Source organism: Helianthus annuus, chromosome 14 (genome assembly GCF_002127325.2).
Source record: "Helianthus annuus cultivar XRQ/B chromosome 14, HanXRQr2.0-SUNRISE, whole genome shotgun sequence".
Lineage (NCBI taxonomy): Eukaryota > Viridiplantae > Streptophyta > Magnoliopsida > Asterales > Asteraceae > Helianthus > Helianthus annuus.
The window spans coordinates 94,869,213-94,931,354 of NC_035446.2; the positions used below are offsets into that span (position 1 = coordinate 94,869,213).

The window sequence follows — 62,142 nt, forward strand, 5'->3', positions numbered from 1 at the left end:
GAGTAATTTCAATAACAATCATTTTAATTAACAAAATCTTTTCATAACTGTTTTGAGAGATTTTAGGAAACAATATAGAGAAAAATGCAATTTGCGTCCCTGTGGTATGTCCCAAACATCAACCTGAGCCCCTAAATTAAATTTTTGGTTTTTTAAGCCCCTGACCTTATGAATTCATAACACTTTGAGTCCCTGCCGTCAGTGTTCTGTCAGTTTTACCGTTTGACAGTTGTGAAAAGTCCATAATACCCCCCGCCCTTAATATCTACACTTAATAGCAGACCACCAGTTTCATTATCATCATCAACAGCTCTCCCAACTCCCAATATCTCTCCCAACTCCCAAGATCATCATCATCATCTTCATCGAACAGATCAACAGATCATCTTCATCATCTTCATCGAACATCTTCATCATCGAACATATTAGGTTCATCTTCATCCTCATATTGATTTTTGGTTTGATTCGATGATTTGAATGTGTTTATATTGTGAAAAAACAGAGGGTTGATTCTGGGTTTGATTTTTGATTCCATTCGATGATTTTGGGTTGATTTTGGGTTCCATTCGATGATTTTGGGTTGATTTTGAAAAAAAAAAACAGAGGGTTGATTTTGGGTTCCATTCGATGATTTTGGGTTTGATTTTGGGTTGATTTTGAAAAAACAGAGGGTTGATTTTGGGTTCCATTCGATGATTTTGGGTTGATTTTGAAAAAACAGAGGGTTGATTTTGGGTTTGATGTATCAACTGAGTATATTGTTCAAAATGCATCAAAACAGAGGTTTTGAATGTGTTTTGGTTTTGATTCTTGTGGGTTTAGGGTTTAGGGTATCAAAACAGAGGTTTTGAATGTGTTTTGGTTTTGGTTCTTGTGGGTTTAGGGTTTAGGGTATCAAAACAGAGGTTTTGAATGTGTCTTGGTTTTGATTCTTGTGGGTTAGGGTTTAGGGTATCAAAACAGAGGTTTTGAATGTGTTTTGGCTTTGATTCTTGTGGGTTTAGGGTTTAGGGTATCAAAACAGAGGTTTTCAATGTGTTTTGGTTTTGATTCTTGTGGGTTTAGGGTATCAAAACATAGGTTTTCAATGTGTTTTGGTTTTGATTCTTGTGGGTTTAGGGTTTAGGGTATCAAAACAGAGGTTTTCAATGTGTTTTGGTTTTGATTCTTGTGTGTCCATCATATTGATTTTTGGTTTGATTCCATGATTTGGGTTCCTCATATTAAGAACTGATCGGATCAGTGGTTTTGAACGTGTTTTGGTTTTGATTCTTGTGTGTTCATCATATTGATTTTTGGTTTGATTCGATGATTTGGGTTCCTCATATTAAGAACTGATCGGATCAGTTTCGGATTGATGTGTTCCTCATATTGATTTTTGGTTTGATTCGAATGTGTTCCTCATTTGAATGTGTTTTGTTGTACAGAATGGCTGCGGATGTAAAGATACGCAAAACACCAACTACGAAGGCGAGAACACTTGACAACCTCCTAGAAGATGGTGCGGTGCACATAAGGAAGTGATTGATATGAATGAATATAACCCCAGTGTAGCTCTTCGATTTTCCTTGAAATTCCAGAGCTCGTTAATTACATATCTACCACTTGGGTTATATTCATTCATATGAATGAATATAACCCCAGTGGCAGATATGTAATTACCTACACTGAGGTTATATTCATTCATATCTGCTACATTCCGAAGTGCACCCGTCAGTAAAGATCCACAATTGCTTGTGGATCTTTGACGTTTTGTCTCTGTATTGTCTGTTACGGTCTTTTGTTATCGAGTCTGTAAGTTCCGTCAAGTCTACGAAGTTGGTATGACGTTTTGTCTCTGTATTGTATGTATTAAAAGTTTACATTTAATATACAGTTTAGGCTTTAATAATTTGTTATATATAGTATACATTTAATTATTAGATTGCATTTATTTAAAAAGAGTTAATTATTAGATTGCATTTATTTAAAAATAAAAGAGAATTTAGGCTTTAATAATTTGTTATATATAGTATACATTTAATTATTAGATTGCATTTATTTAAAAAGGGTTAATTATTAGATTGCATTTATTTAAAAATAAAAGAGTTAATTTGAATTATTAGATTTCTTAAGAAAAAAGCAAAAAATGAATTTAGGGGCCCAGGTTGATATTTCACTCATACCATAGGGACGCAAAGCGTTATTAATAATATGCCAAAAGACGGTCTTACCCCTGCCTCAAACAGTCAAACTGACGGCAGGGACTCAAAGTGTTATGAATTCATAAGGTCAGGGGCTCAAAAAACCAAAAATTTAATTTAGGGGCTCAGGTTGATGTTTGGGATATACCACAGGGACGCAAATTGCATTTTTCTCAACAATATATTTGGTATCTTTCTATTATTCTAATTCTGGTCTCAACCAATGTTTAATCCATAAAATTCATATCAACGTTTTTTTAACTCGTAGGTATAAAACACCATACGAAATCCAGAAAACACCACAACTTGAATCTAATACAGTCATAATGTTTTAACATCTAGAATGATTTAATTATTTTGTAAGTATAAAACACTATTCAAATTCCAAAAACACCATAACATGAATCGTAATACATTCATGGTGTTTTAACATCTGGAATGATTGCACTACACATTATGTGTGGTGTTTTTAACCTGCGTTCATGGTGTTTTAAACCTGCAGTCTAGTATGTGTTCTTCGTATGGTTTTTTAAACCTGCATTGAGGGTGTTTTAAACCTGCAGTACAATATGTGTTCTTCGTATGTTTTTTGCATGGTGTTTTAAACCTGCATTTACACCTGCATTCATGGTGTTTTACACCTGCATTCTAGTATATATTCTTCGTATGGTGTTTTAAACCTGCATTCCAGTAGGCTTCATGTCATGCTATACGCAATTTTTTTATCTATATAAATATAACAATATGGTACTCATATTAAAGATAACAAAAAACTCGTTATTATGGTGTAAATTAAAAAAAAAACGTTACGTATAAAAAGTTATTGACATTAAAAAAAATGGTTGGAACTTGCATGTGCATTAAAGTTGATGACAATTTCTTTATTTAAACAATACAATATAAAAAGACACTATTACCCCTAATCTAGCCAAATTAGTCAAAAAAATAAAACATAATTTACATTTTAAGCCCTTCTTGATCTCAACCATTAACTACAAGATCTAAGACCTTAAAACGCTTCTTACACTTCTCACAAAACCACCACTTTTTACATTAACCACACCCATTATATATATACACCATATTTTTAGAGTGGATAAATAATTAATTATATTTTAAATTGTTTTAAGTAAGCTTTATCACTTTCCTGTAATTATAATTGTATCTAGGGATGGACAAAAAAACCCGAGCCCAACGCCTATACCCGAAACCCGAAACATTTGGGTTTTAATATACCTAAACCTGATGGGTAGGTGACCAGGTATGTGAATGAAAAAAAATATATTTTGCGGGTATGAAACGGATGTGAGATTAGTTGATACTCGACCCGATTACCCGGAACTATATACCCATTTACACGAAACATATCCTTCAAATTTTTTAATTTTTATTTGTTTTATTTCTAACCCTTGTTTAGTAATGCTTCATTTTAATAACTTCATTACTTGGAAAATAAACTTTACTTTTAAGACACTTATCTTGATGATATTATTTGTATTTGTATGTTATGAATACAAAATTATCTTTTAAAATTTATATTATCATGATATTTATATATTTTAGAAAATTTAAACATTTATAGTGATAATGATATGCATGTAATTAATTAAAGTGATAATTCATGTGGATAGGTTTGGGGATTGCCATTGTAGGTGTGATGGAGCTGCGATGAAAGAGGTAATAGGTGGGTTCATAGATGCAAAAGAATTGTATTGGACAATTTTTTTTTAACTGCAACCACACTTTATATATATATATATTATATATAAAGAGCCAGTAAGGAGGACAATTTTTTAAATGAGAAAATAATATTTGAGAGTGGATGTTTACGATCTGTTACAACTAATTTTGATGAAAAGATATAAATTTTGAATTGAACTGCTAACTACAAATTTGGAGAATGACATAGTGACAAACCAAAGAGTCGGCTTGACTGGTCGGTCTAATGTTTTAACGATTGATCTACATGATAAATTCTGGGTTCCAATTCGGACCGGATGAGTATACCATCAAACAAGATTGTTAACCGAAATGTTTGGACTCAAACTGTGCAAATTGATTCCTTTTGCTTCGGTATGAATGGTTCGATAAGTTTGAATGGTTTTGAACACCACTATTTGATTCTTAAAATGTTTATATATACATCTATATATAATAAAAATTCAACTGAATGAACAGTGATCTAAAAAATATACCAGTGATCTAGGGTATATTAGAATATGGGTATGGGTGGGGGTTGTGGTGTGGGTTGGGTACAACCGCTCAAGTCACCACCCCGGGTGGGCTTAGGTTTCGGCGTGGCTCCTTGGGCGGGGGTTTCAGCCCGGGTGTTGGGCTGGTCTATCAAGATGACATGACGGAATCTCATTGGCCAAGACAAGTAGCCGTTGGCCAACGACTATGTGTTTAAAAAAAATTATTTTTTCACTGTAAATACTCACACTTCTATTCATTTTTTTACCACAACTACTCCTCTTCTATAATCATCTCTATCTTATTTAAAAAAAAAAAAAAATTCTCATCCAACCACAATAAGAAAAATGAATCCTCATAATTGTGGTTTTGACCCGAACAATCTGTGGGCATTTCAAGAAACACCTAGCCCAGCACCCAATCATCCAATTGCTCTCTTTTTAATACACTCCACTATGTCGGATATGACTGGTTACGCATCGTTTATCTCGAATCGTTTGAAGAATGATGTCGGTCGAAAACACCAATGCCTTTCGCGCTGATCTAAAAAGTAAACTGAATTACCAGTGATCTAGGGTATATTAGAATATGGGTATGGGGTGGGGGTTGTGGTGTGTGTTCGGTACAACCGCCCAAGTCACCACCCCGGGTGGGCTTGGGTTTCGGCGTGGCTCCTTGGGCGGGGGTTTCAGCCCGGGTGTTGGGCTGGTCTATCAAGATGACATGGCGGAATCTCATTGGCCAAGACAAGTAGCCGTTGGCCAACGGCTATGTGTTTAAAAAAAATTATTTTTTCACTGTAAATACTCACACTTCTATTCATTTTTTTACCACAACTACTCCTCTTCTATAATCATCTCTATCTTATTTAAAAAAAAATTCTCATCCAACCACAATAAGAAAAATGAATCCTCATAATTGTGGTTTTGACCCGAACAATCTGTGGGCATTTCAAGAAACACCTAGCCCAGCACCCAATCATTCAATTGCTCTCTTTTTAATACACTCCACTATGTCGGATATGACTGGTTACGCATCGTTTATCTCGAATCGTTTGAAGAATGATGTCGGTCGAAAACACCAATGCCTTTCGCGCAACGCGCGTCATTGAAAAACACTAGTTATATTTCATATTTGTAGAGTGGATAAATAATAATTAATTATATTTTAAAATGTTTAAGTAATTTTATTTTTGAAATTACTAGTGAGGTGCCCATGCGATGCGGCGGGGAACACAACACTTAGTTGATGATTTTAGGGGTGTAATAGGGCGATTTGGTTCGGTTTTGCAAGCTTCTAATTGTCTTTGTATGTTGCTTTGCAAGCTTCTTGTTATCGGTTTGACTTGATGTCGTCCACAATTTTATCCCGAGATTTCAATAATCCATTGAAGAGTTTATTGTTTCTCCCTTTTCCAAATGAATCAGATAGTCGTCATGTATCTCGCTCTATATCTTCTTGATTGATATCTGAGCGATCTTTGCACCAGCAATTTATCTTTGCTCACACCCCACATGTCAACCAACCTACAGGAGATCAAAGGATGGTCCAAGGATTCTTGAGCTTCTTCACAAAAACTGCATCCAACATCCAAAGACACACTCCTATTTCTCGGTTCAACCCTTGAAGGGATGCGATTATCCACCCTAACGCCAAACGAAAACCAATTGACCCATTCCATTGAACAAATGTCTTCAGCAACTATCTTAATTTCAATTTCGTTCCTTAACTCTCTGACCACATAAACCCAAACCGCTGCCATCCCAACACCCCCTGTCTTTTATATCTGATAACCTGCAACCTCCCACAAAATAAGTAAATCCCTGTTTTGCCCTTATCTAGTTAACACAAAATCTAAATATTAATAAAAGACTACAAATAAATGTCACATGGCATTCTCTCCTTCAACCACATAAATTTTATTTATATTTATTTAACTAAAATATTTCTTTTAATACGAGTAACTAATATATATATAAATATCACTTATCTTTATCTTTATCCTTATCTTTATTTTAATATTAATAAATCCAATTAATAATATTATAAATATCTAAATCTAATATCTAATAAATTATTAATATCCTTTGTTTTAGACCCTTTGTTTTTTACTTATTAATAATATTACCCAAAACTTTTATACTTTTGCAATTTAGACCCTTTGTTTTTTACTTATTAATCTAAAGCTTTTCATCTTTTTCAATTTAACCCCAACTCTTTTTAATTTTCAATTTTTTTCCACCATACTTTTCATCATTCCCAAGCTTTTCGTTTCGTTCTAAATTTTGTGAGTTAACGCACCGCAACGTGCGTGTGGGGTTCAACATTTTTCGTATATTTTTCCCATTTGGCCCGTCAAAACACATCTATTTTTCTCCGTTTGACACGTTCGTCGTAACGCACGGGTCCTGGATTAACTTAGTTATTTTTTCTATGTTTTATGTTTTGATTTAATTTCTCTACAATGAGCGTGCGTAATTCAAATATTTTACGTCTGCTTTTCGCTCGGCTTTATTTTTTTTCCGTTTTTATTTATTTTGTTTTTACGACTTTTCCGGTGTTGGTGATCGCTGATAATGGTATAGCATTGATACTACTTGACACATTTTTACGACAACCGCTGCAACGCAGGGGCTTAATACTAGTAAATAAATAAATGACTCAAAGACAATGTATTTATTTAGTTAGCCCAACATATAAATTCTGAGTATATTACAATTACTATATAAAAACTCACTGATTAATTAAATCAATTTCATGCAATCCATTTGTTAAATTTTATATTTATGGTAGTTACTAAAATAACTATAAATTCTAAAAATAACCTTAACCTCGCACTTTGATAATATACAATACTAGGTTAGAACCCCGTATATTACACGTGTTGAATAAATGTAATTTTATATATTAAATAATAAAAAAAGTTATATCTTTGAGAACCCCGTTGATGTGGAAAAAGTAATTCAACTAAATAAACTAAAATTACCCTAAATTAAGACTCTAGTAATAAAAATCTAGACTCTCTAACCTGACTAAACTACTCACCGGCAAGTGAACCGGTCGACTCTAGCACAGAAAAGTAAGTCCGGATGTCGAACCCACAAGGACTCTAATGAATTACGTTAACGACTCTATTTAGACTAGACACTGACATGACTAAACAATTGTTGTGTTTAAATGGGGGGTTTTTACTAAAATCCTAAAATTGCAATTAAAATGAAATTAAACTAAATTACGAACGAAGACTAGGGTTTTAATTCAGATAAGATTAAGGACTACCTAGACTTGAATCCAGTTTAACTATGAATGGACTTCTAACGGTATTATTGTTGTATGGAGTCGGGATCGTAAAATACTAAACCTTAAGGTATTTCAATGCTAAGACTTCCCGACCCTTCTCAGGAAGAAACCTAGGAAACCCTACAAGGCTGTTGTGAATACCGACTGTTAGACTTCCTCTCATCCTCTAACGACTCTAAAAGTGCCCAAATACGACTATCTACCTCTCAGCGCGACAATCTAAGGCAATTCTAGGTTCTGACTTGGTTTACTAGACACAAATGCAATTAGGGAACTAACGTCGACTTCGCTCAAAATCTAATTTAGCTATATATTGCACCGAGACCTAATAACTAACTCGAGCCTCTCAGCGACAAGTTAAGCAGAATATTTATTTCTAATTGTATTTTAATTACTGTTTCTAAGGCTATCGGCCGATTTACCCAAAGATCACCCGAACCCGCAAGGATGCAAATAATCAACACAGATCTATTATGTGAAAGACATCCACCAAAATCTATGTGAAACAGTAAACAATCCACAATCACAAGTAAATACGCACACGCACCAAATTAGAAAATCTAGAACACTTTACTTTCAAAGATCAATCCATAATCAATTCAATAAAAACCGTTAAAAGATCCAAACATAAATTAAACCATCATCAAATCTAGGTAGTATCTAAGGTTTAGCCAAGAAACATGATGTTCAAAATAGACAAAACAAGTTCAAAACAAGAATTCATCGGAAAGTATCGAAAACATGAAGTTAAAGAACACCGAGAGATAAAACCCGAACAATCTTCACTTTCACGATCCAAGCTTCAACCGATTGATTCCCGCAAGCTAAAGCACTCCAGAATACTCAAATTCACCTCTGAAATTCGTCCTAGGGTTTCTTGATTCGTAATTAGAATTGTGTTAAGTTTCTTGGAAATCAATCTTCAAAACCCTAGCTTGAACAACACTTTTCCCGGATACCAGGCCCTCGCGTGACGCCAAGGGGGTGTCGCGTCACGCGGCGCCTCCTTGTTTGATTTTTATTATTTTTTATTCCAATTCGAGTTCCAGCTTCTCCGACGCGCGTACGAATCCCGGTTTTCTTCCAAACTGCTCGGTTTTACTCGTTTTTCATCACTTTAAGCTACGGGACCTGAAATCAAAGCTTAACGTCAGCAGTATCGAAGTTTTAACCTAAACTAGACTCTAAACGACTGAAAACTGACCAAAATATACACTATAAACATATGTACTTTTCAGTACATCAAACATCCCCACACTTACTCTTTTTTCGTCCTCGAAAAAGAATTATGCAACGGAATCAGAGATAAATATTCACTTGGGTCGAAAATGATAGGTATAATTAATTAAAACCAAAGCTTGCGTTAGCTGTGATTGCGAATATACTTTGTCCACTTTAAACCCGAACCCAATCCTAAGCCCTTATCATGTGATTTTAATTTAAGTGCGGTCAATCCACCTAGGGTCTCACACTAGAATCAACAGTCCACCTACTCCCGCCTCAAGCTTATAGGAATAAAAGAACGATCATTTGACCAATTTCCAACCGTCTTATATCAAAACCAATAGAGTTTACAATCACAATTTTTTTCTTTTTCCATTTTTTTTCGCTTTTCTCTTTTTCTTTCTTTCGCGAGTCTAGACGGTGCTTTCCCTAGCCAAGAGGCAATCCAGCTGTAGAGTCGCTATCCCCAACCACAGATTACTTAGGTTTCGGTACTTATTTATTTATATTTTTTTAGCACGGTCGATTTCACATACCCTAGAGGTAATTCGGCTGTAGAGTCGCTATCCCCAACCCAAATTACATAGGAATGCATTACTTTCATTTAGTTTCTAGCTCACTTTTTATTCTATTTTTTTTCATGATCACATACTCTAACGGTTTTAACTTATAACGGTGCCCCTTATACTATTATTGGCGGTTTTAGTTTCCCATATCTCCCAGGCGAAAACCCACTAGCGGACTGACAATTAAGGTATATTAGCTCAAAGGGACTTAAAACCAAACCCGGGCCTATCCACATATCCCTAACTAGACGCAAGCTCGATTTATTTAACTCTCATATTATTATTATTCGAACCCAAGCAAAATTTTTTCTTTTTTATCATTTTCCGTTTTAATTTGCAAACTTCTTTTTTATTCGAAAGACATTTTCTAATTTTTTCAATTTTTTTGGATTTTTTCAATTTTTTAATTTTTTGTATTTTTTAATAATAAAGACTCGATTATTTACATGTATTCCCATCCCCACACTTAGAGATTGCATTGTCCCTAATGCAAGAACGAAAACACGACTCGACACTACCTAAAACTACTAGACTACTAACGAACTACTAAATAACTAGACGACGAAATAAAATAAAAATACAACAACAACAAAAAGAAAACGACTTAACTGATATGTGAGACTGTCAAAGTGCCAGTCGTTTCCACATAAGCCCTCCAATACCGCACGTGCTCAGCAAACAATACCAAACTCTCTCACACACGAACGGAAAGCGGCTCCAAATCATCAACCTAAACACAAGTACCATACCATACATACCACTACCAAACGTTTAGCGTAGCATCATCCGAAATTCAAACAGAAAAGAAAAATATGTCCTACGGATACAACCATATCGAACTACTGAAACAACATAAATAAAATAAAACATGAAAGGATATATATGCTGCTGCAGTCTGCTACATCACTCCTCCTCAGAATCTTCCTCCATCTGCTGTGTTCCCGAACCTCCAGCCTGTTGCCACCCGAACTGACCACTATACGCATGACCACTTTGACCCCCTCCACTGGTCATACCCCGGATACTGACCATAAACATATGGGGTCTGTTGCTCGCCTCCATAAACTGGTGGAGGTAATAATCCCGCAAAGGGGGGAGGTATCTGTGGACCTAGTGACATACCCGACATCATGTACCTGAGCATATCGTCCTGTCAGTGGTGGATCTGCATGGTCCACTGATGGTCAACCCACATCCTATCTTCAATCTGAGCAAACCTCTGCTATGTGTAGTCAAAAGCAGCCTCAGGAGTGAACGGGTCAGGCCTCGGCTGTCTAACTGGCTGCTGTGGCGCTGGGATCTCATACCTCTGTCGAGGTGCCGGCTGTCGTTGCGGAGGAGCACCAACCTCGAAGTTCCACTCTGGCAGGTCCGAATGTGTAAGAATACCTGCCAACCGTAAATCCGTAACATCCCAACGAACCGTGGGCATACCCTCATGCATCTGCTCAAGCTTGTATTTTGTAAGGGCCCGAATATTCCTTGCCAACCGAGCTATATAAGGCCCAAGATCCATAGCAGCCCGTTTTCCTCCCCGACGAGGCCTATTGCACGACCATGCAAAGAAGCTTGCCAAATTCCAATTTCGCTTTTCAACCATACACATCAACGCGAAAATATCTAACCAATTCACTTTATTCTCGCCCGACTTCCTCGCTACAACCGTCGTCGCCAATGCCTTCAAAATATACCTATATATCGGATCACGAACCGATGTGATGAGGTTCGTTTGAGCGAACGGCTGAGACGCAATTGTATCCCAAAATCTTTCCAAATCCACCGAATTCAAACACTTCGGCTGAGGGTGATTGTACACACCCCTTAACCCATTCACAAATTCATCCGTCTCCACTTCTTCCGGTGTGTAAAACCCAGAGCTACTCCAAACTGAGCCATATTCATTTCATAAAGATTTCTACCCAATGAGAACGATACCGCATCCTTTTCAGCAAAAGTACCCTCTTTGTGACGGAAGGTACAATGAAACTCAATTGTAAGTTCGGTATACTGCGGCCCATCACAATAATCCATTGCCGCTCTCAACCTCGGCCCCAATAATTCTGCCACACGCTCACTCGCTCCCATGCCTTGTAACCACTCCCAATCAATTACACGATGCTCCAATGTCTGAGTTACCACATATTTTTTGAGCTTTACCCTCTCTTCAGTAGCCTCTTCAAAATCCAATACCGGGTGATCGACCAACCTCTCAATTCGGGAATACACCCTCCTATCGTTCCCGCGATACTTGATCTTCCTTTTTCTTGGGTTTGACGACGAACCTTCACCCGACATGTTCTGCAAAACAAGAAAGATTTGACAAGAAAAACAATGCAGACTGTTAGTAATCACAAGCTATTTTTGGTATTTTTAAATTTTTAAATTTTTTTTTCAGAAAATGAAAATAGCCGTATAGCATTTCATTCGCGGCTATTTCGAAAATATGGGTTTCCGTTTACAAAAGCATAAGTTACACATCATTCTACCCGAATGGAGATTGAGTACGGGCAAAATGTTGTGAACTTGTACGTGCATATAAGTAAACCTGACACTAGACTCAAACTACTCTAAAGAAACTACTAGACTCAATGACTCGAACGACCTACGACTCAATGTACACTATCTCCTCCCGGCACTTTAATTGTCCTCAATTAAGCATAAGTGCCAAAATATCCCCACACTTGAGGCGAAACACGTGAGAGTTTGACTTTTTAAACCTTAACGCAACGTTTGTGGCAACAAAATCTGTTTAGAAAACTAATCACATTTGCAAAAATCAGTTCAAAAACCTATTTTTTTAGCAAAAATTCATTAGTGATAGCCAAACAAACCCGTAAAGCTCAAACATGTTGTCTAGTTGGCCAAACATATCCCACACTTCTCAAACAACCTCAAGCGAACCAACCCGAACCATTCGCAGACCCCATTGTATGTAAACATCCCAAACATAACCACCCGCATACCACTAACATGACAAAAAGCTCAAAAATCCCAACTTTAAGAACCTACACAAACCCTAAATCTAAGACATGACTGACCCGACACTACAACAAAGCAATAAAGCTACCTACTAGCAAGAAATCACAGAAAACATACCTTGGATTCGGATTTAGCAAGAAAAATGAAGTCTTGAACTTTTGGTGCACGAATTTGTCCAAAAACGCGAGAATGGAGCACGAATTCGGGTGAAATTGATGGTTAAGATTGTAGGGAATGTGATTGTGGTGATTTAGGAAGAAGAACAGAGTGATTTGGTGAAAAAACGAATGATTTATGGTGATTTTAGTGAATTTTGCGATTAGGGTTTTGGAAAAGGGGAAAGGAAAGTGTTTCAGCTAACAGGTTCAAGTTAAACGCTTTAATTCGGTCCGAGGGGGCCTCGCGTGACGCTAAGGCTCAGGAGGGGGGCCTCGCGTTACGCGGCGGGTCCGATTTTATTTGTTTTTGAACCTATAGGCCTCGCGTGACGTTAAGGCCCTTGGCGTCACGCCAAGGGCCGATTTTCACAGAATGTTTCGTTGAAAAACTTGTTTCATGCCTTAGAAAAATTTTTAAACTTTTCCTAAACCATCCAAAACCCTCAAATTTTTTTTTCTAAGTGTCCAAGACACATACCTGGAACCTCTTTTCTCATGCTCTTTCCGTTCCGTAGCGATGATGAAACCTGCAAAATTCTCAACGACACAAAACAAACACAGAAAAACTACGAAAAATACGAAAAAAATAAGAAATTTACAAACGGTACATACTCTACACACGAAGCTTTTTGCACTCACTGGTCGGTGAAGGTGGGTGGGTCCTCTAGAGGAATTTCTTCCTCTTCGGTGGTATCAATAGGACCTCCCAAGTAATGTTTCAATCTATGACCGTTTACCTTCCATACTCCTTTGTCAACTTCGTCGTATACTTCAACCGTGCCGTATGGAAACACTTCTTTCACCACATACGGTCCACTCCATCTTGATTTCAATTTCACTGCTATCAATTTCAACCTCGAATTGAACAAAAGCACTTTATCACCTACCTTAAACTTTTTCACGCCTCACAACCTCCTATCATGCAACGCCTTAGTTTTTTCCTTGATACTCCAAGATCGTTCATAGGCGACATCCCTCAATGCTTCCAACTCGTGAATTTGGAAGAACCTCCGTCTAGCGGCCTCGGTAAGGTCGAGATTAACGGTTTTCAAAGCCCATAAAGCTCTATGCTCTAACTCTACCGGAAGATGGCACGCTTTGCCATACACAATCATAAAGGGTGTTGTTCCTAACGATGTCTTATAGGCGGTGCGGAAAGCCCACAAAGCGTCGTCAAGCTTTTCCGACCAATCCTTTCTACTTTTTCCTACCGTTTTCTCTAAGATTCTCTTCACCCCTCGGTTAGCATTCTCTACTTGGCCACTAGTTTGCGGGTGGTACGCGGTGGAAAGACGATGAGTGACACCGTAGCGTGCAAGTGCCTTTTCCATGGCGGAATTGCAAAAGTGCGTGCCACGGTCACTTATGATAGCTTTAGGGACTCCGAAACGCGTGAATAACTTTTTGAGGAATCTCACCACCACTCGGGCATCATTGGTGGGCAAGGCTTGAGCTTCGGCCCATTTTGAAACGTAATCAATGGCCACGAGGATGTACCTATTCCCACTTGAAGATGGAAAAGGTCCCATGAAGTCAATGCCCCACACGTCAAAGATTTCCAAGACTTGGATGGGATTTTGGGGCATTTCATCCTTGGATGAGATGTTGCCGGTACGTTGGCAACGATCACATGTCCTAACAAACTCTACGGCATCCTTAACTACCGTTGGCCAATAAAACCCACTATCAAATACCTTTTGTGCCGTCACATTCGCTCTGTGATGGCCTCCCGTTAAACCCTCGTGCACATGTCTAAGGATGTCTAAACCATCCTCCTTTGAAACACATCTCCTACGTACTCGATCTCCCCCATCCTAAATAGGTACGGGTCGTCCCAAATATACTTCCTAGCCTCCCTAAGAAGCTTTTTATTTTGTTGAAAAGACATACCCCTCACAAGATCACCGGTCGCTAAATAATTCGCCAAGTCCGAGAACCATGGCAAACCATCTGCCTCGGCACTAACAAAATCTATGGTTTCGTGGGGAAAAGTGTCTCCTATGGAATCCTCACGCACCTCTTCTCTCTTTGGATCCTCTAAACGTGATAAATGATCGGCGGCCACGTTTTCCGCTCCCTTTTTATCCTTAATTTCTATATCGAACTCGGAGAGCAAAAGAATCCATCTAATGAGACGCGGCTTCGCGTCTTTCTTTTGGAACAGAAATCACTAGGCGACGTGGTCGGTGAACACGGTGGTTTTGGAAAGCACGAGATATGAGCGAAACTTATCAAACGCAAACACTACGGCTAAGAGTTCCTTTTCTGTTGTGGTATAGTTCTCTTGAGCATCGTTTAGAGTTTTGCTCGCGTAGTAGATTGGATGAAAGTGTTTATCGACTCTTTGACCTAGGACCGCACCTACGGCATAATCGCTTGCGTCACACATGAGCTCAAAAGGTAAGCTCCAATTGGGCGAAACAAGTATCGGGGCACTCACGAGTTTTTCTTTCAAGAAGTCGAAAGCCTTGATGCACTCCTCATCGAAGACGAAAGGTACATCCTTCTCTAAAAGTCGGGTCATGGGGCGTGTGATTTTGGAAAAATCCTTTATGAAACGCCTATAAAAGCCCGCATGACCTAGGAAGCTCCTAACGGACTTGACACTAGTAGGTGGAGGCAATCTACTTATGGTATCTATCTTGGCCCTATCCACCTCTATACCCTCTCTCGACACCTTGTGTCCTAAAACTATCCCCTCCGTCACCATAAAGTGACACTTCTCCCAATTTAACATAAGATTTGTCTCTATGCACCTCTTAAGCATCCTATCAAGATTTAAAAGACATTGTTCGAAGGTGGTGCCATAAACCGAGAAGTCATCCATGAAAACCTCCATGGAAGTCTCAAGCATGTCTTGGAATATAGCGACCATGCATCTTTGGAAAGTTGCCGGAGAGTTGCATAACCCGAAAGGCATGCGGCGATACGCATAAGTGCCGTAAGGGCATGTGAACGTTGTTTTATCTTGATCCTCCGGGGCGATGGGGATCTGAAAATAACCCGAAAATCCATCGAGAAAACAATAGAATTGTTGACCCGCTAGACGCTCCAACATTTGGTCAATGAATGGTAAGGGGAAGTGGTCTTTCCGGGTGGCGTCGTTTAACTTTCGATAGTCTATGCACACACGCCAACCGGTAACGGTACGGGAAGGGATTAACTCGTTCTTTTCGTTCATGATCACCGTCATCCCACCCTTCTTTGGGACGACTTGGGTCGGGCTAACCCATGGTGAATCGGAAATAGGGTAGATCACCCCGGCATCTAACAACTTAAGCACTTCTTTCTTAACGACCTCTTGCATGTTCGGATTGAGCCGCCGTTGAGGTTGCACCACCGGCTTATAGTCATCTTCCATGAGTATTCGGTGGGTACAATAGGCGGGGCTTATGCCCTTGATATCCGAAAGACGCCATGCAATGGCCTCCCTATTCACTCTCAACACCTCTAATAACCTACCCTTCTCTCCCTCCTCTAACTTAGACGAAATAATGACGGGAAACTCGGAACCCTCACCTAAGAAAGCGTACTCTAAGTGGGACGGGAGGACTTTGAGTTCTAATGGGGCGGGTTTCTCTATAGGTGTACTCTCACTCTCACTTTTGATCTCACTCAATTCTAGTACTTCGGGGACCCACTCGTTCTCTTCTACCTCTTCACTCTCACTAGCAACCTCCACTACCTTCTCAACTACCTCGTCTATCCTCTTCTCAACTAGGTCGGCTCCACTAATATAGTCAAAGCAATGGTCGACACAAGATAAGAAAGACTCTATGAAATAGACCGAATGACAAGGACTACTAAGATCACCGGAACCACTAGGGTGTTCCATGGAGCGTGCTATCTCGAAAGTGACCCTCTCCTCACCGACTTGAAGTGTGATTTACCTGTCAAAGACATCAATGATGGCCTTGGCGGTACACAAGAATGGCCGTCCTAGAATGATAGGAACCTTTTCGTCGGCTTCCATATCAAGTACGACAAAGTCTACGGGGAAGACGAACTTATCCACTTTGACTAAAAGGTTTTCGATAATGCCACGTGGATACTTAACGGATCTATCGGCTAGAGACAAAGACATGCGTGTAGGGGACAACTCTCCTAGACCCAACCTCTCATACATGGAATATGGCATTAAGTTTATACTCGCTCCTAGATCGGCTAGGGCCCTACACTCGGTATCACTCCCAAACAAGCACGGGATGGTAAAAAGGCCCAGATCCGTCAATTTTTCCGGGACCTTGTTCAACACTACAGCGGAACATCCTCCACTAAGGGGGATGTTAGAAACCTCTCCTAACCTATCCTTGCGTTTTAGAAGGTCTTTTAGGAATTTTGCATATTTCGGCATTGATTGAAGGGCTTCTATAAAAGGAAGGTTGATCCTAAGCTGCTTAAAGATCTCTAAAAATTTCCCATACTCTTTGGAATAAGTTTGATTTTTAAGGCGGGAAGGAAACGGAGCACGGGAAATATCAACATTGGGTGATGGGATAACTTGAACGGGTCTCTTACCTACACTCTTCTCACTTGAACTACCCCCGGTGTGTGCGGTACTTTCTGGGATTAACCTAGGTTGCACTTTACCGGGCGCCTCCATTTCAATCTCCTTATCTACGGGGTCCTCATCTTCTATCTCAACACTCTCGGGTCTCACTACCTCTCCTAAGGTCCTACCACTACGGGTCGAAATTGCCTTCAAAGAGCCAGATGGGTTGGGCTTTGTGTTGCCCGAGAATTGACCGGGAGGTCGTTCTTGCAACTGGCGTGCAATATCCCCTACTTGCCTTTGAAGGTCTAAGAAACTTGAATGATTATTCTTTAGGAGCATAGCATGGTCCTCTAAGGTACGTTGGGTAGCCTGATCCTTAACCAATAATTGGGAAAGAAGGTCCTCTATCCTAGACAAACTACCACCTGACCCCTCACTCTTAGGTTGAACCTCTTGGTTTGACCCCTCACCTCTGAACTGCCCACCTGAACCTAAACTAGCAAATGGACCTGTTTGACCCGACCCCCCACTAGAATAAAAACCTGCCCCCCTGCTTTGATATTGACCTGACGGAAAACCAGGGGGGTTACCTGAGGAGCGATAATTGTTAGCACGCCAATTAGAGTTACTATTGTTGAACGGGTTAGTTGGACCCCTATTTTGACCTGCTATATACTCGACCTGCTCTAGGGTAAGGGTTGGGCAATCTATGGTGTCATGTCCACCTCTACAAACCTCGCATCTATCTACCTTCTTCTTAATTTCTAGCAACTCTTTGGTGATATAGTCAAGCTGAGATATTACCTTTGAGTCTGAAATGACTTGGTTCACTCCTCGAGAAGATGAGGAAGTAATCACAGGATTGGAATTCCTTCCGGTAGCACTATGATCTATATCAGCATGAGCGAAGCTCTCAAAGAGGTCGTTGCAGGCAGCCACAGTTTTCTTTCCCATTAGGTGGCCTCCTGCGGATGTGTCGAATCGGGCCTTGCACTCAGGGGTAAGACCATTATAAAATTTTTCTACTAAGGCCCAATCCGACAGTCCATGTTGGGAACAACGTGAGAGTAAAGTTTGAAACCTCTCCCAAGCTAAGTGATAAGGTTCGTCAGGCTCCATTCTGAAGGAATGGATCTGATCTCGAAGGCGAGAGGCCTTCGCAGGTGGAAAATACTTAGTAAGGAATGCATCTCTAAGTCCAGCCCAAGTAGTGTAAGTACCTGCTGGCTGCGAGTTGAGCCATGTGGCTGCGCGACCAGCAAGCGAAAAGGGGAAGACTTGGAGATAGCGGGCATCAAGATTAACACCTTCGATGCCGAAGGTGCTACACAGACGGGTGAGACGGTTGATATGTGCTGGCGCGTCCTCATCATCACGACCATGAAACTGGCAAGAGTTGTTAATGGCAGTCATGATGTATGAAGGAATTTGCCAAGACTTATCATTGGTGATTTCAGGAAGGGTGATGGGTGAGTTTGCGGTAAAACCCGTGGTGGAACGCTGGTGGACAGTTTGGTTTTCGGCCATTTGGTGAACTGGTGGTGGACTAGGGTGACGGGAGGGTGGTGGGGAATTATGGGGTGATGACTTCGGGGTGAAGTCGTAGTTCGGTGGTTTAGATGGAAGTGTAGAGTCAGAAAGGGCTGAAGATGAAGTTGGGGGTTTTCGAACCTGAGGGATTGGTGTGGAGAAGGAAGACTTGTCAATTGGTGGCTTCACTGGTCCCTGCGAACGCGTGTGGGGCATGAACTGCAAAACCAAGAATAAAACAAGTAAGTCAACTCCAACAAAAGACTCAAAGAAATACGAAAAAGACACTAAAACTACTTGGACTCCTACGACTCACAAACACACAAAAAGCACGTAACGATATCGGTTGAAAACCAACAAAGCAGTTAACGCAATTGCCAAGAATCCCCGGCAACGGCGCCAAAAACTTGATGTGGAAAAAGTAGTTCAACTAAATAAACTAAAGTTACCCTAAATTAAGACTCAAGTAATAAAAATCTAGACTCTCTAACCCGACTAAACTACTCACCGGCAAGTGAACCGGTCGACTCTAGCACAGAAAAGTAAGTCCGGATGTCGAACCCACAAGGACTCTAATGAATTACGTTAACGACTCTATTTAGACTAGACACTGACACGACTAAACAATTGTTGTGTTTAAAGGGGGGTTTTTACTAAAATCCTAAAATTGCAATTAAAATGAAATTAAACTAAATTACGAACGAAGACTAGGGTTTTAATTCAGATAAGATTATGGACTACCTAGACTTGAATCCAGTTTAACTATGAATGGACTTCTAACGGTATTATTGTTGTATGGAGCCGGGATCGTAAAATACTAAACCTTAAGGTATTTCAATGCTAAGACTTCCCGACCCTTCTCAGGAAGAAACCTAGGAAACCCTACAAGGCTGTTGTGAATACCGACTTTTAGACTTCCTCTCAGTCCTCTAACGACTCTAAAAGTGCCCTAACACGACTATCTACCTCTCAGCGCGACAATCTAAGGCAATTCTAGGTTCTGACTTGGTTTACTAGACACAAATGCAATTAGGGAACTAACGTCGACTTCTCTCAAAATCTAATTTAGCTATATATTGCGCCGAGACCTAATAACTAACTCGAGCCTCTCAGTGACAAGTTAAGCAGAATATTTATTTCTAATTGTATTTTAATTACTGTTTCTAAGGCTATCGGCCGATTTACCCAAAGATCACCCGAACCCGCAAGGATGCAAATAATCAACACAGATCTATTATGTGAAAGACATCCACCAAAATCTATGTGAAACAGTAAACAATCCACAATCACAAGTAAATACGCACACGCACCAAATTAGAAAATCTAGAACACTTTACTTTCAAAGATCAATCCATAACCAATTCAATAAAAACCGTTAAAAGATCCAAACATAAATTAAACCATCATCAAATCTAGGTAGTATCTAAGGTTTAGCCAAGAAACATGATGTTCAAAATAGACAAAACAAGTTCAAAACAAGAATTCATCGGAAAGTATCGAAAACACGAAGTTAAAGAACACTGGGAGATAAAACCCGAACAACCTTCACTTTCACGATCCAAGCTTCAACCGATTGATTCCCGCAAGCTAAAGCACTCCAGAATACTCAAAATCACCTCTGAAATTCGTCCTAGGGTTTCTTGATTCGTAATTAGAATTGTGTTAAGTTTCTTGGAAATCAATCTTCAAAACCCTAGCTTGAACAACACTTTTCCCGGAGACCAGGCCCTCGCGTGACGCCAAGGGGGTGTCGCGTCACGCGGCGCCTCCTTGTTTGATTTTTATTATTTTTTATTCCAATTCGAGTTCCAGCTTCTCCGACGTGCGTACGAATCCCGGTTTTCTTCCAAACTGCTCGGTTTTACTCGTTTTTCATCACTTTAAGCTACGGGACCTGAAATCAAAGCTTAACGTCAGCAGTATCGAAGTTCTAACCTAAACTAGACTCTAAACGACTGAAAACTGACCAAAATATACACTATAAACATATGTACTTTTCAGTACATCACCCGTGTATTGTACGGGTTGAATAAATTCAATTTTATATATTAAATAATGAAAAAAGTTACATTTTTTAAGAACCTCATGTGTTATGCGGGTTGAGCACATGTAATTTTATATACCAAACAATAAAAAGTTAAATCTTTATAAACCCTATGTATTATATGGATTGAATAAATCTAATTTTATATACTACATAATAAAAAAAGTTATATTTTTTTTAAAAACCCCGTGTATTTGCATAAATGTAATTTTGTGTAGTAATATCTTAAAAAAAACTAACGGATATACTCGATATACGATGGATGGGGTGATTGCGGTGATGGTTCTTATAAATGTCACGTAAACATAGTGGTTACCGAATTTGAGTTGAGAATTGAACATGGAAATAAAAATATAGAAACAATAAACATTGATTAATATTTTGTTTACCCCTTATAAACATTTTTGAAACAGGTTCTATCCTTAACTAATTTAGTTTAATAAAATAAATAAATCATTTACATTATATTAATTTATATAGAATGGATTAGTTCAAGCGTTATGTGATGTGTTAACCATATGAAAACGCACGTTTTGACATATCCGATTGAACTCTATATATCCTATAGTTGCATTGCGATTGGATCAAAACGTAACGTAAATCGAATTTATATTGTACAATCATAACGTATTATACGCGACCCGACTAACTCGAATTTATATCGTCAAGGCAAAAACTCTTGAGGGGGTCAAAGTGGCATTTACAAAGTTCATAAAAAGTTAAGCGGTTAAAAATTGCATTTCCTGAACTTAAGGGCGAAGAAAGGGTAAAGATAAAATTTGATAAAGTTTTGGGGTAAGAAGGAAACTATAACAAAGTTATAAATATTATAAAATATTATATTATCTCCTATACAAATTGTTTAAATTTATATTAAATTTAATTTTATAATTATTTTTTAATTGATATTAATTATCTATAAAAATAAACGGCTTCAATGAATGACATGTGTCCTTTTATTGGTTTCTTTTATTATGTAGGATAAAATACAAAACAATCTTAACCTACAAAGTGTAGGAAACTGGGTCAAACGAACTCCGATTAACCTCATTCCAGCGGCGTTAGAACCGGCTCGTCGAATCCTATTCAAATATATATAGGGTTTAGCTTTTAGGGTTTAGAGTTTAACTTTTAGGGTTTAGCTTTAGATTTTAGCTTAAGGGCTTAGGTTTAGGGTTTAATTTTAGGGTTTAGCATTAGTATTTAGGGTTTAGCTTTAGAGTTTAGCATTTAGCGTTTAGCCTTAGGGTTTAGCATTTAGGGTTTATAATTTAGATTTTAGGGTTTAGCGTAGAGTTTAGCATAGGGTTTAGCCTTAGGGTTTAGCTTTAGGGTTTTTTAGGATTGAGGGTTTATGTTTAAGGGGTTAGGGTTTCTGGTTAGGTTTCGACGAGCCGGTTCCAACGCCGCTGAAATGAGCTCCATCGGAGTTCGTTTGACCCGATTTCTACACTTCCTAGGTTAAGAACTTTTTATACCGGATCTTTACCCTATATAGTATAGATTTAGTACCATTTGATTGAGAATCATTTAATTTATAGAAAACACTAGGTTATCACCCGTGAATACTCGCGGATCGGAAAATTTCATTTGCATTAATCGAATTGTCATTAAATAAAATAAAAACACATGTTTTCAATGGTTTTTGATGAACACATTTGAGAGAGAGAGAGAGAGAGAGAGAGAGAGAGAGAGTGTGTGAACGAATTCGTGAGTTCTTGATGTTATTGTGAATCTGTGATTGTATGACCTTTATCTCCCTAGTTATCTCTCCTTACATACATCCAAATGGAAACCCTTGATTAGATAATAAGGGTAATTACGTCCATCAAATAACTTATCACGGGTTGTGAACATGTATTAAAAGTTATAAGGTAACAATCAATAGAAACATCAGTTTGCTAAAAACAATTTTAAAATGATATTAAAGGTTTTGATCTATTGCAACCAAAAGCTTTCTTGGCCCCTTGACTATTTTGAAAACAAAAATCTGATCAAATGGAACTCTCCATCTTTCATCAAATCAATCCAACCTAAAAGATTATATCTAAAATAAACAATAAATTATAAATATAAATATGAAATAAATAATAAATAAAACAGATTGTCCTACACTATAAATCAATTGCAAACCTTGTAAAATCAAAAGCTTCTTTTAAGAGCCCAGCCGCCACCGATTTTGATTTTAAGAGTCCGGCCCCCGTCGGGTTTTCATTCAAGCTCCGCCACCGAGTAAAAAGACATCAAAAAATATATGTGTGTGTGTTTGGTGGCAGGGGGAGTACAACTGAGAACCACTAAATATTTATGAACCATTTTGTTCCCCAGTTCATACACTCTTTGTTGAAAAAATAAATTTTATATTGTACACTATGTTTTCACCGATGACTAAAATGATTACTCAATATTTAGGACTTTTGGGCTTATTAGGAGAACCAAATTTAAATTATTAAAGTTCTACAACAAATGACTAACTGAATAAACATAACAGTTTTTTTTTTTTTTTTTTTTTTTTTTTTTTTTTTTGCAGCTCTGTTGCCGTCGCCGACAAATGAAAAAGAACCACATCCAAAAAGCTAACTAAAAAAACATACGGGTCAGCACTCGAATTTAATATCAGATTTTTAGAGACCCGATTAACCCGACCCGATCTACCACCAACCAAACCTGAATGACTGAATAAACATACCAGTTGTCTTTGTAGCTCTGTTGATGTCGCTAGCAAATGAAAAAGTGCTGCATAAGAACATCCAAAAAGCTCTGTTGTCGTCGCTGGCAAATGAAAAAGCACTGCGTAAATCGAATATTCAAATCAATAGAGCATACAGGTTGCTCTGTGTCACAAACTGAACAAATCACCTGCATTAAACATAAATCTCTAGTTCATTGTAACATTTAACATCTTCATAACTTCTGATGAATTGATATTTGATTGTACGAATGTGTATTCAATTTTTCTTCGAATCTGCACAGAACAGAGAAAAAGGAGAGATTGAAGGGTGCTACCTGCACTAAAAACTACCCATCACCCATCCTCGTTTTGACCCGTACTAAAAACTACGCATTTAACCCATCGCCAAGCCCACCCTCATGATGCAAGTAATATTTACCAGCTTGCCTTCTTCATCACAGAATCCAAGCAAAAAGATGCCTTTGTATACTTTTCCATACCCACTCTGCCTAATTTCTCACCTGAAAAGAGGTTGGTTGTACGCGACTTTCAGTAGAAACTATAGTGGTTGATGTAGTGTTCGTTGTCTCGATGGTGTTACATATTCAGACAAATATAGATACAAACGATTAACTAATTCTATAGGTTCATTATCTGAAATGCAAGAAAAAAATTGAAGAAAATATCACATCACATAAAAGTAACGAAGATGATTGATTATAAAAGTAACAAACATATGGTAAACAATCACCTTTTTCAATATGTCATTGACATTTGAAATAGTGAATGATTCCAGAGACTTGTTTGTGAAGTCGGAAATTCAATAACCATATGACTTCCCATGTAAATAATTGGTAGAAGAGCACAAAGGCCAACTTCCCGGCAAAAGCATATATCTTCAAACTGCCAAAAAAAAAACTACTAAATTGGAAACCACATGTTAGATGTTACATATTCCACCATCTCTACCTGCAAGTAAACCGCACTCAGTTAACATAACCTAAAAACCAATACTACATATTCAACACCAAAATCGGAGCACATTTGATTCACCGGACATTTATAATCAGAAAATAAAACCCTATCTATAGCACAAAGTTGAACATTTTGAGAAAATTGACTACGTTAAGGATTGCTAGATTGAAGATGCATATGATAAAAAGCATAAACCATCAAATATCAAGTTGGCCAGATTTAAAAAATGGCAAAATCGAGTTTTCTATATTTAGAATTTCAAGTTTGGCTAAGATCTGTAAAGAATCTGTAAAATTTTTACATCAACCCATTTGCAAAATTTTGATCAGTAAATACACAAACACACACAAAAATAAATCTATATCCATCAATACATTAGGGCTATCTTATCTGCTTGAGAAGCCGATAACCAACCTAACTCATCATCATTAGCGTTCACTTCTGCAATTAAGAATCATAACAATGATGTATCATATAAATCCAAAGTATCGATTAAAAAGATGAATACAATATTAACTTTTTACCTGAAATTGATAGTACATGTGAGTTAGTGAAAGCTGGAATTCAGAGACAATAAAAATTTGGGTTTCACGAAGGTTGAATCAGTCTACAATCTACATACAAGACATCAATATGGATAATTATTGCTACAATATATCCAAATAGCTTATGAATCCCTAAAACATCCATGGTTAAATAACAAAAACAAATACACTAAAGATAGGCTATAACAAACCTTAATAATCAAAACATACCGGTAGCCGCTGACCAATCGTCGACCAAATGTAAACACCAGCTTTCCATCACGAAGAAAAAGTATTACCTGAAATCAATAACCACAATCGAAGCATCAATGACGAAAATCTTCACCATTGTTAGAAACTTTTTTAAACGAATTATTGGATCCCCATTAACAATGGTTGCCAGCACCACAACATATAAGTATATACTTATATGTATATACTTAAAAAATGAATTTACACTTTATGATCTGGTATCAATTCAAACCCTAGTTTTCTTACTCTGTTTCTTGTTTTATCATAATCGATTGCATACAATGATGAATCGGTGAGAACAGATGAAGCAGGTTTGCGATTTTGGGATTTAGGGTTTGAGAGAAGTGAGTTTGTGATTTATGATACGAACCTTGGATGATCAAACCTCAGATTGAACCAGAAATCAAGTTTTGCGATTTATGGAAGATGATTTCCTCATAATCGCCCAGAGGTAATCAGAATCAAGGGGACAACGAAGAAGAAATTAAAAAAACAACGAAAAGATACGCGTACCTTGATCTTTAGACACGAATAGGCTAAGCTTGAAGAATTAATGTTTCCGATGTATCATGGAGAAGGAGCATGTTCTACAATCGGGTTCACACATTGATGGAGGAGCGCAGAGAGATTCAAAAAGAAACCCTAATTGTGTTTGTATTCTGAAGTGTGTAAAGCCATATAAAAATGAATTTATAGTAGATCCAAATTCATAGAACCGACCCGAAAAAGAAGCCGGATCCCGCGTCCAATTTGTGTATTGACAAATTCAGAATTGATTCCCTCCTAAACTCACAATCCACCTTCACCATAAGTTGCCACATCATTAAAAACCTTCAAAATCACATGCCACATGGCCCAAATTCATCTCATTTATATATAGATATAGATATATAAGGTGGTGTGCGTGTCTTTTAATTATGAAAAGAAACACAAGAGTCAAAACCCATATGGTTTAAGATAAATGAAAGGAAAACAGGGATGATTGTATGTTTCGTGATAGTAACAAAACTAATCATAAATGCACTGGCAAATGACAGGATAGAAAAGAGAAAAGAGGAATGTGACAACATAACCTCCAAACTAAGACAATATGATACATATAAACCAAATGAATATAACTACCCTCTAATTTCTATGACCAACTACTTGACTTATTCCCATGCATTAAAGAAACATAACCTATATTGCATGAAAGTAATTAAACATTTGCAACTACTTAAGGGGTAGACTAAATGTACCCTCTCTTATTACTTTTTATACCCACTTTCCATAAAATCACATTAAAAGTTGTAATATTTACCCCCTATACAAATCATCATTTTAGAAAATATTATTTTTGTTACAAAACAAATTAAAGTGTAAAAAAAAAAGATTACAGACATTTTTTCTAAATATTTATTTTTTAATTTTTATTTAGATCATATTTTTTTTAAAAAAGTTTTCATATATTGTTTCTAAAGACACCTTCTCAAATAGTATTTTGATTATGTTTTTTTATTGAACATCTTTACAAATAAATAATAACATTTTTCTTATAAGAACAATAAAAAAAATTTGAACTTTCTTTTTGAAAAAAGTATATATTATGTTATTTCCTCGTCTAGTTTGTATTTTAAAAGTCTTACTTTTATAACTTTTAATACTTTAGATGTGTTTATAAAATAATTAACAATTTTTATTTATCAAAAAAGTAAAACCACAGGACCATTTGTGTAACTAACTCAAAATATAATGTAGACTTTTTTCAAAAATAAAATTCAAAACTTTTTTATTATTGTTATTATATGAAAAATGTTATTAGTAATTTGTAAAGATGTTCAATAAAAGAAAACATAATCAAAATGCTATTTGAGAAAGTGTAAACAATATTTGAAAACTTTTTAAAAAATATGATTTTTAAATAAACATAAAAAACAAACAATTTAAAAAAGGGTTATTAGATTTTATCACCCTCAACTATTGGCTATTGACCGCTGCTACCCTCAACTATCACTTTGACGCCCGTCACCCCCAACTTAACATTTAGTGTGTTCTGTCACCACGTCGTTAACTGATCACTAACTTTTGATCCTGTTACTAGACTTTTTGGGGTGTCTTAGGGATCTTGGGAAGGTTTTAGGGATCTTAGGACACCCCTAAAAGTATAATAACAGGATCAAAAGTTAGTGATCTGGTGACAGAACACACTAAGTGTTAAGTTGAGGGTGACGGACGTCAAAGTGATAGTTGGAGGTGGCAGCGACCAATGGCGAATAGTTAAGGGTGATAAAATCTAATAACCCTTTAAGAAACGTCTATAATATATTTTTACACTTTTGAATTTGTTTTGTAACAAAAAAGAATACTTTTAAAAAATGTGACTTGTTTAGGGGGTAAATATGACAAGTTTAAGTGTAATTTTATAGAAAGGGAGTATAAAAAGTAACAAGAGAGGGTACATTTAGTAGCCCCCTACTTAAAATTAAAGTAAAAAACGTAAAGATGCAACACGATGCTTCATTTCGAAGACCAAATCATCTGGTTGGAAATATATGGACAAACTGGTGAAGTAATTCCATTTATATAAATGAAAACCAAATAGCGTTTTTGTTCTGGCCGGTTATGACGAACAAGGAAGTATGATCGGCGCTGGCAGCAACACTGATCCTCTCACGTCTCTTGTCATGGTGGCAATACAGTCGGTTCACGGTGGCAAATCGTGGTCGGAAGACTAACACAGACTCGTAATATGGGGTAGAGACTCAGAGGACGGTGGTATGCAGTGGCGGATCCAGGAATTTTTTCCAATGATGTCACTATTTTTTGATGTTTCAATTTCATAGTAGCGGACATAAAAATTTCTGGGTCGGTTCGATGGTTCGGGTCGGATAAAGTTCATCATATAATTAAAAAAAATACAATAATAAAGACAAACATCTTCATTAAAAATTAATAAAATCACATAATATAAATTCGATAGTCTTTACTAATTAAAAATAACTACTTATAGTTGCTCCCTACGAGTTTTCATCTTTTGAAAACGTTGCATTACATCGTCGATGGAAACTTGTTGAAAGAACTCTTTTTCAATGTAACAAATGCAAGAATCATTCATGTATCCATCACCCATCCTATTGCGCAATTCCGTCTTCACATGCTTCATTGAAGAAAAACTTCTTTCCACACTAGCCGTTGCAACCGGTAAAACTAGTGATAACTTTATTAAACGATAGACCAACGGATAATCAATATGTTTTCTTGTTTCCACCATCTTTTTGGCAAGGTCACTTACTCCATTCATGTTGGCAAACCGCGCATCTTCTTTCACATTAACAATGTAGTGTCCGAGTTCATATTTAAGATTGTCTTTTTCATCAAAGTTAAAATCATACGGATATAAATCGGCCAACTTTAGCAAGTTTGTTATATTAAAGGCACTAAAATTACGACACGGGATCAAAGAACTCATACATGTAAGCAACAAAGTGGTTACCTCACTAAAACGGTTTCCAAGCTCTTGAATTTGCATATCGAGAACCGTGTTGAAATTATTAACCTCATAATGATGACGATTGGTGATGTTAGTTTTCCTTCTCCGATGTTTCGGGTCAACATACTCGTCTTCCATGTTTACCATTTCAATCTCATACTTGTCACAAAAGGAAGCGACATCTTTCAAAAGTGAGTCAAAACCTTCAAGCCTATACCTTTGTAATTCTTCTTTAGTTGATTTAACCATCCCAACCGCATTCAATATATCTTGATCCTTTCTTTGAAGAGCAACACACAATGTGTTAGTAACTCCCAAGATGTGTTTCATCAAGTGTAAATAATATACGAATTTAAAAGATTTCATGTATATTTGAAGTCCATCTGCTTGACTTTTGTGAACACAATCAAATCCCAAAGTTTCTATATATTCGAGCACGTCAATAACAGTAGGATATAAAGCAAGCAAACGAAGAAGTGTTTTTTCATGAGAACTCCAACGTGTATCTCCGGCTCTTGCAAATGATAGTTCTTGATTCTTTCCTCGCCCGGTTTCAACTTCTGGATTCAATTCCAATCTCTCTCTTTGACTTTCTCTTATCAAATCTATTCGTTTGCAAGATGCACCAACAACATTTGTTAAATCTGATACTTCTTTAAAAAACTTAAAAATTTCAAGATGTTGGTTTTTTAAATAAATTTACCTACAAAGCAAACATCTTGAAATTTGTAAGTTTTTTAAAGAAGTATCAGATTTAACAAATGTACCGAAAATACCGTTACCGAAATCCCCAAAAGTGGGTACCGGTACCGAATATAACTGGTACAGTACGGCTTGATACGGTCGGTACTGGTACGGCACTGGTATTTGAGGGTAAAACCCGATGATTACCGGTGCCAAACGGATACCGAAAATACACTCAGTTTAGTAAATTTGATACCGGTACCAGTACCCGATACTATTCATTCATTTCTATTTTTTTACTGTTAATTCATTTCTCTTTTTAATATTTAATATTTATTACTGTTCATTTCGTTGGTTTTTTAATATAAGGATAATTAATATCAACTTAATATCTTACCTTTAAACTTAACACTTGTTAAAGAGATATATAATGTAACATAACGGTGAGTGAAACATAAGCAACTATACTTTAAGATATTTGTAGAGTGTTCAAAAGGTCTGCCCTCCCTAGTAGAGACGTAGGTTTGATTCCTGTTTGGCCCATTTTCAAGGAACATTTGGGTGAAGGGACGAATCAGGGTTTTAATCCTGGGTTCGAAGCTGGCGAGGGCAAGGGTTTACGAATTCCATCCGGCTCCCGCGCATAGGGGGCACATTCTCATGGCAGTCGAAAAGTCGACCTTGGACATAGCCCCGAGGAAGGTAAGCTTACACGTGAGATTCTTTGACGTTCTATATATATATATATATATAATGTAAGTATCTATGGAAAACCCATTTAATCTAGAAAACTTGGCAAACCTTAATTGTGTGGTCAAGATTGATCCACATCATCTCTTTAAAACACATGTTAAAAGGGCACATTGGTCATTTGATCAAGCTATCATTTCACTCTCTTCCCCATCCCATCAACTCATTTATTACCCATCATCTCATCCTTTTTTAAACCAAAAATTACATACAGAATCCATCTCTTTCTTTCTTCTTCATACCCCATTCCTTTCTCTTCAAAACCCTAACTCTATTGCTTTCACCCATCTTCCATGGCCGATTTTCAGGCTTCTTCCCCTAGCCGTGTATTCCGGAACAACTTCATTGGCGATCAATCACCGGCGGTGTACTTCCATCAGGCATCAGTTTCTTCCGGTATGTGAATGAATGAAAAATCTGTTCTCTTTTTTTTAGTAGACAATAATGTTTTTTTATTCATGTTCTTCTTTTTTTAGGAGTCAATCATCTTCTTTTCTTGGTGATCATCTTCTTTTTGGTTCATTTTCTTCATTTTTTATGAGTCAATCATGAACACCCTCGCACTTACATGTGTTTGCGGATTAGATGATTTTATCTTGGATCCTTTTGTTCAACTTATTTGAAGCTTGGATCCTTTTGTTCAACTTATTTGAAGCTTTTTCACATTTTTAATATCTTGCACAACCAAGCAACCAATTTGTATTTTCTTTTTGTTTTGTTGGTGTTTGAAACCCATTACTATACAAGTTTGTGATTTATTGTATAATCAGGTGTTGGACATATTAGAGATGAGACCATGCAGCCAAAGGTAGAACTTCAACAGTCTCAGTTTCAGATGTTTTCACCAAATGAAGAAGGTTTAACATTTGGATTTAAAAGCTTTTTTTTTTCTAAAGAAAAAATCTTATTCTTGTTTTTCTAATTACCGGTGCAAACTCGATTTTCAGATATGTGGAGTGATGAGTATGACGAGGAATCACCGCTACGCGCACGACCTAACGACAGAGGGAAATCCCCACTAACCGGAACTGATGTTCATGAAGGTTATCTTCAACCTTTTTGGCAGCATGAAACCATAAATATTTTTGAAAAATATTCATTCGTAACATTGTAACATGTGTTAGCACTCCCATAAAAGTGTTAGCACTGCTCTAAAAGTAACTTTTACCTTTGTATTTTAAAAAAAAAATATCCATTGTTTACAAGTCTCATATGCATTGGTCAACGTAACACGTACACATTACACATGTAACATGTGTTAAAACCTTACAGAAAATTAAAAAAATCCATGATGGTGTTACAAAATATAGCCCTTATGACAAGGTTTTCCTAAAAAGATTCATTTTATGTTATTTTTCAAAATTACTCAGTTTTAAATATGTAGCCGTTATGTTTTTTTTTTTTTTTTTTTTTTTTTTTTTTTTTTTTTGTAAAAAGATTCAGTTTTTGTTTAATTTACACATTTTATACACAGATGAACAAGAACTCCACGCTACTTTGTAACTCAGACCCCACAAGGAACCAAATATTGGACTCCTATTGTTGACAAGGAGTTCCATCCCGTTCTTGGAAAGTCATACGACACATTTGAGGAGCTTATTGCAATGTATAAGGCATACGGATACCAAGTTGGCTTCGATGTAAAAAGGCGCAAACAAAGGTTTGGAATGGGTATGCGACGCACAAATACTTGAGGTGCTCGAAAGCTTCTAAACCGCAACAGAAAAGGACGTTCGACACTCTCTGTGAGTCTTCGGTGATGACCAACAGGAAAAGTACATTCACACACACTGATTGCAAGGCGCAGATTCTTGTCCTCATCACGCAAAACCCTACTCGTTTTGTTGTACACAACTGGATTGATGTGCATAATCACCCCCTTATTGACCCATTCAACCGAGACCTTTCAAAAATATCAAGAAAACTCCCATTTGCAACGCAACAATTTATTCACCGAATGAGCCTCAATCGTATTGGTCCGGTTAAGGCCCACAGGTGCCTTGTAAGTATTAAAGGTGGTCATCACAACGTGCATGGTACTCCCGAAGACTTTAAAAACTTTAGCCAGAAGTTGAGGATTTTTATAGGTAACCGAGATGCTCAACTTTTTCTGGATCGCCTTCGTGATCGAAGGGAAAGTCTTCCAAACTTCTACTATGACTTTGTTGTATCTGATGGGAAATTGAATGCTGTGTTTTGGGCTGATGAGATCTCCAAGCTAAACTACAAGGCTTTTGGGGATGTGTTAGCGTTCGATGCTACTTACCAGACAAACAAGTTAGTAGATATATTACACCTAATATATAGAACATGTTTTACATGTGTTACATGTGTTACACATGTAGCTCTTACGTTATAACCTTTTCTTTTACTTTCAAAACAATTGGTAACATGTGTTACACATTTGCCTTTTTTTTTAATTTTCAGATAGTTATACATGTGTTACACATGTAATCCTTACTCTAAGTGGTTATGGAAAAAAGATAAATTCATTGTTATTTCAATAGGCATTTTAAAAAGATTGCTTTATTCTTATTTCACATGTTAAAATTGTCCATTGTTTTGAAGAACAATAGGCATTTTAAAAAGATTGCTTTATTCTTATTTCAAAATATTAGGCAGATGTAACATATGTTACACATGTAGCTCTTGTCTTACAATGTCTCCTAACAAATGTTAGGCGTATTACATGTGTTTCACATCTATCTATTAAGATAAATGGTGGCGAAGAAAGATATCTTTTCTGTTACTTCAAAACAATAAGCATTTGTAACATGTGTTACATGTGTTACAGATCTGCATTTTTTACATCTTTGACACCTTTAAAGATGTTGGAATTATCTATTGTTTTGAAGTAGCAATAGGCATTCTTACATGTATCTGCATAATGTTGTGAAAAAAGATTCATTCATTGTTACTTAAAAACAATTGGCAGTTGTAACATGTGTTACCCATGTAGCTCTTATATTACAATCTTTCCTAATATGTGTAACACATGTTACAATTGCTTATTGTTTTGAAGTAACAGCAAAGATATCTTTTTTCATCGTTACTTCAAAACAATAGTTAGTTGTAACATGTGTTACACATCTTAAAATTGTCTATCTTTTTCAAATAACAACTTGCATTATGACATGTATCTGGATAATGTTTAAGGATGCGAATAAGAATATGCATTTTATTTTGAGTTCTGACACTTGTTACATGTGTTACCCCCGACATGTAACATGATTTTGTGCTAACCACCCACCCTATTTTTCCCCAGGTACAACATGATTTTTGTACCATTCACTGGCGTAGACAACCACATGCATTGTGTGACCTTTGGTGCTGGGTTGCTTTTAAATGAGACTGTTGAATCTTATAAATGGGTACTCCAAGCATTCCTGAAAGCACATGGGACTGAACCCCGGTTGATCTTAAGCGATCAGGACCCGTCGATGAAACAGGCTATTCAACAAGTCTTTACTACATCTCGTCACAGGCTTTGCATGTGGCATATTATGAAAAAGCTACCAACCAAGGTCAAAGATAAGCACTGAGTTATTATTCCGAAGTTATTTTTTTTTCAGTACCTTATTGTCGACTTGTTTCTTTTTTCCTTTAACATTGTTAACAAATTGCGGGTGACCTGTTGCAAAACACTGATGTGAGGGCTTGCATTCATCGACTGGTTTGGAATGTTTACATAAAGCCATCTACCTTTGAATCGCGATGGGCAGCGTTGCTGGAAAAATTTGGACTACAAGACCACCAATGGCTCAATTAGATGTACGAAATCAGGGAACGTTGGGTACCCGCATACTTCAGGGACATCCCTATGTGCTGTTTGATGAAGACGACTTCACGTTCCGAAAGTTCAAATGCAGCTTTCAAAGTTAACTCTACCAGCGCAAATACTCTGGTTCAATGGCTGCTATGTTATGACGCGCGAATTGACGCACAACGTTACCGCCAAAGAGTTGCTCATTTCAAATCTTCTTCCATTGTTTTCCATGGCAAAAGCAATCTACCCATTGAAGAACATGCGTTCGCTATTATACTCACTCTGTTTTTCACGTTGTTCGAAAGGAAATCCTCAAGGGAAAGTTTTACTGCTACATCTCAAACCAAGCGGCCGAAGACGGCACAATGGTTTTTTCTGTCACACATGAAGACAACGTTTTCACGGTTATTTTTTTTTACAATAGGCTACCTAACACATGTTACATATAATATTTTTTTACACCGTAGCGTTACAGTGCCTAATATTGGTTTAGCTTTATAATATGCAGGTCAAGTTTAATAACGTTGATAGGACAGCAGATTGTTCATGCCGTGGTTTCACTCGCATGGGCTACCTATGTCGCCACGTCTTTTGTGTGTATCGCTTACAACATGTTGATACGATCCCAGCCCAATACATATCTGATAGGTGGCAGCGTGATATATTGCCAAAGAGAGTGTTTTCCGTCTAGAGTCGTTATGGTGTAGACACGCAACCACAGGACGTTATGCGATCTGAGATTATTGACGTGGTCTCCGACTGTGTGGATGTTGTTCGAAACGATGTTGATTCACTTTCATCCTTGCTTGAACAGCTAAAACTCATCAAAATGAATTTTTTAACAAAGGGATCTATCCAGATGCCAGCCCAAGTGGCAAGTGAGGATGTCTTAGAAGAACTGATTGGGCATCCAAGAGAGAACGAGGTTGTGGTGAATAACCCTGATGTGGCGCGTAATAAAGGATGTGGTAAACACCGTCGCATTACTGGTAGCAGCAACCAGCCAGCTCCAAAACCCCCAAAGGCTGCTCGACTGTGCCGAACCTGCATGAAGTACGTCACTGGCCATGATTCCCGTAATTGCAAAAAATTCACCGATCCCGATAGCATCAATCAGCCTCCCAACCTGAATGACATGGGGTCTTCATCTGCCCTTTAGTTATATATGCTAGCTGACGACAATCGCTGACCAGACACCAACTTTTGACACGTGTTATGTACGTGTAACAGTATTTTGGACTTTGCACCTCGATGCAACAGTAAAACTGTTACGTGTGTAACACGCATTATCCAATGGTTGTTTTTGTTTAGGTAAGCTACTTTTTGCAACTTGATTGGTGAAGCTTAGTATGTTCTTCGTTACTTAGTTTAATGTATGTACGTTTCATGTGAAACATAAACAATATCCCGCTCGTGTTTCAACATGTATTTTGGTTGTAATTTGACAATGGCATGGTTGCCCTTAACTTGTGTTTACTAGTTGTGTATATTCTTGTGTATGGTACCCTTTTATATGTTACCTTACCACTTTTTATGTTTAACGACCTATTTTTGTTTTTTTTAAAAGGGTGCACCCCTGTAACCAATTCGCTAACCAATCAAACCATCATGTATTACTTGTGTTACACACTACTTTTATGCGATTACTTCAATTATATTAGATGTCAATGATTCCGATGTGTTGTATATACTTTTGTAACGTATGTTACAAATCACATGTACTAGCATGTTTGGATGTATACACGTTACATATACCAAGTGTTTTATATATACCAAGTGTGTTTCATACACACATGTAACATGCATATGCCTCTGTGATGCATATACTCGTGTTACATGTATTTGTATGTTATTCCCTATATATGTGCCTTGTTTTTATTCGCTACATCGTATATAACACATATTACTTACATGTTCCACCATGTACTCGAATTCGACGGAGGGGCCAGCTAGCCCCGGTCGCTTTCCATATGAACCTGATGAGCTTAATGCATATACTTCCGTAAGATGTGTAACACATGTTACATTTGGTTTTTGTTTTCAAGTAACAGTAAAGGTACGTACCTTGTTTTCTACTTCATCTTGTGTAACACACGTTACACTTGTTTTCCCTATATCACAGGTTACAATTGAAACAGTATGTTCACCACCCAATGCTCGTCTACTACTTTTTCTTACAATTGGTAATGAATAAAACATGTTAACTAATAACACATGTTAACTGAATAAAACATGTCAACTAATAACACAGGTTAACTAATAACTGTTTAAATATACAAAATTCATGGTGACTACGATAGTTACAACATATTAAGAGCAGACCAGAATGGTCATATTGTATCTGGGTTATGGCCATAACTTAAAATAAACAAAATTCGTGGTGACTAGGATAGTTACAAAAACCACCACGCATATATCACTATCCAGTTGACTTGTTATAAACAAAAGTTGTGGAACCCAAGATAACTACAAAAACCACCATAGATGTTCCCCAAAACCCACTTGGTAAAAAGACCACACTAACACTCAGCGTCCCCCAATAAATGAGGCGGCTTCTATCTTGCCTTTCATAGTATTAGAGGGCGACAACAGAATATGAGTGGCATACTTCGTCCGTAACTTTCTCACCTCCTTCATTTTCCGGCTACCATTTGTACTAAACCCAACTTCAAATGGTTCACGCAGCCCCTTGATCTAATATCCACGGACGAAGGCAGCCCTATTTGTGGCAGTCAATCATGACTGTCACAAAACACATTAGGAAGTCCATTCTGAAATTAAAACTATCCCCTTCATCCGATGACTCAATCATATCAACCATTCTTGTTGGCGAAACATATCTTCCCGTGAACCGATTTTTCCATCCTCGAATAGCCTCATCCATCTCAGCAAGCTTAGGCAGAGAGCTTAAGTTGATACCGCTACGAGGTATGCCCAACAACTTATGTATTGCTTTAACATTTACCTTGATATCCCCACACGGCAAATTAATCTCCATTGTTGAAGGATTAAATCTTTCAACCACATAATTTGCCAACTTTGCCGGCATGCCATCCACTTTAAACTTTAAAAGTCGACCAAATTCCATTTGTTTTACTGCAGTTCTTTGTTCGAAAGACAGAACGTTAATGCATCGGGCCAGTTGGATTGGCGATGATCTCGTTCTAAGCCCTGGCCAATTATCACGCTTCGACTTTTTCCTCAACCTACCCTCGACCTCCGCTTCAGCTTCTTCTCTTTCTTCATCCCATTCATCGTCGGTTTCTTCGTCTACTTTCTTTCGCTTTTTCGGTATCTTAACAGTTTGCGATCTTGTTACTCTCTTTGTAGCTGCAAATAAAACAGGTTTAACACATGTTACTTAATTTCATAAAAATAAAACAGGTTACCTAATATGTTTTTGATAAAATAAAGCCAGGTTTAACATATGTTACCTATTTTTATAAAAACAAAACAAGTTTAACACTTGTTAGATAACTTGGAAAAAATATGAGAGCTTAACACATGTTACATTATTTGACAAAAGTAAAACAGGTGTAACACATGTTACACTAACATGTTTGCCTAATAGGAGACGTTTAACACATGGTAATAAGAGAGGTTTAATACATGGTACATCATTTTATAAATTTGAGACAGGTTTAACACATGTTACACTAATATGTTACGCTAATATGCTTTTGAGTCTGTTGACTTGTACCCTAATATCAGACAGGTTTAACACATGTTACGCAAATATATTTATATGCTTTTGAGCCCTTACACTTATAGCCTAATCTTATAGGTTTATCTCATTTGTTTTTGACAAGACACAAGGCAGCTGTAACATATGTTACCCTAATATGTTTTTCATAAAAATATAAGATAAGTTTAAACACCTGTTACCTAGTTTGATAAAAATAACACATGTTCCGATAATATCTTTACAGATGTTTAACACATCAAACCCTAATAAGACAGGTTTACCTAATTTTTTTTTCTACAAAAACAAGATAGGTTAAACACATGTTACCTAATTTTGATAAAATTTTTCATACCTGTATGCTTTTGACTTTGTTCACTTCTGCTCCCCACTACAATTGGATGTTTGCCTAAGCAAATGAATAACAACAACAACCGTTACACACGTTACAGTCCCCTAGCTTATCATATATACAAAATATAACATACGTACCATTTCGCCCCATAGTCGGCGGAGTAGCGCTGCTGACATCAATACGAACCGCTCCTATAAAAAAATTTATGAAGTGTTTTAATCAACCGAACTTACTACCTACGTAAACAAAAGTAAATATAAAAAGAACAAACCCAATCTCCTTTTTTGTATTTCTGCGATTGGTGTGTCTGAGTCCCAATCGTCAATATCTGTAGCTTCGAAAAAAAATCAGAACCTAATAAATATTCATTCTTTTAAGCAGTGGCTTTACCTATTGTTTGTTGGTTTGCCAGACCCGCTTCCGGCGTACTCTTGAACTCGCCGCTCTTCCCGCCACATAACTTTAACCTACACATACACGGCCGAACCACCAAATTATTGTTTCAAATCAATCCCAAATCAATCCCATACATGGCCTAACCACTAAAACAAAAAATCGGACACTCCAGTCCCATACTGAAAATAACTCGAGACACTTCCTAGTGGCATTCAAAACAATAACAGAAGACAACTTCGACTCAAAATCATCACTGATCGGACCAACATTAACACTTTCAAAAAAAAAAAAAAAAAACCCACCCCAATCAGACTAACATTAACACTTTCAAAACAAAAACCCCACCCCAATCGGACCAACATTAACACTTTCAAAACAAAAACCCCACCCCAATCGTACCATAACACTGATCGAACAGAGAAAACAGAAAAACCAACATTTCGGGCGTTCAAAAAACAAAAAATAACATGTGTTAAACCTATATTTCGGGCGTTAAAAAAACATAAGAAGATGAAACACCGAATCAAACTTACTTGCTTCTGCGCGTTCTTTCTTTCTTCCATTTCCGGCGACGTTTACCGGACGATAACAACTGAAAGGAAGATCTCATATCTATTCTTCTCCGATGGGTTTCCGCACCTTTTTTCGGCGATTTCGATACACCGCCATACCTTCGCAGCCGCACCTTCTTCTCCGGCACCTTCTCCGCTGATAGTTCTTATCCGGCTTCTTTCTTCTCCGGCTTCTCTCTTCTCCGGGTTCTTTCCTCTCCGGTTTCTTTCTTCTCCGGCGGTGGGTTTTAGGGGTAGATGGAAGGTTTGAGAGAGAAAGAGTGAAAGGGTTGGATGACAGTTTTGAAATGAGTTGGGTATTCCTTATAGGAACGCGCGCCTCTTTCTCTTCATATCATATCATGCAGACATGCATGTCTAATCAAATGTAATAATATCATAGGTAATTTTACCCATATGCCCTTGAGCTACCTTTATTGACTTTATCACTCTATTTAATTTAATTCAAAAAGGTTTCAAATTTTATGAGCCATTGGATGATCTTGATCAATGGTCATAGATTGGGTTTCCTAGGTTTTCTTAGTACAAGTAAGTTTTCTATACATCCATGCCCTATATATATATATATATAGAGAGAGAGAGAGAGAGAGAAGCCGGTTAACGTACAAGAGGCCTTAACATACGACGCGTACGCGAGACATTATCAACATGCGATTTTGGTATTATTAAACACCATACGATTTGGGTTTTACTGAACAACATGTGATTTCAACTATCAACCATGCGATTTTGGTATCATTATCAACATGCGACCTTGTTATTATTGAACAACATGCGATTTCCCCTATATACTGTACATGCGATTTTGTTTTATTTTTTTTAAACATAACGTGCGATTTACCATCGCATATGCATCGTACGTTAAGACCTCTTGTACGATATACTTTATATATATATAGTGGAGGGTTCAAATGAGAAAAAAAAATTTGTAAGAAGAAATTTCAACTAATAAGAATGCTTTATTTTACTTCATTTATCTTTTGTATTTAATATTAGTGTAAGGGTATATTGGTAAACTTAGATAGATCATTAATTGATTGCCTTCCTTTTTAATAGCTAACTACAATAAATTTGTACCTTATTTAAAAAAAATTTCAAATAAGGAAAAAAATAATTTAAAGTGCATGATAATTACGAGCAGTGTAGGATAACTTTTAATATGTGTAGGATAAATTTCAAAACGTGTAAGATAAATTTTGATGATACTCTTTATGACTAATTAATTTTTTTTAAGTTTGGACCGCTGTCGGTTAACGGCTAATAGTTGAGATTAGTAAAATCTGCTATTCCTAAAAAATAGGGGGGGGGGTAGAGGTGCACAAATCGGGTTTTTTCGAATACCCGTTTCCGGCTATGGAACCGGGTTCGGGTACGACCAGGTTTTTAATTTTCGGGTGTTAGCTATACCCGCGTCGGGTTTGGGTCCGAGTTCTGGCCAGGAATTCCATACTGTGAAATCTGTGCCCCTACGACCATCATACAAATACAAAACCAATGAAATCCTGTGCTTCATTCTTGGGATTTGTATAAATACGTGTATCATTTGCACATGTCAATTCTTGTTCGATTTCAAGCTTTAAATCACTTTCTGGAAAGTTATACGCAAACTGATACGTAAACATAATCAGTTTAATGCGACAAACACTCCGGAACAGTGACATAGGCTTAACATACCTTAAATAACCTTTACATAACTTAGAAATAAGTTTTGGAAGGTTTGGTGTGTCGAAAACAAGTTTATTCGATCGCAGGGACTAATTGCGACAAACTGCGAAAGTATGCCGATTCGTATAGTAACGAACATTCTGGAATATGATCATAAGCTAAACATACCCTAAATATCCTTTACATAGCTTAGAAATAGGCTTTGAGGGGTTCGGTATGCGAAAATAAACTTATTTGATCAAGAGGGACTAAAAGCGTCAAAAAGTGCATAAGTTTGCATTTACGCGCATATCTCACGTTCTGAACATATCCAGACATCCAAAAATTTTTGTAATCATTAAAATATTTTATTTTAGTGATTGAAATTCAAAAATACCATTCGTCGCGCAATTCGGATCGTTTTCGGGTCGGTTCGAGTTTTCATCGTAATTAACCGAATAACGCAACCGTACGACCAAACGAACCGACATCCAAGATGTTTTCAAGCATATTTCATGTTCCCTATACTTTAACTTCATTTAGAGCCTTAAAATGGGGTTAACGGGGCTTAAACGTGTCAAAACCCAAGTTTTTAGCATGCAGGGACCAAAACTGCCAAAACTGAAAACTTTCAGCCTGACCTACCAAGAGTGTCGCGACAGAATCACTGTCACCTCCCGCGTGTCGCCTGAGATGCACTTTTTCATCAAAACAGTTTCAGCAACCAGATTGAAATTCAAGGTCTTTTAAGCAATTTTCTCAATACCTTAGGCTGGTTTTTGGATTCCCACTGTATTAGAAACCATGTTCCACAAGTGTATGGCCAAGATTGATCCTCATAACACTTGGAATGATCTTGTAATCCAAACTTACTATAAATAGACTTGGGTATTTCACTTCATTTGTAAGGTCTAAACTTTTTAAAAGAAACTAACAAGCATTCATTTGACAAAATAGCAAACGGGTCGAATAATTCATAAGTAAAATTTTACATTTAACTTCATAGTAACTAACATAGTGATTACAAAAAGGAGTTTTCAACCCAAACGTTTCAAAACCAATAACATAGTCTTGAACTACTAGTGTAACATCTAATGACTACCGGGTTAAGATACTTACAAAAGACCCGTTTTTAATAAAAGACATCACTTAACAAAAGTTTAAACCAAAACTAGGATCTTCGCGGAAGCGTGCATCATGAGTGTGTTCGATCCAAGTAACGCCGTTAACAAGTTGCTTTACCTACATACAACCAATCCGTTAGACAATTAAATTCATAAATTTATTCGACATCAAATTACTAGTTGAACTTCAAGAAAACATTTAAACCTTCTTCCAAACATGAATTTCTTAACTTGATACATTATCACTTCAACTCATTCAAACCATTTTCTTATCATACTTCGTCCTTAACTAACTCATTACAGGTATACGGTCTCAACACGTAAAAAGATATCATTTATACTAATGCATACTAATAACGTTTCGTAAGCAAGGGAACTTACCTTTGTCGTTGTTCGTTTGCGATCCGGAGCGACTTGAACTTTCTTCTTTGATCCCTATAATCCAAGAATCGCATACTTTAGGCTTATGTCATTCTTTTTCATTTCGTTATCAACTTATTTACATTAAAACACAACAATTCTCAATTCTAACCATTTAACTTTGTAAAATCATTTGTTCACCTTATTCAAGCATTTTAACAAACACTTGGTGTGCGTACTACTAGTTAAGCATAATGTACTAGTATTATATGCATAACATAGATAGTTCATACCAATAACATTAAGAACATCAATTTTAATCAAAATCTCATACAACCTTCATCCTAATTCGATTTCAATAGTGACATCTTATTAAGAACATCATCATGTAACATCATTTATGCTAATCTACATCACAACTTCATGTTACAAATCACCACCATCCAATTCTAAGTGGGTTTTTACTTTTAACTATCAATTAGGTCAAATTCAAGCATAATTCAAGCTCTATATGGAATTTCTAACACATGTTCATACTAATTTCACATGAATTTCGAGTTTTACTAAAAACCCATTTCATACATGATCATTAAATCATAAAATTCAACATACCTTATGTAGAGAATTCTTAGATGGTTATGAATCTCATCACATGCACAAGATTTTGATTCTCATTCACCTACAATTGGCTGAATTTCTAGTTGATGGTGAAGAGGTGGGTGTTGTTCTTCTTGCCCTCAATCTCGACACACACACATACACACCCCACTAACTAGCTCAATTTTTTGTTATAACATTCTCATTTACTAACTTTCACATTCAGCCCCTTATGTTTAGCTACTTATCAACTAATTACCCATCCTTTATTTAGATTTCTTTTTCTCATAGTAAACTTTGTTTATACTACTTAGTTAGTTTTACTAACATGGTAAATAACATGCTATTATTAAAAGTCTAAGGTTACCATTTAATCCTAAGACTTCATACATGTATATTATATCAAAACATATAATAATAAAATTTCGGGGCGTTACAAGTCTACCCCCCTTAGAGATGGTTTCGTCCCCGAAACCTGTCTTACGTACCGAATAAAGACGGGTAGAACCTTCTCATTTCATCCTCCGATTCCCAAGTAAGATCCGACCCCTTTCTATGTTGCCATTGGACTAATACTTGCTTGACTTCCTTGTTGTGAAGAGTCTTCATGTGACAACCCTCACTAAACCAGGTTCCGTACGACTTAATTAATAATTGATTATTGCTTAATTACTGTGCTTGCTTGAAGTTATGGATAAACTGCTACTTGAATGCTGATACATATACTTATTTACATCATAATTTACTTGCTGTCACTCCATGTTTTCCTTACAGCACCTTAGTGACAACCTTGATGCACCAAAAGCACAGTAGCACAGTGAACGGATAACCTATTGAACGTGTTGTCATAACTAGCACCAGGCAGATACTGCCTCTAAGGCCTGTATGAGCCAGAAATATTTGACTACACTAGTAGAGAGTGTAGAGATACAAGGGTGGTAGAACTGCGTCTCTAGGAATAAGTTACAGTGACAGGATGTGCCTAAAACGAACTCTAAGTACAAAATTCAGCACTTTAATTAACAATTCAGCTTTTGGCTAACTAATAAAGTGCCAAAACATGAGAAAGATATTACTAGACACTTTCCAAAGTGTCAGGAGTAAGTTGTGTCACTAAAATTGATAATAATGACACTTTAAAGCTTTGTTAAGCGCTTTAATGGATTACTATCCAACCGAACAACCGGACTTTACCCGGAACACAAAAATATTGCCATTAACATTATTTTTTTTTTCTGAGCCAGTTAGGGTCCCTGAATGCCCTAACACCCACTGTAATGCACAACGCACTAGTAACCGGGTTAATCCCTAAACTAACATAACTTAACCTAACTAATATCTAACAAATGGTTGGATTTGAACTAGCTACCCCCCCCCCTAACCAAACCGTCCCCAAGAGGGGGGACACACATTGTCCTTCACTTGATTATTTTAATCTCCATGTTCCATATCAAGCTAGCACTTAAACCCTTGGATAATAAACATATGATTAGCCTATAAGATCAAGACTTGGACTATCATTCTTTCCACTCTCAAACTCAACAAAACAACTCTCTCTCTCTCTCTAAATAACTCTCGGCTGAACCCCCTTCACCACCCATCAAATTTTCGAGTTTTGTTCAAGCCATTCCAAGATCATTCAAGTGTTAAGGATCGTATACGAGGAGGCTTGGTGCATTCGGAAGGCGCAGGACCTCACCTTATTGCTTTTATCCACTCATTTTGCATCTAGATTCTTCCCTAGCCTCGAGCTAGTAGTAAGTTGCTTGAATCACCTTCTCGAACTATTTTAAGATGGTTAAAATGATATATAACGGTTAAAACTCGCAATCTTACAAGATGAAGTATAAAAGTCTACTAAAAATGCAAGTAATGATGGTTAAAAGCTTGAATGATGTGTAAATCTTGTAGTATTGGTTTTGTGTAGTTATTTGAGGCCGATCTATGTTGTGGTAGCTCGGATCATCGTTTAACCCGGATTGGTCATGATCATGGATCATGACGTAGAGCTTGTCTAAGTGTACAAGGGTTAAGTGATGAAACTCTACCACGCAAGAAACTTGAACTTGTGTAAAAACGATTTTACTTATGAAAGAGTGTTTAAAACTAGTAGATCTACGGATCTACAAGCGGTATTTTCAAAGGACCGAGTGTCAAAGAAATTTTATTTTCTAAAACCGGATCTTACACTAACAAGGGTGATTTTTAAACACACAAGTGTGTAAACACTTGTGTAACACAAAGTTTCGACAAAATAACTATTTTTGTAAAAGTTGACAAGAAGTTGTAAAGATGGAATTTCTTTAAAAGCGAGGTTTTTATGAAACCGGATTGATTTATATAAAGATCCACTAAAAGTAATGGGATTTACTTTATATTCTTGGATAAAACGCAAGTTCATGAAATTTATGCGATTTACATATTTATTTACTAGTTTGATGCTTTGGATATTGTTTTGGTTAAATGAGAAAGTTGTTGATTTGAATTATAAAAGAAAATGATACGCTTGAAAGCGTGGCCACCTCCAGTTACAGGGGAAACTCTGGCGAAATTTTTCCAAAAACCTAACACTTAGAAATATTTTCACTACAAGTGTTAGAAATGCGTTTTTAACTTGTTTTCACATATAAGTTTCGCCACGTCTTTATTTACAAAATATCGGAGGTGGGATTTCACAAAAATAAAACTTGGTAAATATATATATTTAGTATATGTTTTTCATAACGACACTTGTTATGTGTTTATGATTATTTTGTGAAGATACTAATATTATTTTTAGGGTAAAAATAATACTACCGTGTTAACGACTCCAAAATAATACGAACGCTTCTACGATAAATATATAAGTTACACCGGTCATTATTATTACCACTCGATCGTTAAAACGTAACTTACGCATTTTAAGAAAATATTTATGAAAGTGTATTTTTATCAAGGTATTATTTTGGGAAAATTTTGTGAAATAAAAATATAATATTTTTGAGAAAAATACTTATATTTTGGAGTTAGGAATAAAATATATTTTAAGTGAGACTAAGTAATATATTTCGAATTTCACAAACGCACATGTATTAAATCCCCCATCCTTGGGAAGGAAAATAATTACCAAGTAATTACTAAATGTAAACACGAAATAGTTGTCTAACTATTTCCCAAAAACTTAAACCATGAAGCTAAGGCACGGCCGTCCGTCTAATAGAGTTAGTACGTGTAGGTCGTCGCACAGCTGCTTGATCAGAAGATATACTTGGTAGAGACGCACCACTGTGAGTTCATGTCCCCCTTTTCTCTTAACTGTTATCAGTTTTCTAAACTGCGGGGGTGAAATACATGTTACTATGATTACGAGTACTTTTTACATGGTATGGTTAGCGTAAGGAGGGTTACTACTTAGATCATGTGAGTGGGTAGGCGCAATTTGAGGCCATTAATCCTCAGGGTAGGACCGAGGGACAGTAGCGGTAGATCTATCTGGGTGTAGCGAGCCCAACCCCTGAGCCCGCCTAATGGACCAGGTGGTGACTGTGTACCCATCGCGAAATCTGCTAGGTTTGAGTCTTCCTACTTACACTTCACACATATCGATGGCCTTGCAAACCATTGGTGATCTCTTTTTCCTTATTTGCAACATACCAGGATTTTATATTAACAAAGGTTTACTTACTCACTACACATGAACTTGCTCAACAATTTTTGTTGATTTTTCCAACTTACATGTATTTCAGGTAATTAAGGATCTGGCATGGTATGATACGTTTTCACGCTGCGTAAAAGAAATAAGGTCATCCAAGTTTAGGGGTCGTGGTTCTTGCCTGGACGAGCCACCGCTTTTAAACTACGTCTGCTTATGTTTGTGGTTTTAACAATGTTTTTATGTTATTAGGTTGTAACTTCCGTTGCATGTGTCAGTACTTTAAAAACAATGTTGTGGTACTTTTATTTTGGAACTTAAATCAATGGATGATCTTGCATGGTTTATTCATCATATAGCTTTGTTATGATTAAGCTATGGTATTAAGAAGTCACACCAAATCAGCCACGCTTCCGCAAAGCCAGGGTGTGACACTTCACCTTGGAATCCTTTATAGGTACCGGTCTTTCTATGTAATTCATTTTCTCGTCTACTTCAATGTCTTCGAGGGGTACATGGGTCGTTTCATCCGTTAAACATTTTCACAATTGTGAAACATGAAAGGTGTTGTGAATCCCTTCTAATGATGAGGGTAATTCCAACCGGTAGGCTACCTTTCCAATACGAGCTAAGATTTTAAATGGTCCGATGTACCGGGGACCCAACTTTCCTCGCTTACGAAATCTAATTATGCCTTTCCATGGGGACACCTTCAAGAACACTCGATCCCCTACTTGGAACTCAATAGGGCATCTTCTTTTATCAGCATATGACTTTTGTCGGTCTTGCGCTGCTTTTATTCGAGCCCGCACAATGTCGATCTTTTCATTAGTTATAGCTACTACATCTTTAGGCGCGAGTTCCCTTTGTCCCACTTCTCCCCAACAAACAGGGGTTCTACACCTTCTCCCATATAGCATTTCATATGGCGCCATTTGTATGCTACTTTGGCAGCTGTTATTATACGAGAACTCCACTAATGGCAAATGTTCATCCCAATTTCCCCCGAAATCCATAACGCACGCTCTCAACATGTCTAAGAGAGTCTGAATGGTTCGTTCGGATTGACCATCCGTTTGTGGGTGGTATGCGGTACTCACATGCAATTGGGTACCCATTCCTTCATGAAATTTCCGCCAGTAACGGGAGGTAAATCACGTATCCCGGTCTGACACAATAGACACTGGTACACCGTGGTGAGAAACGATCTCATTCACATAAATTTCTGCTAACCTTTCCAAGGAATAAGTCTCCCGAATGGGTAGGAAATGGGCGCTTTTGGTAAGGCGGGCGACAACGACCCATATTGCGTCATGCCCTTTCTTTGTTTTCGGAAGTTTGGTTACAAGATCCATGGTTACATTTTCCCATTTCCATACCGGGATTTCTAAGGGTTGTTATTTCCCATATGGTTTTTGATGTTCCGCCTTTACTTGAGAACATGTCAAGCATTTAGATACGTACTTAACAATCTCGCGTTTCATTCCCGGCCAACAATAATTTTCTTTCAAATCCCGGTACATTTTTGTGGCTCCCGGATGAACCGAGTAACGATACTTGTGTGCTTCTTCCAATAATAAGGTCTTTGCTTCACAATGTCGTGGTATCCAAACCCGCCCATACCTTGTTTTTAACCCGCTCGCGTTTACTTCAAGTTTATTTTCGAACCCTTTCGTCCTTTCACCTTGCGGATCACCAACATTCAAGGACCCATCTTGCGCTTTTCGTAGTGTTTCGAGGAGGTTTGGCGTGACTATCATTCTCATTGACTTTACCCGAATAGGCGGTGGGTATTCTTTCCGACTTAATGCATCCGCCACGACATTGGCTTTACCCAGATGGTAAAGAATGTCGCAATCATAATCCTCGATCAATTCTAGCCACCTTCGTTGCCTTATATTAAGATCTTTTTGCTCGAAAAAATATTTAAGGCTTTTGTGATCTAAATAAATTGTACACTTTGTTCCATACAAATAATGCCTCCAGATTTTTAAGGCAAAAACTACCGCCGCCAGTTCTAAATCATGGGTTGGATAATTGATTTCATGCTATTTCAGTTGTCTTAACGCGTAGGCAATAACTTTGCCTCGTTGCATCAAGACACATCCTAGCCCTTGATGAGATGCATCCGCGTAAACCACTAAGTCTTCCGTTCCCTCTGGCAGGGTTAATACGGGAGAGCTTGACAATTTCTCTTTTAACAACCGGAAGGCTTTTTTTTGATCTTCACCCCATTCAAACCCTTCTTCCTTCTTTGTCAGCTTGGTTAAAGGGAGGGCTATTTTGGAGAAATCTTGGATGAATCTCCGATAATAGCCCGCTAGACCGAGGAAACTTCTTATTTCACTAACATTCTTCGGGGGTACCCATTTCATCACAGCTTCCACTTTAGAGGGATCCACCAAAATCCCTTCCTCGTTGATTACATGGCCTAAGAACTGCACTTCCCTGAGCCAAAACGCACATTTAGAAAACTTAGTGTATAATCTTTCCTTTCGAAGCGTCTCAAGTACCTGACGTAGATAGTTCGCATGTTCAGACTCGCTATGAGAGTATACTAAAATGTCATCGATAAACACTATGACAAATTGATCTTGCATATTTCGGCACACTCTATTCATTAGATCCATAAAAGCGGCTGGAGCGTTAGTTAACCCGAATGACATTACTAAAACTTCATAATGTCCATAATGGGTTCTGAACACGGTCTTAGGTACGTCCTCTTCCCTTACTCGTACTTGATGGTACCCCGATCGCAAGTCGATTTTTGAGAACCAACTTGCCCCTTGTAATTGATCGAAAAGATCATCTATTCTTGGAAGGGGATATCGGTTCTTTATCGTGAGTTTGTTGAGCTCACGATAGTCGATGCACATTCTCATCGACCCATCCTTCTTTTTAACAAACAAAACGGGCACTCCCCATGGGGACACACTAGGGCGTATGAATCCCTTATTAAGAAGTTATTGTAACTGCACCATTAATTCCCGTACTTCCGCGGGTGCTGACCGGTAAGGGGCCTTGGCTACCGGTTTGGCATTTGGTTCCAACTCGATACGGAATTCAACTTCTCGCTCTGGTAGGAGTCCCGGTAATTCATCCGGAAACACATCCGGGTATTCATTCACAATCTTAGTATCTTCAATTCTTAAAGCACCTAATTTTGTGTCTACAACATAGGCTAAAAATGCCTTACTTCCATTCTTCGCATACTTAATCGCTTCCAAAATAGTACAAAATTTTGCCTCTACCTTCCTTTCCCCATGAATACTTACCCGTCTACCCCGAGGAGATGTCACATGAATGATTTTGCTTTCACATAAGATTTCCGCATGATAGCGGGATAACCAATCCATGCCTACTACTACCTTGAATTCTCCTAAGACCATGGGAATCAAATCAATGTCAAAATCTTCATCCTCGATAGTAATTTTACAATTTCTACATATCTCATGCAAAAGGTAACTCTTATAGTCGGCTATTTCTACCTCTAAAGGTGTAGGCATTCTTTCTATCATGAATAAAGGGGAGTGTATAAACTTAGTCGAAATGAATGATCTACTAGCCCCAGTATCAAACAACACATATGTAGGTATAGAGTTTATCATAAAGATACCTGACACCACATTCGGGTGAGCTCTAGCTTCTTCCGTAGAAATTTGAAACATTATTCCTTTAGCTTTAGCGGGTTCTTCCTTCTTTCCTTCTTTCTTCACCCCTTGTTTGAGTTTTGGGCATTCGGCCTTCACATGGCCCGATTAATTACAGTTGTAGCACACTCTCTTGGGATTTGGGCAATTGTAATACGGAAGCCCTTCTTGTCCGCAGTTGTAACATCCTTTCCTTCCCAATAAACATTCACCCGAATGGGGTTTTCCACATGTTTTACATCGTGAAAACCCTCCCTTAGAAGCCTCTTTCTTTCCTTGTTCTTGTGTTTTAGGTTTCTCGGATGAACCTTGTGTTGATCCCTTCTCTACTTGCCTTTTCTCCCCGCGTTCAGTCTGTCTCTTTAGCTCAATTTCCCTATCCCTTGCCAAATCGATAATCTCGTCTAAAGTTTCACATTTAGAAGGAGTCATGAACTCCCGATATTCAGCCTTAAGCATGCCATGATAACGGATAATTTTCTTCCTCTCTGTTCCGACTATTTCTCTGCAAAACTTCAGCTGATCAAGAAAGGTATTTGTGATCTCATCAATTGATTCATCCTTTTGTCGGAGTCGGAGAAAATCTTCTTGGATTCGATCCACGGCTGATTGTGGACAATGGTACTTGATAAAAGGTTGCTTGAATTCTTGCCAAGTCAAGGTTTGAACCCTATCCTCGTCGATCTCTTTACTATACGTATCCCACCAATCTTTAGCTCTTCGTAAAAGTTGCCCCGTGGCAAACATGACTTGATCTTCTTTATCACAATGACTTTGAATGAACACTCCCTCCATATTAGCTATCCATCTTTGGCATTCAATGGGATCAATTTCTCCATTATAAGTTGTAGGCTTACATGCCATGAAATCCTTATACGTGCATCGTCATGCATCCTTCTTGCCTTGAATCCTAGTTATCATTTCTTTTAACTCATCTACCCTACTTGTTACAATAGTCTCCACCCTACTCAACACTTGGCTCTCCACTTCTTGCGCTAACTTTGAAACATTTGCATCAAACGCCTTCACTACTTCATCCGAAATCATCTTGTTTAACTCGTTTCGAGTTATCTGTTCCGTGGTATCCGTGTTTCCTCCACTTGCCATCTACAATTTAAATACTCATGTTAAACATTATTACATTCGTTCTCCTTATCTTTCTATACATCATTCGTTCTTAGTAATTCATTCTCATAAGTCATAAACCCATCCAATCTTGCTTTACAACATTCTAAATGCGTTAATTACTTCATTCGTTCGTGTTCGAGACTTCCCATTCTTTCTCACATTCATCATTAAAACATGTTAGCTATCTTGAATTCTTAGTTTCATACTCAATTTGGGGTGTTCCTAGCGTTTAAACGAATACTAGAACTGAATTAAAGAGTCTTGCATAACAAACAAGCAAATCAGAAAAATTAGACAAGGAGGTGCCGTCGCCGACGGCACATGTGTGTGTCGCTGACGGTCCCTAAATAGTTGCGTCGCTGCCTTTTGTTCGTAGGCAGGAAAGTAAGCCGTCGGGTGAAGGGGTGCCGTCGCCGACGCCACAAGGGGTCGTTGCTGACGGTCCTTCTGATCTGCAGACGCTGTTCAGCTCAAAATTTTCATTTCCAGGCCTTCTTTCAACCCGAAATGGTTCCGTGGATCCCCGGAACCTCCCGTAACATTCCTCTACACCCCAATCAAATTATTATTGTAATTTAACCATAATCCCTTCCCGTTTCCCACCAAAGTCATAGCTCAAAACCTTAAATCACTTATTTGCGTGGCGCTTTGGAACGAACACACTTTCACAAGAGCTTTCGGTTTGAGTCCGAGCACCATATCTTGCTCGAATCTCTCAAACCTAGGCTCTGATACCAACTTGTAAGGTCTAAACTTTTTAAAAGAAACTAACAAGCATTCATTTGACAAAATAGCAAACGGGTCGAATAATTCATAAGTAAAATTTTACATTTAACTTCATAGTAACTAACATAGTGATTACAAAAAGGAGTTTTCAACCCAAACGTTTCAAAACCAATAACATAGTCTTTATCTACTAGTTTAACATCTAATGACTACCGGGTTAAGATACTTATAAAAGACCCGTTTTTAATAAAAGACACCACTTAACAAAAGTTTAAACCAAAACTAGGATCTTCGCGGAAGCGTGCATCATGAGTGTGTTCGATCCAAGTAACGCCGTTAACAAGTTGCTTTACCTACATACAACCAATCCGTTAGACAATTAAATTCATAAATTTATTCGACATCAAATTACTAGTTGAACTTCAAGAAAACATTTAAACCTTCTTCCAAACATGAATTTCTTAACTTGATACATTATCACTTCAACTCATTCAAACCATTTTCTTATCATACTTCGTCCTTAACTAACTCATTACAGGTATACGGTCTCAACACGTAAAAAGATATCATTTATACTAATGCATACTAATAACGTTTCGTAAGCAAGGGAACTTACCTTTGTCGTTGTTCGTTTGCGATCCAGAGCGACTTGAACATTCTCATTTACTAACTTTCACATTCAGCCCCTTATGTTTAGCTACTTATCAACTAATTACACATCCTTTATTTAGATTTCTTTTTCTCATAGTAAACTTTGTTTATACTACATAGTTAGTTTTACTAACATGGTAAATAACATGCTATTATTAAAAGTCTAAGGTTACCATTTAATCCTAAGACTTCATACATGAATATTATATCAAAACATATAATAATAAAATTTTGGGGCGTTACATCATTCCTCACAAATTGAATCAATTCTGCTCTAAGTTGAAGCTAAGGCTTCATACCTGAGTATTTTGGTTCAATTCTTCCTAGCTTGGACCTTTAGTAAGCTTCTTTCATGCTTGTTTATGCTTTTCAAGCATGAAAGTCAAACAGTGTTTGACTTTCTGCTTTGACCATGATTTGGTCAAGTCAAAGTTCAATTGAACTTTGCAATGTGAGTGTAATCACGATGGTTATAGTCCCTTGTGACTATACCTACTGATTACCACGTTGATTAGTCGAAGTGACGAGTCAAAGTTTCGGACAAAATACGTGTTTATGCGTATTTTGTGATGAAGCTATTTTTGGGTATCAAAACACTTTGTTTTGATATCAAACATGTTTTCTAACTTGGTTAAACATGTTTTAACAAGTTTAACTTGTCACTTTTAGTCTAGTGCTTGTATAGGGTCGTAAGATAAGCGGTCTTGACAACCACTTAGACTTTCGAACCCGACCCGTTTGGTCGATCGTTAGGATCCGACCAAGAATATTTTTTGACCATAGTTGTATAGGGAATAACCTTCCGAGGTTACACCTTATGGTCACATAGTTTAATTAGTTGTATGATAGGTAGTTTATATGCATTAGGTAAATGACCAAAATGCCCTTTTCATGCATAATTGGATTTTAAGCATATGTAACTTAACTTTTGTCACTTAAACTGATTATGCAACATATTTAAACATGTTAGGGCATATAATACTTGTCATAGGACTAGTTAGCCGTCTCGAACGCGCATTTGCGCAAACGACGCGTTAAAGTAGCGTAAGCTACCTTAATGGGTCGTAACGGGTCGTAAGCACTTAGGATAGGTTCTGATTTAGAATGTAGGCTTTGTTAAACCATATTACATGAGTTCCAATACTCATTTGGTTTACGAAACCTCATTCTACCCGATCCTTCGATTTAGGTGTCGATTTATTAACTTAGCAATCCGATTACTAGGTACCACTTGATTTCCTTGGTTTGCCCGAGCTTTGTTAAGTTCAATTAATCGAGGATACTTTGCATTCAATGTGAGTACATAGTTCTCCTCTTTTATCGTTTTCGAATGTTTTGGGGAGATTCATATGTGCTAAACGATTTCGAGTTTCCTAAAACGAATGTTATGGTTTATATTAAACACAACGATTTAAATTATATGAACTATTGAACCCCTGGAACTATTGATCTATGTGAACTATTTGAACTACTTGAACCACTGGAACTATGTGAACTGTATGAACTATTGAACCGCTGGAACTATTGATCTATGTGAACTATTTGAACTACTTGAACCACTGGAACTATGTGAACTGTATGAACTATTTGAACCATTGGAACTATTGATCTATGTGAACTATTTGAACTACTTGAACCACGAGAACTATGTGAACTGTATGAACTATTTGAACCATTGGAACTATTTGATCTATGTGAACTATTTAAACTATTTGAACGATGGAACTATTAAACGATTGGGTTATGGTAAGAGATTAGGTAACGTGTAACACCCGTCTAATTTCTACTCGAATTTTATTAAAAATAAGCATGACTTCATCAAAAGGATACTTTACTTCATCGCAAGTACAAAAATTGAAGTTTCAAAGTGGCTACATACTAGTTATCTATTAAACTAGTTTAAACATTTAAAACACGTTTAGTGAATTGTTTACATCATAACATTGTCTAACAAAGTTAAATTAACGCGGAAGCTTCAAAAGTGCGTGTTCGGTTCTTCAAAGCATGCTTGATCGCCATCCGGAAAGTCCCCATCATCACCTAAAGTCAAAACCACTTAAATGTTAGTTTTGACATTGATATAGTGCGTAAACAAGTTCCAACATCGAATCATTAAAAATAAAATAAAATTTCAGTTTTGGTCCTGCCGCGTGTGGCGCCAGAACCCACTAAACTTGTCGCGTGTCGCGATGTCTCCCTCGTGTCGCGCCAGATCCAAAGGATCCTGTCGCGTGGCGCGGGGGTAAACATTTTCCAGCAGGTGCAGGTTTTTGACCTGCATTTCCTGCCAGCTCCGAAAATTCCAAATTTCAACTTCAAATGTTTGTAACTTTTGATCCGTAGGTCCGTTTTAGGTGATTCTTCTTTCTATGCGTCCGTAATTTAATTACCGACATGTCTATTATAATTATCATACCGAAAATTTGGTTTACGGACTGAACGACTAAATATCACTATACAATTGTTCGACCCATTATATTTACACCATTTTGCAACCCTTGCAATAGTAACCATAAGGCGCTTTACCCAACATCCGGGGCTTAACATCACCGGCATTTCATTACCAATCCTATGGCTTCATGCTCTTGTGATTATCAACGCCATATGCTAACTATCAACACTATCACTACTAATTACTCAATTATTCGACCCGTTTGGCTCATCTATGGAATCCTCCATTATAATGACTACCAAACGATTCCTAGTTGATTCTTAACCTATTAATTTAAGTAGTGAACATCGTCACCTTAATCAACACAACTTTTATTCTAAAACATAACTGAACATGTTCAAATATCAATTTACTTAATGTAACGAGTCGAGTTACATACCTTCAAATCACACCCTTCAATCTTACGTCAACACCGGCTTGTCCGCTCGAGGCTCAGGCTACCTTTCCTGTAGAGTTCAATCACTTTACATTTAGAACTCTTTATTTCACATATAATGCATAGTTTACCATCTAGTGAGATTATGCGTTTTTGTTCATATTTCAACATTTAATCTTCTATTAGGCATTTTCACAAACACTTTAAGGGGCAGAATTTTACACCTTTTATAATCAAGTTCATGGCTTGTTACTTAGCCAATGTTAACATCACATAAGCATGTTCATATCAATTTTTCTCATTATCAACATCTAAATTTACTTCCTAGAGCTCAAATTACACTAGAACAACAATCAATTTCTAATGTTTAACATGTTATTACAAAACCCACTTATTACCTTCAATGGTGATTATGACTTCATAGGGCTGCAAACGAACCGAACAAACATGAAGAAGTCCTTGTTTGTGTTTGTTTGTTAAGAAATATATGTGTTCACGAACTGTTCATGAACGCTTACCGAACAAGATTTTATGTTTGTGTTTGTTTGTTAAGGAAATGAACTTGTTTGTGTTTGTTTGTTAATTTTAGGCAACGAATGAAAACGAACGACAATGAACACAATTGAGCACAAACTAATGTTCATGAACACAAATGGTAACAAACGAAAAAGTTCATGAACAAAATATATAATACATCAACACTTATTAAATATTTTATTTGTCAGAATTTTGAAGTATTTAAATAAAATATAAAAGCTAAAAACACTAATAAACTATCGAACACAAACGAACACGTTACCGAACGTTCATGAACATAAATGAACGAGCGCGCCCTCTGTTCATGTTTGTTCATTTAACTAAATGAATGGAATTTCTTGTTTGTGTTCGTTTGTTTAATAAACAAACGAACTTCCCACCGAATAGTTCACAAACTGTTCGCCGAACGTTTGGTTCGTTTGCAGCCCTATGAATTCACAAGGATTAGGTATAACTTTAACAAGTAAATGATTAGGGTTTTACTCCTAGACACAATTTCATTCCTATCTGATCCAAACAACATTCATGCAAGATCAATTTCGAATTTCTTAGGTTTATCCAAATATTCAACTAGAGATTTTCTTATAAAATTCACATACCTTATGACCCCCTTGCAATGGAGATCACTAATCTTAGCTTGGATTTCGTTTTGGAACTGATTTTGACCTTCAATTTGTGGGATTTGTCAAGAACTAGGGTTTGTGGGGTTTCTCCTGATCGCCCCTGTGCTTCAATCGACCCAGACACACACACTTGTGTGTGTGTGGGTTTTAAATTTTTGTTTATATATTTTATGTTTCAATTTTAACAAGTTTGGCCCCTCTACTAACATTAGTTTGTATTTTTAGTGTTTTTAACACACTTATAAGTCAATACTGGACTTTTGTCTAATTAGGTTATTTTTAATCCTAGTTAGTTCACTTATTTATTTACCAACCTTTTATTTAAAATAAAGGATTTACATTTTCGGGGTGTTACAAGTCAACCCCCCTTAAAAAGGGTTTCGTCCTCGAAACCGGAAATTACGTACCAAATAGTGTCGGGTAGAGACGCCACATTTCCTCCTCGGATTCCCATGTGGTATCCAAGCCCTTTCTATGCTCCCATTTGACTTTTACTTGATCAATTTCTTTGTTCCGCAAACTCTTCACCTTGCGAACTAAAATCGCAATTGGTTTCACTGCGTAGTTGAGGCTATTATCCATCTCGATGTCGTCGTAGTGGATATAAGCGGTTTCGTCAGCTAGACATTTCCGAAGATGTGATACGTGGAACGTGCTATGTATTCCACTAAATTATTCGGGTAATTCTAGACGGTACGCTACCTTACCAACCCGTTCAATGATTTTAAATGGTCCAATAAACCTTGGGCTTAACTTTCCCCTTTTTCTTAACCGAATGATTCCCTTCCATGGAGATACTTTTAATATAACGTTGTCACCGACTTGAAATTCGATTGTTCTCCTTCGTTTATCTGCATACGACTTTTGTCGATCCTGAGCCGCCTTCAAGTGGGCTCGAACCACGTCAATTTTTTCATTCATGATCTGGACTACATCCTTATGTGCAAGCTCACGTTGACCAACCTCTCCCCAACACACCGGGGTTCGGCATTTTCTACCGTAAAGCATCTCGTATGGAGCCATACCGATGCTTGCGTGGTAATTGTTATTATATGAAAATTCAACCAATGGTAGATAGACATCCCAACTACCCCCAAAGTCGATAATGCATGTGTGTAACATATCCTCCAACATCTGTATTGTTCTTCCACTTTGTCCTTACATTTGTGGATGGTACGCAGTGCTAATGAACAATTTAGTCCCCATTTGTTCTTGGAATTCGCGCCAAAAGTTCAAAGTAAACTGAGTATCTCTGTCGGACACAATAGATATCGGTACCCCGTGGCGTGCCACTATTCCATTGGTATATACTTCTGACATCTTTTCGGATGTATAAGTCTCACGAATCGGAATAAAGTGGGCACTTTTCGTCAATCTATCCACAACTACCCATATAGTTGGGCAGTTTTGTCAACAAATCCATTGTGATTTGTTCCCATTTCCAAACTGGGATATCCAATGGTTGCAGCTTACCATACGACTTTTGGTGTTCTGCTTTGACTTGCAAACACGTCATGCACTTTTCCACATATTTTACAACATCTCGTTTCATTCCGGGCCACCAATAATTTTGCTTTAAATCGTTATACATCTTGGTTGCCCCCGGATGAATTGAATAACGGGATATATGAGCTTCGTCAAGCAGGAGCGTCTTGACTCCACAAGAGTTTGGGACCTATATTCTTCCGAATCGAGTTTCAACCCGTTGTTACCATCCGCCAAATCCTTCAACTGACCGACTATCCTTTCCTTTTTCAAGTTTTCCTCTTTCACTGCCTCAACTTGTGATTCTTAGATACGTTCTAGTAGACCCGAGGTTACAACAAGCTGCATCGCCCTCACTCGAATTGGGACATAACCCGATTTTCTGCTCAAGGCATCCGCCACAACGTTTGCCCTTCCGGGGTGGTAATGTATTTCACAGTCGTAGTCCTTTACCGTTTCTAACCACTGCCTTTGTCGCATATTTAACTCCTTCTGATCGAAGAAGTATTTCGAACTCTTGTGGTCAGTAAATATGGTGCACTTTACTCCGTACAAATAGTGCATCCATATTTTTAACACAAACACTACCGCCGCCAGCTCGAGATCGTGCGTGGGATATTTCTTATCATGCACCTTTAATTGCCTCGAGGCATAAGCTATCACTTTGCCTCGTTGCATTAAAACACATCCGAGCCCCGAAAGTGAGGCATCCGAATAGACTACCAAGTCTTCGACTCCGTCCGGTAACGTTAATATCGGAGCTTGTGTTAAATTTTCCTTTAGTGTTTGGAACGCTCTTTCTTGTTCAACGCCCCAAATGAATCTCTCCTCCTTCCGAGTTAGCTTAGTTAACGGCGAAGCAATTTTGGAGAAATCTTGGATGAATCTCCTGTAATATTCCGCACGCCCTAAGAAACTTCTTATTTCCGAAGGGTTCTTCAGAGGGTTCCATTTTGACATGGCCTCTATCTTTGACGGGTCTACCAATATCCCATCGGCACTTATGATGTGGCCGAGGAATTGCACCTCTCGTAACCAAAAGGCGCACTTTGAGAATTTTGCATACAACCTCTCTCGTCTGAGTGTCTCTAACACTTCTGGTAAATGATGCGCATGATCTGCTTCACTTTTCAAGTATACCAGAATGTCGTCAATAAACACGATTATCGACTTGTCCAACATTGGCTTACAGACCTGGTTCATGAGGTCCATGAAAGCCGCGGGTGCATTCGTTAGCCCGAATGACATCACGAGGAACTCATAATGTCCATATCACATGCGGAAAGCCGTCTTCGGTACATCCTCTTCTTTGACCTTTAATTGGTGATACACCGATCTAAGGTCGATTTTTGAAAACCAATTCGCACCTTGTAACTGGTCGAATAGATCGTCTATTCTCGGAAGCGGGTATCGATTCTTTACCGTGAGTTTGTTTAACTACCGGTAATCGATACACATTCGCATGTTTCCGTCTTTCTTTTTCACGAATAGTACCGGTGCGCCCCAAGGAGACACACTCGGCCTTATAAATCCTTTGTCGAGCAAGTCTTGAATCTGCGACATTAGTTCTTGTAATTCTGATGGCGCGAGTCGGTACGGCGCTTTTGCTATGGGTTTCGCGCCCGGAACCAATTCGAATCCGAACTCTGCTTCCCGTTCTGGCGGTATCCCCGATAAATCTTCCGGAAACACATCTTCAAAGTCATGTACTACCGGCACGTCTCTGATCTTCGCTGATTCTTTCTCGGGCTCATTCGCATATATCATAAACGCTTTACATCCACGCTTCATGAGCTTGTGGGCCTTCAACATCGAACATATTACAGGATGGCCTCCTTTTTCGCCATAGATTGTAACGTGTTTTCCGCTCGGAGATGTTAGTTTTATCTCTTTACGGAAACACACGACTTTCGCGTGGTGTCGGGATATCCAATCCATCCCAACAACCACTTGAAATTCTCCCATCGACATCGGGATTAGATCTATCGAGTATTCTTCGTCATCGATACTCAATTTACAGCCTTGACAGACATTACACACTATGAAACTCTTGTTATCCCCTATTTCAACTTCTAAGGGCACAGATAATTTTGTCAATACAAATGAAGGATGTCGAATAAATCCGTGTGAAACAAAGGATTTATTCGCACCCGTATCAAATAATACACGTGCAGGAATCGAGTTTATTGCAAATATACCTGAGACCACATCGGGTTCTATTTTTCCTTCAGCCGCTGTCAGTTGGAAGGACCTCGCCTTCGCCTTTGAAGTTTCTGTCGGAGATTCCTTGGTGTCTTTCTTTCCAACCAAGTCTGGGCATTCGGACTTTTTATGGCCCGGTTGGTAACACTTGTAGCACACAGAAACCTTTCCCGGACATAACGATGCGGTGTGTCCTATCTTCCCACATATGGGACACGGCTTGTCTTTGAAGCGGCACTCACCCTTGTGCCCCTTTCCACACACCTTGCAACTCAGCGAACCACCTTTCACATCCGCCTTCTTCACCGATTCAGCCGTTCGAGCTTTCTTTGTAGGGCTCGGGTTAACATCCACTACCCTTCGTTCAACCTCTCGATTTGCTTCTTAAGTTCAATTTCTCTCTCCCGAGCCGTATTTATGATCTTGGTAAGCGTCTCATACTTGGAAGAGGTCATGAACTCTCGGTACTCAGCACTTAACATATTATAATAATAATATATTTTCTGCTCTTCCGTAGTCACTAACTCATCACAGAACCTCAGCTTGTCCATGAATATACCCGTGATTTTATCAATCGTTTCACCCCTTTGTCTTAACTAGATGAACTCCTCCTTGATCCTGTTGATGACTGCCTTGGGACTGTGATGTTTAAGGAATGGCACCTTAAAATCGTCCCATGTCATGACCCTTGCCGCTTCGGCTCCTATCTCTATCTTTTTGTTGTCCCACCAATCCTTGGCTTGACCCCTCAACTGACCCGTTCCGTAAGCAACAAAATCACTCACGTCACAGTGGGTCCTTTCAAACACCCCTTTGACATCACTTAGCCATCTTTGGCATATTATTGGGTCGACCTCCCCGTTGTAAATTGGCGGTTTACATGCCATAAACTCCTTATACGAACACCCTTTACGTTCTCTAGATTTTTCTCTCATAAGGTTGACATTATCTTCCAACCTTTTAACTCGCTCTTCAACTAATGATAACACTGTATTCTGAATTTTATCTATGAACCCGGATAGACTACCCTCAATTACCTTTCCCACTTCTTCGGCAATTATCTCTTTCATTTGTTCGGTGCTTGTCGGCATCGGATCATCGTCATTCCTTTCCGTCATCTCTAAACTAAAATGTTTACTTCAATTATTAAACATTTCATTTATAACATAGCTTTATTTGCTTCGGTTTAGCCAAGTTCGTAACTTGCTTTGACCGTTCTCATTTAGTGCACTTTCCGGGTTTGAGTGTGTTAACACACTCTTCCCGTGCACATTAATTCACATCTCTTTTACTTACATAAGATAAAATCTACTAAAATAATTAGATAATTAATTCTTACCGGATGATCGATCAAGCTTGAACCGAACACTTGTTGACAACCTTGAGCTCTGATACCAACTTGTAACACCCGTCTAATTTCTACTCGAATTTTATTAAAAATAAGCGTGACTTCATCAAAAGGATACTTTACTTCATCACAATACAAAAATTGAAGTTTCAAAGTGGCTACATACTAGTTATCTATTAAAATAGTTTAAACAATTAAAACACGTTTAGTGAATTGTTTACATCGTAACATTGTCTAGCAAAGTTAAATTAACGCGGAAGTTTCAAAAGTGCGTGTTCGGTTCTTCAAAACATGCTTGATCGCCATCCGGAAAGTCCCCATCATCACCTAAAGTCAAAACCACTTAAAATGTTAGTTTTGACATTGATATAGTGCGTATAAACAAGTTCCAGCATCAAATCATTAAAAATAAAATAAAATTTCAGTTTTGGTCCTGCCGCGTGTCGCGCCAGGACCCACTAAACTTGTCACGTGTCGCGATGTCTCCCGCGTGTCGCGCCAGATCCAAAGGATCCTGTCGCGTGGCGCGAAGGAGATCATTTTCCAGCAGGTACAGGTTTTTGAGTTGCATTTCCTACAAGCTCCGAAAATTCCAAATTTCAACTTCAAATGTTCGTAACTTTTGATCTGTAGGTCTGTTTTAGGTGATTCTTCTTTCTATGCGTCCGTAATTTAATTACTGACGTGTCTATTATAATTATCGTACCGAAAATTTGGTTTACAGACCGAACGACTAAATATCACTATACAATTGTTCGACCCATTATATTTACACCATTTTGCTACCCTTACAATAGTAACCATAAGGCGCTTTACCCAACATCCGGGGCTTAACATCAC

The 62,142-nt window shown here is 37.7% G+C and overlaps 2 protein-coding genes and 1 long non-coding RNA gene across 3 annotated transcripts; all 3 read right to left on the reverse strand.

The window, feature by feature from the left end:
* Nucleotides 1-28,077: 28,077 nt before the first annotated feature.
* On the reverse strand, nt 28,078-30,285 carry LOC110942602. Its single transcript, XM_035983016.1, has 2 exons — nt 30,210-30,285; nt 28,078-29,168 (listed from the first exon to the last, which is right to left on the reverse strand). The coding sequence occupies exons 1-2, from the start codon at nt 30,283-30,285 to the stop codon at nt 28,078-28,080; spliced, it is 1,167 nt and encodes a 388-aa protein (XP_035838909.1).
* Nucleotides 30,286-41,453: 11,168 nt separating this feature from the next.
* On the reverse strand, nt 41,454-42,634 carry LOC110938509. The gene is made up of 3 exons (XR_002591446.1): nt 42,509-42,634; nt 41,918-41,971; nt 41,454-41,654 (listed from the first exon to the last, which is right to left on the reverse strand). It is a non-coding gene; the product is annotated as an uncharacterized LOC110938509 (long non-coding RNA).
* A 7,248-nt stretch (nt 42,635-49,882) lies between these two features.
* LOC110942600 lies at nt 49,883-50,569 on the reverse strand. Its single transcript, XM_022184376.1, has one exon. The coding sequence runs from the start codon at nt 50,567-50,569 to the stop codon at nt 49,883-49,885; it is 687 nt and encodes a 228-aa protein (XP_022040068.1).
* Between the last annotated feature and the right edge of the window lie 11,573 nt (nt 50,570-62,142).

Bases quoted from the DNA above. Each gene is read 5' to 3' on its own strand.
- LOC110942602 (XM_035983016.1), bottom strand. From the start codon at position 30,285: ATGGGTGAAAGCAATAGAGTTAGGGTTTTGAAGAGAAAGGAATGGGGT. The intron at 29,169-30,209 runs GTATGTAATTTT...GCAAACGAATAG, and splicing joins GAAAGAAAGAGATGGATTCT to ATTTGATAAGAGAAAGTCAA.
- LOC110942600 (XM_022184376.1), bottom strand. From the start codon at position 50,569: ATGGAGGGAGTGTTCATTCAAAGTCATTGTGATAAAGAAGATCAAGTC.